The following is a 72,089-nucleotide window of genomic DNA, read 5'->3' on the forward strand; positions in this document are numbered from 1 at the left end:
TGCAATGGATAATCCACTCAATTTATTGAATGAAATGGCCTCAGATATTGTTATACATGTACCAACATGTAACAGCACATATTTATATAACTATTGTCTTTAATGATTACTTGCATGACACGACAAATATGTCTCATTTTTACACAGAAATCAATCAAATGCAGAAATCCCTCAGCGAAATCAAATTGCTCATAATCTTTTCATTAAAAGGTTATGCTGTATTTGGATTAAGGAGGGGGTTACTTGTGTGTATGTGTGTGTGTGTATGTGTGTGTGTGTGTGTGTGTGTGTGTGTGTGCATGGTAACGATAATCAAACTTTGATAAAACAATACTTTTACAAAATAAGCTCTCAGAATACTAACTTTCACTGAAATGTTTTTACTGAAAATTCATGATATTCAATCTTTGCAATGAAAATGTTCATTTGTAATGAATTATACGCCTTGTTTTCCATTCAATGATAAAAAAAAAACTCCAAAAACTACTCGACCAATAAGACTATCTTGCTAGTGTCAATAAGTATCATGTATAGGCATGTCATATTACGTATATACTGTTCTTATACTGGAAATATTTAGTGCATCACATCTGCATGGTATACTCTTGTACCTTAAATATTTCCATGTGAACAGATCAGTATATAAGGGGCTCCGTCTTCTCCCTTTGCTCCCGCAGTTGTATCCAACCCTTTCCGCGTGTTGTGTGCTTCAGATGTATATACAGCTGTTTCTTTCAAGCTTTTTTTTTTCTTTTTCAGTGCTTGACTATAATCGATATTTTTTTTCGAGATGAATCCACATAAATACAAGCCCTGCTTTCAAGTGGAATTCTCATTTTCAACATTATGGCAGTTTTTGTTAGTTATGTTGTTCAAATTTTTACTACGGATGTTATTTATTTTGGTATGTTGCTGATTGTTCATTTATCTAAGCATGATGTCAAATTTTGTTTATTTGAGTTGATCGTCATCATTATCATTTATTTTCAAACTATATACAGATTAACCAACATATATAGAGGAGTGAGTGTACATGATATAGTTGTAACCTTCTTGAAATCAACAATGTGTCCATCGCTGGCCGAGGATGGTTTAAGTGGGGTGTTGTTGTACGTTGAAAGTATTTTCCATATTTTTGAGCCAGTGAGTGAGTGAGCGTGTGTGTGTGTGTGTGTGTGTGTGTGTGTGTGTGTGTTTTGTGTTTTGTTTTCTGTTTGAGGGGATCGGAGCAACTAAGAGTGCGGTATGCCCTTCTACAGCCTGTGGATTTTTCTGTCTTGATTTGGGGTTCAAATCAAATTTGAACCCCATCCCCCCCCCCCCCCAAAAAAAAAAAAAAAAAACCTGGGTATAGGCCCCTATACTAATAGGCTAGATATATGCATTAAATTTGATGATATTAGAATATATATATATATATATATATATATATATATATATATATATATACTGTATATATATATACATATATATTATATCAAGGTGTACATCACATACGAAAATAACTACATGTAGGCCTACGTCGATAGTCAACTTTCCTGTTAGTATTCCACAAATACTGTATGTAAATGACTTGACATCTTTCTCGATTAGACCCCATCTCTGAAGCAAGGATGCAACTGATTGCATCAGAGAACTATTGGTATGATGCTGCAGGTTTGGTTTGCAACAGTGATTCACTCATTGTCTGATTAATATTGTGAACTAGATTTTTCACAGCATTGGTGTCTAGAAATTACAGAGACTCCAACTCTCCCGTTTTCGACGGGAGATCTCCCGCCGAAAGCCCATTTTTGCAAAATCTCCCGTTCTCCCGTTTGGGGATTTGATTTCTCCCGCCCTGGCTCTGTGTCTCCCGGTGGAAAGGATTTCTTACTTTTTGCTATCGAATGTTGAAAAAATAAGCCTTAGATAGCACCAGAGAACATCTAGAATCCTTGGAAATTCATGCTTCGCACACATCAACTTGGAGTCTCCCGTTTGCTAGGGGTTTCGGGCGGGAGAATCTCCAGATCAGAAGGTGCTTGGGGTTGGAGTCTCTGGAAATTATCGTCTATAAATAGAACATGATGGTCGGACGCTTTTGGGGATGGTGTCTGTGACGTCTTTCTAAGCCAAGATTGTTTATTTCTGAAAGGAGAAAACAATCATCTGCATTTGCCGTATATTCGCATCTCGTATTACAAAAGGTAACACTACAAAGGCGTGTACTCGAGTTCTCAACCATATACGTCAATAGGAAGATTACGCAATCGCGAGGGAAATACACGTAGCCTTATTTACAAGGGACATGGTCGGGTGAGTGCAGAATCAACAGATCATGCAGCAGCCACAGCTAGCGCATAAAGTTGACGAAATTGATCACAAACGCACCGAGCAGCACCGGGGGCGCGGTCGGTCAGAGTATTGTATGCAACCGTGGTCGTTCGTGGACAACAGACATCGCACGTCACAGCAGCCTGAATCACGCGAGTTTATGTGAGTGAAAAGAAACATGTTACACATTTTTTACAACAATACTTGATTGCAGCTGCAGTTGTTCTTCGTAGAGCAAACATTTGTTGAAAATTTAAGCGATCAAGCTTAATTGTCAGCTAGTTCAGCTCAGCCATGAGCTCCGGTGTGATCGTGGCCCCATACGTGTAGATTTACGTTGGAAAATCTTTCTACATCCTAGCCCATTTTCATATTAGGGTTTATCGACATCCTAATTGCGACCAGCCCGAACATAAGCGAGCAGAGTATAACTGTGTGAAGGAGTGCCCATCCATACCTGCATTGTAAGCTACATAATAGACGGCAAGGCCTAGACTCTGTATGAGGCAGTGTGATGGAAATTAATATTAGAATGAAAGTGGTCCTTCATATTTATCTTTAATAACATGCTTATTAGCTTAGTGCAATTGTAAATGGAGTTCTTCTGCTGTGTGTAGAGCAACTGTTACAGTGTAATTCTACACTCCTTTTGTGTCTTGCGTACCACTGCGGGCACTGGATGGAAATTGTATGTACATACAGTCAGTGCCCAGTGGTTAGTTGAACAGTTGTAGAACACTGTCGCGTCCTTGGACCTTGGCTTGACAGGAAGTACCCCTCAAAATTAAAAAAGAAAAAGAAAAAAAATAGTCTTGGCCTCAATCAGTGCTATCCTAGGAATATGTGTACTGAATTTTTTACTGTAATACTAGCAATCCAAGCAATGTAATCCAATCCAACCAATGTGTTTCTATTGGTCACTGTAGCGTCAGGTTATCTGGTAGTATTGCCTACTGGTACTCTATTGTCTCTGGAGCTGGTGGCAGCATCTTACGGAGTCACACACAAATGGTTACTTGTATCTTTTTCCTCAGGAAGCTAGCCGTTGACTCTAAGCCAGGGATTTTTGATAATCATCTCAAGGTTGATCTCAGCATTACAGTTTGCTGGTAGTCTAACAATAGATGCCACTCAAGGCTTCACACAAGTCGTATGACAGGTGCATGCACCAAAGGGAAAGTAGAAGGTAATGAGATGTATCAATGTGAAATGAATTTGTGTGTATGGGTGGTTGGATAATCTACCTCACCACCACCAGCAGTTGTATTTTGGGTTTTGTAAGTATATGAATACGCTGTATACAATTCTTTCATTGTATTTGTTTTCTCTCTCCCTACAGGGTTTTCATCACATTTCCACTGAGTTATATTTTCCCTCATTGGTTTATTCCCCCACCCCCCACCCCCATTCTGAATGTTTTTATTGTCCTCTTTGTACACACCAAGGCAGTTTTGTTGAAGCCATTGTAATTGTAAATGACAATCCAAGGTCCACAAGTTCAAAACCATCAATGTTCACAATTGAGGATTTGGTGCTCACATTTGGTAATGGGATGCATGTACTGAAGATATTTGTAATCTTAATTAACAGTGCACACAAAAAGACTTGGATATGCTGTTTTAATAAATGTTGAATTTGTAAATTATTTCACACATTTTTCTCATTTTCGATTCAGATCTGACTGAATGTATGCAGGGGCCAAGTGTGGACAAGAAATTAGAGTCAACAGTGACGTCAGTTTGCTAAGTTTTGTGGAAGGGAACCTCAACTGTGTCAACCATGAGATATAAGAGTGGAAACTATCCTCAAGGCCCAAATAAAGGCTCCCTTGATAAACTCCAAGAGAACTTAGATGGTCCTCTCCTTTTCGCTCTCCAAATTGTATTTGTAATCGGTGTCATTTTCGTGACACATAAGATCTACACTTGGTGCAGCGGTGGTTCTAATTCGAAGAAAAAAGCTACTACACCAAGGACTTCTACCACAAAGTCTGGAGCTGGAAGTGGAGATAGTGGTTCTGATCAACAGAGGAGAGCACCATACAGAGATCCTCCATCATACGACAGCCTGTATCCCGACCTCTCCAAGGAGTTGAGTGCCATGAAGAGTCCTTCCTGTGGTAGCCTCTTCTCCAGACTGTTTGGTTCATTTTGCACTGTAGATCGCAACACAGTGTTCCAAAGGATCGCAGACAAGTTTTACTCTGTTGATGAAGTCAGCAATGCCATTCGCCAAGCAGGCTTGGAGTCCAGCAACCTTATATTTGGTATTGACACTAAATAATATTTTGTTATCATACCTTCTACCATGAAGCTTAAATAATGAATACCTATTACCTGTTGACTTTGCTGATGAATTTCTTTGCTATCTTCCATGGTAATAGCCCTTTTAGTATGAATATCAAATGTGGGTCATGTGTCTGTTTCGTGACCTGCTGACCCCAGGAAGCAATACATGACATAAAATGCATGACATACTCACTTCCCTGAAGCACTGAATTCCTTTTGAGATAACAATCAGTAGTAATTTACAGTGATTCTAGTAGATGTGTAGGGAAAAATTATCAATATTGCTGTTAGAAATGATTTCACAATATTATAAGTCTTTTCTTAGTCTTTTCTTTCCAATTGTCTCACTTTATTTGCATAACAAAAGCTCAATTTCCGTGCCAAAAAAAACCCTGAAGAGGTATGAGTTACAAAGTGTTACATCCATTACTGCTATACTACTGCTGAAAAATAGAGATATGATTTTTACTCATTTTTTTTTTTTTACACTTTTGGCCGGAATTCAAGAAGATGGTTTAAATTTAAACCATGGTTTAAATTTAGTCCTTGGACTAAAATAAGCTTGAAAAAGGCATACCTTTGACTTGCGCATATCAATGCGCGATTGTTTTTGGATGTCTGTTGGCATACGCAATCTGTCACCAACATTTATGCAGAAGAAATTTGCATTAACCATGGTCTAAATTTAAACCACCTTCATAATTGATTTCTGGCCTTAAGTTTCGCATGACACAATGAGGATGCTGTGATCCACAATTCTGTTGTATGGTATTCCTGGAGGAAAAAAAAGATATTGAAATTAAAAAAAAAAGAGGTAAGATAAAGTTATCATTAGACGATTAAATATTTATTATGGTATCATGATGATTTTCAAGAATGCATCAAAAGAAAAAGAGCGATATGTCATACAAATTAATGCACTCTTATTCGTGTTGTCATTATTTTTACATAGGAATTGACTTCACAAAGAGCAACCTACACACAGGAATGCAGACCTACGGGGGGCGGAGTTTGCATGAAATTCAACCAGGACATCTCAACCCCTACCAGCAGGTTTGTTTGCACATGTCAGCATCAGCCATCAGTTTTTTTTTTTACTTTTCTCTCTCTCTTTCTGTATTGAGCTTTTATATGAACTACCATATATCCGAGTGCTTGCTGAGTTTGCCTTTGGGCACATATTTTTTTTTTCTTTTTTAATTCAAAGTGCTTAAATAGATGGTATTCATGTATTTCAAACAGCTGTTTTTATATTTAGATTTTCAAAACAATCTGCCTTTAATTTTTCAAAACCCTTTCATACATAATTAATGCCAGTGTCCATTCTTATGCAACTCATCATACTTCTGATATTCACTTAAACAACCCTAGACAAGCACAGTGCGAAACAACAACAACTATAAACAATGATCCTTATGTCTGGAAGTCATTACCCAAATATAGAAAGCTGCCTCTTCTCAGTTTTCTGTTAAGGCCCTTATAAGTACTCACTGCTGAAGTACAACTAAGAATGATTGATTTGAATGTCAAGATCTGATTGTGCTTTCTCATCTTTTCTTCGTGAACCAGATAATCCTTTTGAACAATGGCACTATTACTCCACAAAGTAAATGTTCCTAGTAACTTGCACACTGCAGGACCAGTACCATTTGCATGCACAACACAATACAAGTGTATATGCAATTTCCTTTGAAATTATACAAACAAATCTGTATTGATCTATTCAAACAAGGTTTTGTAATAGATATTGTATGCTCCCTGTTCTGTATGCTTTTGCTCAATTATATCTATTATGAACACACACACATATATATATATATATATATATATTTATATTTATGTAAATGTATATATATATATATATGTATATATATACATATATATATATATACACACACATATATTGTTAACATTTATTATGAAATGAATGAAAAACAGTATCTGCAAACAAAACAGGCAAATGTTAAGAGTTTGTTTAAAGAAAAACTAAAAAAATATGAAAAATAGATATGAGATGTATATCACTTGAAAACTGAGATCATAAGTGCTTCAACTTTCCTACTGATCATGTCAATTTAGGAACAAACTAATAGGGCTGGCTAATGACTGTCAAGATTGGGCTACATGTAATATGTCTGTTACCCCTTTCATTCTTCCTAGGTTATTACCATCCTAGGTCAGACCTTGGCTCCGTTTGATGATGATGGCCTCATTCCAGTCTTTGGCTTTGGAGACATTTCAACTCAGGATAAGACTGTGTTTCCATTCAGGTAAACTTGAAGTGTTTTTTTGACAACTTAAGAACATTTCCTTCAGCAGTGATGTAGAGTGAGTAGGTTTGAACCTGGCGGCGACTTGAGTCTCTTTGGTCATTGAGTGATTGGGGAGATGTCTCTTCGACATCCTTGCAATGTTTCGTGGAGTGCAGCTGAGTCTTGAGGGATTCCCAAGAGAATCAAACATGTTCAATTTTTGGGAGATGCTTTCCAGTCTCAAGCAGGTCGTTGCCAAGTCATGGAAACTAATTTTATTTGCGTGGTCTCCCAAGACATCTCTGCGACTTTGCAGTGATTCACTGGCGACTTACCAATTATGTCTTTGCGACTTCCAGATGAATATATTATAATCTACTTTGGAGACATCTCAAGTTACCCTGGAGTCTTCTTTGTGAAAGTGCAAGCTATTTTTGGGTCTCTTGAGTCGCACGAATCGCGGCACTTGATCAGTCATGGTGAAGTCTCCTCCAGTGAGATACGCCCTTCACACGTTTCGACATTTTGACAGTAACATCCAGATCTATCTCAAATTCTACTAGAGTTACCTCTGCATTGCAGTACTTTTTGAATCACAATTTTTTCTCTTTTTTGTTTTTGTTTTTGCTTTTTGTCTTGTAGACAAGATGGGATGTGTCATGGGTTCCATGATGTCCTGGATTGCTACACACGGATAGCAGCCAACATCCAACTGAGTGGTCCCACCAACTTTGGGCCCCTCATTTACCGTGCCATCAATGTTGTCAAGAAGACAAAGTCTGTGAGTACTTGTTTCAAAATTTTGTGCAATATACATGTATCATGATATTACACATGGTTCACTGACATTAACTTTGGGCGTTTGGGGATTCAATTCTGTGATGTGAAGTGAAATAACTCTGTCCATTTCGAACTTCATATCTTTGAATCAGGAAGAGATCAAATGAATTCCATAAACTGTTCTGATAAAATGCAGCATGGAAATGTCAAATTATAGCACAAATTAAATAAAGTAAGAGCTTTGGTTTGATTCACAGTTTTGTTTTTCAAACACAACCATGATCATTTCTTTGACAATGAATCTAACACATCAGTAAACACATTCACATCATCTGCAAGTGTATATTATCTTATAATGATATGATGTTATGATAGAAATAGTAAAAAGGAAATGTAAGCTGGCTCTTAGATTAACATTTACAATTGTCCTTGGTCTAGATTTTGTTGCTTCTTTCATAATTGCTTGATGACTAAAACTGAAGTTGATATTGATATCTGCTTAATTTATTCAGTTCGTGACAATCATTTGATAAATCTGTTTTGGTGGGAGAAAGAAATCTTATGGCCAATCTTTATATGCCTTAAATATGATTCACTCTGTGATCAGCAGAGTAAAATATTAGATGACCAGATGGCAGTCACAAACTTGAAGATTACCTCCAGTCACTTGCAGTAATTTTGTATCAACCTTTTTTGTATTTATGAATAGGCCTTATTTGAATCTTTAAAAGTCACTCTGATGGTTTCTATGAAAAGAAATATCATTCACATCTCTCTGGTCAGCAAACCAGTGTTAGGAAGTGGAGAGCTATGAGACTGGCTGCCAACTGAAAGATAGCACAACTTCTTGTCATTGTGAGATTCTTGACTTTCTGAAAGTGAGGAAATCTTGTAAATATTACTGATATACTTCTACTATTACGTTCACTATCTCCATGCACAGCAGTACCACATCTTGGTCATCATTGCTGACGGTCAAGTGACGAATGAGAAACAGACGAGAGATGCCATCATTGAGGCCTCCAAGTATCCTCTGTCTATAATCATGGTTGGCGTCGGCGACGGCCCATGGGAGATGATGAAAGAGTTTGATGACAGACTGCCCAAGAGGAAGTTCGACAACTTTCAGTTTGTGGAATTCTTTCGGGTTGTTGCCGGTCGGGAGAATGCAGAGGCAGCGTTTGCGCTCAATGCTCTCATGGAGATTCCTGACCAGTACAAGCTGATCAGAAAACTTGGCTTGCTAGACTTTTAAAGAAAATTGCAGTATAAAGTTTTCTATTTTCTTTTCACATGTGTGATGCTTGGAAATGCAAAGAGATTTTTCAAACAACTGTCATCAGTCGCAAAGAGAGAATTGGAATTGAAGTTTCAATCATGAGGATGTTATTCAAGGAGCAAAGGTGTCTAAAATGATTGAGAAATGCAGTAAAATGAGAGGGAAAGGACTCATCATGTCTTCTTCAAGTACATTTGGTAGTTGTCTTTCACATTTTTATACACGTTAACTTACTTAGGATACACTCTTATTTAATTGATATACTGTCATTTACCTAAGATGGTGAATTTTGCTATATTTGAATTATTTTACTTTCCTATTATCGTAGACACATACCTTGCAATACCAATCATGAAATGATGAGGCTATTTTTGTTTTATGCCAAACCTGTTTTTCATTGTTAGGCCTGTTTGTGCGTATTACATACCTGCAATCGAGTGGAACACTTCACCATGAACCCACAATCAACAAATTTTTGTGCCTCACCAATTTACTGAGTTCTGCCAGCACTAACCTGGAAATGATATTAAAATTTGCCTTCAAAAAGAGGAAGATGCAGGACTTTTGTAGATCCTCAAATTGAAAGGTTTTCAGTTTTGCATGGCCATCTAAGGCAAACATGACTGTTATCAATGTTATGTAATCACAGTCATCTGTTCACAGTCACAGTCATATAGCACTACTGGCCAGCTCTGGCAAGTAAGGGTGAACCAGTTCATGTTTTGTCACTGGAGTATTAAGGAATGTTTGAGGCTGTGAATCAGATGGCATTCCCCATTGCACCAAATATTTTCTGATCTTTAGTAAGGCTTGCAAAGTAGAAGCAATTGTATCTGTGGTACATTGTTAGATGAAAAAATTTCATCGAGTTTGTGGATTTTCACAATTTCTGTTCCTATAATGACTCGTGTTTCTTTTCATTTGCGGTGGCCTCATACTGTTAGTGCTTTTTCAAAAACGTACAAAAAAAATTGAAAATTGCAATTGATGCCATGAACAAAACCATATGACTAATATATACTTTTGAATGAACCTTTTGTTAAAGCAATTTGGATTTGCAGTTTGCATTTTTATACTGCATAGATATACATTTTGACTGGAGTATTACACATGTACAGTATCTTTATTAAAACACATATTGTTTTCAATCCCATTTGTTGTCACTTGATAGACGTTAGAACTTCCTTTGTTTTGTCACTAAATCAACCAATTTCTGTAACAAAGACTGGCATAGCCGGGATTATTAACTGTATATATCAATTTTTGCAAAAAGTAAAAAAACATTGTTTTGTATATTTGGCCAGCATTTGCTCATCTTTGCAATATGTGTATTTATATACACATGTATCTGAGATTGATATTTGGTTATTCAGTAATATACCTCTAATGTAGAGAAAGAAGTTGGGAATAGGATAAGCTGTAACATAAGTTCATTGAGAAGATATGGTTGGGAAATTATGTTTCCAGGAAGACTGTGTGTTAGGATACATGCTTGAATGATGATACAATGAATGTGTGTATAGTTTTTTGTTTTGTTTTGGTTTTTTTTTTTCAATTAAACTGCGCTAGGCACCTCTATAAAATAAGCTGACAATGCATTCACAGACCATGTTATTGACTTTGTACATTGAAAACTATATTAAATCTGTCAAATATGTTCACAAAAATTATAACAAGTACATGCAAATGCACATCTGCAGAATTTTTTCCCCAAAAGGATTACAGAAAAACTGCACCCACAACAAAAGCAGCAATGTGGAAGCAAGCCAGTATAACAAACACACCAACAAACACTTGAATTTCGAAGTCTTTTCAGTACAACATGCAAATGGAATTTGCATGTTGTATAACTACGTACAGTGTATGTACTGGAAAATAAGTCAGGGAAGCTTTTCAGGAGTCCTGTTTTCATCCACCTAGTGAAGAAATGCATTCATAATAACATTATACTCAGCAAGCTAGTTGGACAGTTTGCCAAAAGATGGTATCTGTCATGGTGATCTAAAAAAATTCTTATGATATTCCACTCATTTTATTTTATTTTTTACAGTAGCAGTATGCAGATTTTTTTTTTTTTGGATACCTCATGTTTTTATGATTACAATATGCTCTTTACATAAGACTGTACTAATAAGTCTTTGTGCTTATTGCGAGTGAATACTTGTCTTAGGTATTCTTTAATTTCAAAGGTTAATATGTAAACATAAACCCGTAGCTTTTTTTTTAAATTGTTGTTTGTGTGTCGGTATGTTTGTGTGTGTACATGTGTGTGCATATGGGAGGCAGGTATATGCATCAGCTATTCAGAGACACTCTATTCATAGCTCTCAGTGTTCTCAGTTGCTGCTAGAATTTCAACGCCATCTCATTAAAATTCCCGGCCAAATATAGACGAGGAATTTGGAATGACCAAATTAATCAAATCTCCTCCTTCCATTGCCCACAGTAGTCGCATCGAAGGAGAACACGTCTGGAAACAGGCAATATCATCACGGAATGCATCAGAATAACGTGTATGGCTGTCAAACAACGAGATACACGTAGTAATGTAAAAACCATTGTTTGCTTTCGTCAGGTAGCTAAGAATCTTGTATTTCAAAGACCTTTGTATTTCCTCTTTTTTTTAAGTCTCAGTTCGCGACAAAGATGAAATCCTGTCTAGATTTGATGCCAATGTAAGCTTTCATTATAGAATTGGATCTTTCTATATGATCTCTAGGTCTGTATGAATATGAGATCCCCGTAAAGTTCGTAGGGCAAATGAGTACATCTGCAATGTACTATGTGTCGCTGGCTGCAACACATCAACACGGAAAACTTCATTGCTGTTGTAGTAATAAAAAACCTGAATATGCACGGATTTTATCAGGAATGTTTGCACAGTGTTTTATACTTTGACATAAAAAATCTGAAGGTTAAACAACTCGATTGCCATTTTCCCGATGATTATGATTTGTAGGTTTTTTTTTTTTTTTATGTGTCGACTGATGGAAGAGGCGCTGCGACAGATTTCCTGTCCTTTTTAATCTGCGTGGGGACCCTCGTTCCTTTCGCCTCAAGTTTTGGTAGACTGTTGATATATTTTTTCTCCAACCGTCTCTCCACGGGAGGAATGCTTGCCACCTTCCACTTCCGGTCTAGGGAATCCCTGCACAATGGACGCACTTGTTGGCTCAAGTAGTGATGGACGCGATCTTGCGCACCGTTCGGTATCGGTGGCAGCGATAGCGGTTCCTTGTACTTCACTTCCCTTGTCGTGTGGCCCTCGTAGACCGGCTTCCGAAATATCAGTGGGAGTTTGAAATTCTCCAGTACGCGCTCCGCGTTGTAGTTTCGGAATTCTTTGAGGCGGCACCGCTCCGTGACGTTGAACCGCAGCTTGTCCTTTCGCTCTTTCGGACGAAGCGGCGTAGCAGCCGATACTCGTGATGACTTCTGGTTCCATGTCATGGTTACGAGTGGATCGTTGTTCAGCGGTTCCAAGCGACCAAGGAGCGTGGTTTGACTCGTCCCTCGTGCGTTGCGCTCAAGTCCTTTCCCACCGGAAGATGTCTTCCAGTGACTTAGACCCATGCGTTTTGGCTTGGAGGGCAAACCGCGAAAGGTCACATCCGTAACCGGCAAGTTCTGTGCTTCATCAGGCTTACATGGTTTCATGCATCCTTTTATCTACAGAACGTGAACACAGAGATGAAAGGAAGACAAACGTTGATCCAGATGGAGATCGCAATGGATCATGTACAATATGTTTCCACTATCACAAAAGTGAATGTGACAAGAAATGCAATTCGAGAAAAATGTCAGTTTAATTGATTAACATGGACATGAATGAATAGATAGATGTATGAATAGATAAACAGAGGCTTTTCGGGAATATGATATTACTAGATGACATCTTAATATCGTGCAGACTTTGATCAGTGGCGGATCCAGGGAGGACCGCAACCGGCGCACGCCCCCCCCCCCCTTTATTTTTTGTTGAAACAAAAAAATAAAAATAAAAAAAGGGGAGGGGTGCGTGCGCCCCCCCTTTAATTTTGTAAACGCGCCCCCTCTTTACGGAATTCCTGGATCCGCCCCTGTTGATATTGTTCGTTTGCTCTTTTATTTATTTATTTATTTTATATTTTATTTTATTTTTTATTTTTTTTTTTTTTGTTGAACGACGATTCAGGTAGATAAGAGAGAACGATGGAAATGATCTGTATAGCGTCTCTATTTCGTCGATCAACGCTAATATCCTCATTTTCATCTACTGTTTTATTTACGCAATTATCCATTCTTGTAGAAATTACATGTACTATTGTTATATCACTTTATACATAGAGGGCCCTACATAGTGTTTGCTTTAAATGGCAGGTTTATAATTGTTTTAATAGATGTATGGGATTTCATCGCATATAATATTATGCAATATAATAGTGATTACAGGCATTTGAGACTATGCTGTCATTTCTTACCTCCATCTGCTTTCGAAGGGATAAATGTTTCTCCGCAGTTGACGAAATATCTTTTTTTATGTGTTCCGGTACATTAGGAAGTTTTCTTCCATGGTATAAACAAAATATTCATGCAAAACTTCTGATTCCCTTTCTGTTTGGTTGGCGCCTCATTGTTTGTGCGGTAGATTACTAGTACATCGTAGCGTTCAAACTTGTTTAGCAGCTCTCTTGGTACGCAGTTCTCATCTGCCCAACAACCACGTTGCCGTGATTGCGCGTAAGCCATGGTGACGTGTGAAGTGAGGAAAATAGAAAATACGCGCGCGCGCATTGAACTTTTTGTGACGTCTGCCGGTGTTGTGACGACAGAATCGACAAAGTGCGTCCAGACAAAGGCGCAGGCAAATGCTTTTTGTATCGTAAGGCAGGAATTTACAGGGATGAGGAAATGAGCCGGAATTTCTTCATTGATTATACCTTATTATTTCTTCATTTATTACACCTGTGTTCAGTGGCAGTTTAACAAAAGAAAGCAGTGATCTCCTTGAAAACCTTTAAAAACGGTCATGCACTAATACCAGGCGATAATTATACCACGTACGACGAAGCACTCGAAATCTGTTCCTTTGAAACCCTCAGAGACAGGCGAAACAGCCTTTGTGTGGAATTTACCACTAAAATCGCCAGAAACCCACTGTGCAGTGATTGGCTTCCTACTACCCAGGATGTCATTTACAGTCTACGTAAAAGACATAGATACCTACAATTTTAATACAAAACAAAACGGTTTCAAAATAGTGCTCTTCCATATCTCGTACACTGAATGATTAACATAGTTTTGTTTGTTTGTTTTATGCCTCCTTCATAAAGTGCCGCCGGGCATTTCACTATTTCCCTCATATTTATGTAAAGATGTAATGCCTGAAAGTATTTTTTGAAATATGGTGTACACAATATGCGTTGCCAGAGAGTCTCTCTATTATAGGAAAGGTTGTGGACCACGGGGACAAGTGTTAAAAGACAAGTTGAAACAGCAAAATTGCATTTTCCTCATATCTCCGAAACGGTTTAAAGTATTTTCATGATGTAATGTTTCAGCGTTCTGGTGTTGTTTATTATTTGAGATCAAATTCTGTTGTAATAATGTGCAATTATAATAACAGAAGTGTTGGTTAGATAATTTTGTTATTTGTTGGTAGATATACGAGAGAGTGTGTGTATTAGTGGAATAGGAGTTAGAAGAAAGAGAGAGAGATGTGCAAATATTAAACGCTATTTTTTGTATTATTATGTTATAATAATTTGAATTTATTATAGTATTTATCTATCAGAGATTTGATGTAATGTGCTGTGTGTAGATTGAATGTATTTTCATATGATAGTTAATGTTTAAGAAGAGAAGATTGTGAGAAAATATATATTTTTCTTAATCAAACTGATTATTTTTGTTATATAAAATGTATTTATTTCAGCTGTATAACATCATCTGCATCAATAAGTATAATGACCGGCATACACAAGTAACATAAACTCATATTTAGAATTGTGATATTAGACATTTTGTGTTTGCTTTGTATTATGGGCTGATCTCATCGTGCAATAGCTAAGATGAATAAGCTTGATTTTTTTTTTAATGTATTTTTTTTTATTACTACGCTTTATCTTGTGTGTATTTTTAATGTATTCATGGTTCTTTGTTAACAATGTCTGTAATTCAGCCTCCGGGCTGCGATGGATATTGATCAATAAGACACCTTTTCAATTCAGTTCAATACCTGGCGGAGATTTATGAGACCACTACAGAAGCAGGAGTGCACTGTCGTATTGTGGAGGAGACACTTGCCAAAAACATGTAAAAAAAAAATCACCTGAGCTCTGCCTGTCTGACCTCTGAGTTACTTTCTTTCGTCTATCTTGTACATGTATTTGTTTTATTGTTGAACTCGTGAAAAGCTTTCTATGCAGTGATCGGATAATGTACTGATGTAGTTTGCTTTGACCAAAATCTCTAGAATTCCAAAGTTTTACTGTCTGTCTACAAGGAAGGAAAACTCATTTCATACAGTTTGGAGATGTGGACATACCCCACGTAGTAGTATACATTTTCAGTACTCGTCTTCTATCACACACATCTTGGCCTCGCAAATTTTAGGGAGTGGATGCACGATTGGAAGATGTGAGCGAGGTGAAGCTACCTGGTGTGACAACATCGAGCAACCAATGGCGGGAAAGCCATCTCACAGGACATCACAAGGAAGATCACAAGAAAACTACGGGATTCAATATCACCAATATCACATTCCACTGCTTACACCAGCACAATAATATTGCTTTGCAGAGCCTGTCCTGGCGTTATGTTTACCTGTACGACACTCCTCGCTTATGAAGTATAGTTTTAATGAAGATGATACTGTATAGGCACATCACTGTCTGTTGTTATTGTCTCCTTTTCCGTATAGCAACAATAACTGAACGTAATAATAAATGACTCTACATCAGGTGCATTTCTGAGGTTTCGATACATTTATGTGTAATGGTGTGAATCACCTTTATATCGTAAAATCTGCCATCTGAGATGAAAAAAATTTCACTTTCTCCCTATCGCATATAGCTCTCTGAATCTGAACGTGTGTGGCACTCTAATTTTTTTACCTTTAATTCTTGGGATATAAACTTCCGGTTATGAACGCGCTATGTGTAAATGTACACTTTTATGCACATTGAACGCCGAAGTACCAGTATTCACAGATCGTATCAAATTCTGTCTTATAATCTGTCGAATAATATGGCCACCACGATGCTTGCAGAAGTCAAATGTGATGGTATACCGATTCAACTGAAATCAAATTGTCAATATGGATTGGGAAAGAAGCTGAGAGTAATATCAAGTGTCCGTATGGAAAATTCACGGTATTTGGCCTGAAGTTATGATAAGTCAACAGTACACCCAAAATTGTCAGTGCTTTCTGACGTGGTTGCTTCTACTGTCAATTCACGCAACATCTCTCATTCGACAACTCTTTCACCATTCACGCCCATTTAGAAGTGTTCCAGTTACTCATTGGTTCTGGTACTAGCCAATCAGAGTAGAGTCTTTCCTGCTACTGTCACTCTGCAACAGACATTATTGTACGTATATATGCTTTAACTGGTTACAGCTCGTTATTCCGAAGGTTCGTTATTCCGAAGGCTCTTTAATCCGAAGATTCGTCATTCCGAAGGTTCATTTTTCCTAATTTCATTTTCGGATTAACGAATCTTCGGAATAACGAACCTTCGGAATAACGCCACAAATGTTCGGATAAACGAACCCTTTTTCATTTTGGGATTAACGAACTTCTAGGTATAGGGAATTTGTGTGTTTCGGATTAACGACCCTTCAAAATAACGACCCTTCGGAATAGCGAACCTTCGGAATAACGAACAGCACCCGCTTTGGTTGGTTGGTTGGTTGGTTGGTTGGTTGTTAACCAGGTGATCTCGTTTTGAACTCTCATTGTCATGGACTCTTTTACACTTTACACACCTTGAGAGGTTTTTTTTTTTTTGCCTTTTCTTCTCCATAACATTTACCATTCGAGATCAAGGCCATTCAGTGTGGTGTTGCATGTATGAAATTGAAGAGATATTGTTTTGATATGCACCTTCTTTAAAACAATCTCATCTGGAATACAGAAGAAGAATGAGAGCACACTTACAGACAGTACAGTTAAAATCAGACAGTACAGTTAAAATTGCCGTACTTGAATTACGGAATTCTTGCTTGGGGGAATACATATTCGACATTGTTAGATAAACTTTTTCTTCTGCAAAAGATGGCGCTCAGAATCGTTTTTAACCTTCATATCCGAGCACATACTGACAAGCTTTTCCTTGAGCACAAAATTCTGAAAATAAAAGAGTTGTATTTGTTTCAACTTGGTCAATTTATGTTTAATTACAACTGCAATCATCTACCCAAAATATTTTATTCTTTATTTCACCGTAACAGCCACGTACATAACTATCCCACTAGACAATCTAAAGAATTTCATCTTCCCTTAGTTAGAACTGTACACACTCAAAATACATTTGTTTATACCGGACCCAGATTTTGGAATAGCTTAGATAATGATCTAAAAGAATCTGTGAAGTTAATTACATTTAAGTATAAACTCAAAAAATATTTGTTTTCTAAATATACCAGTTAATTCTGTTCAATGAAAAAACCCGTCATGTTTCACTTTTCCTTGAGATTTTGTAGTGTGTCCACAGACCTTTTCCATCCCTCTCCTTTTCCTTCTCTATTCTTCCCTGCTCCTTTTTCCTCGTTCTTCGTTGTCCAGTATCTGTCTGAGTGCATTTCCTCAAATTCTGTTGTTTCTGTGTATTGTGTTATTGTTGTTGTTGTTGTCGTCGTTATGTTTTTTTTTGTGGCCGATTGCATATCTTCCTTTCCGTTCAATTTTCCTGGCACACCTGGCCCCATAGTGTCTGTGCCACAAATGTGATATGTTATATAGTTTATACGTTTGCATCCTAAAATCCTAGAAAGTATTGTTCATAGTATCAACATCATTATATCAATGAGTAAAATGTACAATAGTATATAGAAGAATTTAATTTCCATCATTGTGATTATTTACTATTTTTGTTGCCATGACAAAGTGCATTGTTTCTTTTTTACGACATCATTCGTGTATAATTTATATTGTATTGAAAAAAAAATCCTTTATCGGACGAGTGTAAGAGAAATGAAAAAAAATTGTATCACTTTGGATTATGTCAACTTTTTCTTTTCTTTTCTTTGTGATGATGGAAATAAATAAACTATTGAATTGAAAAAATCAAAGATAATGGACTCACGAATCCACGTGTTGCCGAAAAAGCAATCGCTGAATTTATTTCCTGAAAGCGCATCATTGGTCCACGCTGGGTAGAAGTTATGAATCGCCTTATTTTGATTAATATAAATTTAATATGTTACATCATATAGTATAGGCATGCCATTTTTACCCTTTTTCAGATAAGTAAGGTGTACCCTGTATTTATTTTATCAAGACTGAACAACAATGTTCATATTTCCTTTTCAAAAGTAGCATAAGATCTATGTTTCTCTTTTTTATCGTTGCACTGTCTTCAAGAATTGCCTTTCCATTCTTACAGTATGTATACTCAGTGACTAATTCGCCAACATAAAATGTTAATTCTTGAAATCATTCAAAGCTAGTGAATAACATGTTTCATTTTTAATGCATTGATGGTATCAATTATGTCAACATCATAATGCAAACCTTGTGTGGTGTTCGAAGCGATCGTAGAAAATATCTATATAAATACACGTATAGTACTACATGGATGTTGACTTTCAGTTCGAAACCCGAATTGTTTCGTGTGCCGAACTAAACAGCTGCTACCAAAGCTCTGTTCCCCGTGGCTTAGTCATGTTTAGTCGACCATTCCTTGGGACTGTCGACACCAGATAGCCTCGTATAAGGTCTTGTTTTAAAAGCTTTTAACATTGTTTTAACCTCCATGCATTCTTCCATCACGTATAATCCGATACAGGATAAGAAACAAAATTACTACTGACGAAGTGAGTTTTCGCATTGCGTATACATACGCGTTTACCGCGGCCGTTGTTCACTTTTTATTCATTTTCTTCGTCGTCTTCGCCTTCCTCCTCGAATTCTCCTTCTTCCTCGGCGGTGGCGTCCTGGTACTGCTGGTATTCGGACACCAGGTCGTTCATGTTGCTCTCAGCCTCAGTGAATTCCATCTCGTCCATGCCCTCGCCGGTGTACCAGTGAAGGAAAGCCTTTCGCCGGAACATGGCGGTGAACTGCTCGGAGATGCGCTTAAAGAGCTCCTGGATGGCGGTACTGTTGCCAATGAAGGTGGCAGCCATCTTGAGACCACGTGGTGGGATATCACAGACAGCGGTCTTGACGTTGTTGGGGATCCACTCGACGAAGTAGCTGCTGTTCTTGTTCTGGACGTTCAGCATCTGTTCGTCGACCTCCTTCATCGACATGCGACCACGGAAGACGGCAGCAACGGTCAGGTAGCGGCCATGACGAGGATCACAGGCTGCCATCATGTTCTTAGCGTCAAACATCTGCTGGGTCAGCTCGGGAACGGTGAGAGCACGGTACTGTTGGCTTCCACGGCTGGTCAGAGGGGCAAAGCCAGGCATGAAGAAATGAAGACGAGGGAAGGGAACCATGTTGACAGCAAGTTTACGGAGATCGGCGTTGAGCTGTCCAGGAAACCTCAGGCATGTGGTCACTCCACTCATAGTGGCAGAAACCAGGTGGTTTAGGTCACCATAAGTTGGTGTGGTCAGCTTTAGGGTACGGAAGCAGATGTCGTAGAGAGCTTCGTTGTCGATGCAGTATGTCTCGTCTGTGTTCTCGACCAGCTGGTGGACTGAGAGGGTGGCGTTGTATGGCTCGACAACGGTGTCGGAGACTTTCGGTGATGGAACGACGCTGAAAGTGTTCATGATGCGATCTGGGTACTCCTCGCGGATCTTGCTGATCAGAAGGGTGCCCATACCCGACCCCGTTCCACCGCCTAAGGAGTGCGTCAGTTGAAAGCCCTGGACATCAAAGCAAATAAATAAGCTCATGTCAGTCCAACAGGAAGACGGTATAAATTGTGAATATTAAATGATACCATTCAATGGACAGTCAATATATATATGCTTCAACCAAGTATAGAAGCATTTTTTTTTGGTAAAAACTCGCTCTACTGAAGACAATACTTATCAGCTTATAAATAAAATCAGTTCGGAAAGAAATGCGAAAAAAACCGAATGTAATAGATCACACTTGACATGTAAAGCAACATATCATAATTATGTTATAGCATTACTTTGCTAGGATGACAGTGACGGTACCTTTCTATTACAAATATAAACGCTATTGCTTGAAACATTAACCGTTTACTCCATGTAGGCCCATCTTTCCATCTCTCTCTTTCTCTCTCTCTCTCTCTGCAAAGATATGCGGTATTGTAGAGCTGGTAAATTACATACATTTTATCAACGCAACATGTCCCATAGAGACTCAAAACTACGATGTAATACCTGAAGGCAGTCGCAACTCTCGGATTCCTTGCGAACCACATCCAAGACGGAGTCAATCAACTCGGCTCCTTCAGTGTAATGACCCTTGGCCCAGTTGTTTCCGGCCCCGCTCTGGCCGAAGACGAAGTTGTCCGGTCTGAAGATCTGACCAAAGGGTCCCGACCGGACGGAGTCCATGGTGCCGGGCTCGAGGTCGACGAGCACCGCCCTGGGGACGTACTTGCCTCCAGTAGCCTCATTGTAGTAGACGTTGATTCGCTCTAGCTGGAGGTCGGAGTCGCCATGGTAAGTTCCAGTCGGGTCGATGCCGTGCTCGTCAGAGATCACCTCCCAGAACTGAGAGAAACCACAAAAATATTCAAAACCTCGTAGACTTTCGATTTTTTTCACGGATGTTATGTGTCTGGCAAGTAAGGAAGCTGTTCGATGAAGTAAAAAACAGGATAAGGTATCTGAGTAGAAGAGAAATTGAAAAAGAATGTTCGAAATATAGTAACCTGTTTTTCCCGCCCATCCGCCCTTATACAGTAGTTGCATTTCTTTTAATATAATGACATACTTTCGTCAACGACAGAGCGAACACCTTTCGAGACCTTGAAATATGAGATGGGAATAAAACAAAATGAATAATGATGAGGAGAAAGATGTCCTTCAATAAATCGGGGATGAAGATAGCAAAAGAAGCATGTGGCTATGAATGTCTAACACAAACTACGAGATGGCTGTTGACCTTCATTATATATAAATCGTATGACGTCCTCCATCGAATGTGAAATGGAAGTGTCTTACAGTGGGTGAAAATTATCTGCATTAGATAGTAGTCGGAGACGTTCAGCATCCGATCTGAAAAGTAAAGTGTCTTAATCAGATAGCGATGGGTGACGACCTCCGTTGAATATGAGGTGGGAGGATGTCAGTCATAGAATAGACTCGAAACGTATTTCAGTAAATATAATGGGGAAGATGTCCCTCATTGATCATGATCCTGAAGATGTCCTTGACTGATCAAGAGGTCTTCAGTGAATGAATATGAGGTACTCACGGGACCCTTTATGAACTATGAGATTGGATTTAGCCAACATTAAACGTGAGGTGTAAGCTAGGTGTCCCTCATCGCATGGGAAATGAGAGATAATGACAACAGCGCCTAGATTGCATGGGCGTATCTTTTAATGACTGATTACAAATATCTTGACATTTTGGAAGGAAATGTATACGTTCTTTTTTGATTGATTGATTGATTGAAAATAGAATAATTGATCTTTCACAACATTTTACAACGAAGTTAATTAATTGCAGAAGGAGGTGCATGAAGTACGGTGCAGAAACTACTCAGAACAAAAATAAATTCCTGGACTTAAGTTGCTCTTGCATTATAAGCAAGATAAGGAAATAGAGATATCGGTAATAGCAGCTATAGAAAGTGTAGATGGCGACCACATTAAACAAAGCTTGAAGGTGAGTGAATCTTGACAATGTCATGTATTAATTCGTCTATAGGTTAGATATTTTGGCTAGATATGCATTGATGATTATCTACCTCACAACGAGACAAAAATAGGTAAAACGAAAAGAGCAGAATTTCATGCAAATAATAGGTTTCTTATATTGTGATATCAGACTGAATCTGTATTAGAGAAAAAGAAAATGAGATGAAATGGAAACCTATGTTATCTTTTTTTCTTATAACACCTTTGGACCAATATTTCAAATTTATTCGTGATCATTTTAATATGTGTTTGCATCTTTATTGTTTTGTATATTACCCATGGTTTCATGTAATATGCATGTACTATGTGTGTGTGTGTGTGTGTGTGTGTGGTTTTTTTAACCCACCTCTAAAATAGAGCAAGAGTGTTTTAGCTGAGTGAAAGAGCAACGAGTTAATGAATTATAGAATATTCAGATGACTAAAAATAATATAATGAGGAGAAGGTCAAGGCATGTGGAATGCTCGATGAAGTATAGACAGAAGCACAAGCACTCCGCAGCTTACTGGGAAAACGAGTCCCCAAAGCACGAAACAAATCGGCGGAGACTTCTTCCTCCTCTTTGCCAGTCCTCTCGCTGCCAGCATTTCATTTTTTTCTCCCCGCACGCATTAGTTCGCCAGCCGTCCACATTATTCATGACGGCGTGTCGTGTTTTCCATTCCTTGCGATAATTACATGCCGCCCGAGCATATTCCCACGTTCTTCCACAGGCGATTTAAAAACAGTATCATGTTTAGCTTGCCGCATAATCCGACTCGGCTGTCAGTGAAGCATACAGCAAATGGAGGCACGCTCTCACAACATTGATGTCTCTCATGAAGTTCGTATATGATGCAGAAAATGTGTGCACATGACACAGATGTTTATCATCATGAAAGAATACAGATGACTTACTTTTGGAACAAAATATCGAAGAAATATGTCATCTCTAAGCATCAGGACAAAGAAAAAAAGAAGAAAAAATACATAAGGGTGAAAACGCATTTCTTGGAATTCCTGGCATTTTTCTGTAGGAATATAGCTGTGATCTGATTATCATTATTAATTCATATGATCTCATTGATAAAGAAATATGATAAAGTCATCATCTTCACATTTCATTGGGAATTTCCCTCAGATAGAGACGGCATCTGCAATGACTCGAGATGGACTACTCCCCTCCTGAACACGTTGCGGCTGCCGATTGTCAGTAAACAGGGTGACATTACTGCACAACAATTGAATGAATCCGAAAGAATTCTTTGTACATTCAGAGCTTTGAAGACATGATTTTAAAAAACCCAACATTTTGACATGAAAAAGAATGAAAACATTATTGAAGAAAAAGGAATAGTGCTTTCCCCCCTGTAATCTGACTTTGAGTCCAAACATTGACGTATCATCAATACTGAATAATTTCACCCTTTAGAGGAATTTCTTTGGAACTGGGAGTTCCAATGATTTAGATATCGAATAGGCAAAGTTTGTATTATCACGGCCTCTTTGTTACAAATTGACAAATTCAATAAAAAAAAAGAGAATAGGGAGTTTGGAAGTTTCTTTGCACATGAAACTTTTGTAATTTCTGATGACACATTTACCGGAAATTCTAAACCAATTATTTTGGGATGTGCATGAAATACCGAGATGGATCTCCCACGGTAAAAAACAACAACAACAACAACAACAACAACTCTCCGGCTTTCCTTACCCACGCCCATTGCCGCTGGCATCGTATACACAGAAAACGTGTAGAGGGTGTGGTTGGACAAACATATTGGTGGACAATAACAATATAGCCAAAATAAGACGATGTTTATTCACAAATTCACCCCCTAATCCTTGGCAAAGTTCGAGAATCTTACCTTGGCGCCAATCTGGTTACCGCATTGTCCAGCTTGAATGTGAACGATTTCCCTCATTGTGATTGCTGACGATTTGCCGGGTTTTGCTGGCGGATGTGGAAAAAAAGACGAATTGTTTTCGCTACGAGGAATAGCTTGTATCTGCGCCTCGGAGCAAAGATTTTGCAGGGATCTTGAGTATGCAGATTGTTAGATGCGTTCTCTCGAGCTGCGGAATGGCCCTGCCTCCACGTCACGTCACGTCTGCCTCGCCGATATGCTAATTGGGCTGACTCATAACCTGGGATCGCCTTGGATCTTCGAGCTTTGTGAAATCAGAGTTTTCTTTTTCATCGACGAGAACTATACACCCGACCTTCTCTATTGCGTTGTTTGACCTTTTAATGTAGTTGAATAGAAAGTTTGGACTAATAATACTTATTTGGTCACAAAGGAGGCTTATACTGAGCAAGTAACCACAAGACCAACGGATTTCAGTCCGTCCTTGTGCCCAGACAGCGAGTGATTTATCTGGAGGATAGCTCTGCTACCAAGACTCTCCCATCCACGGACCTAAGTAGGTTTGGGGGACCGGGATTTAAACAATTCCTTTGATTTCATTTTCTTTTTATTGCTACAAGCAACATTATTTATTCTATTATCCGAGGACGAAAGTGACACATTTAAGATGTATGCAGTGAATAGCTGTACATCAAGCCTTCTGTGTGAGGACGTTGCATTTTCCAAGATGATCCATACATAAGGTTTCAGCAAAAAACGCCAATGAAACCTTTGCTGCCACAGTGCAACGTGAAGCGTGGTAGCACAGCGACGATTGGTTAAGGGTTTGCCGCACCCATGGTAACATAATTTGCATAGATGACTGCCCCCGCGAAACGTCCCACTGTCTTGCTCATCAGCCGTGCAGCATCAGCTCGCGTTACACGCATACCATTGCCGTGATGAATAGGCAATAGATTTTGTGACTGTGCGCTTACTCAGTGAGCATCTCGTATAAAGCATGATAAGTCACAGAGTCGAACGGAATCCTTCTGTTTAACAGAGTACGTATTCGACTGAGTCGAGCACTTTCCAAGAACATGGCCTCTATGAGATTCCTCACTGATGCACTCATGGGGTTAAGCGATTTATGAAACTCTTACCAGTCATTTGATTTGAAGTAACTCATGATGTTGTCATATCGGTGACAAACTATTCTGCTACCTTTATTCTCTCTTTCTATTAATTTTTTTCGCTGAAAATTTATTTTTCTTGCTTTTGTAATTTATATACGATAATCAAAAATGATTTAAGTTTGTATTCCAGTTGTTGAAATCACTAAAACATATAAATTAAAAAAAAGCTTCACAAACGACGAGAAGCTTTGGGGAAAGTTGAAAAAAAGCTGAATGTTCTTTTCTTTTCCCCTGGTATTCCAGAGAGGGTACTACCGCTTGTTATTATCATTAATGAACAATGTAATGTCATGTCATGTAATAATAATAATAGTGAGACTCTTGTAAAGCGCTCATTTCTACCTAAAAAAGATACTCAAGGCGCTATAGAACAGAGTACATATTGTGTCACGTTACAACAATATCACAGAAAATAATAAGACAATAAACCAACAAACAATAGGCCTATATACGTACACATACTATACATACAGGTATACAATATTATCAATTTAAATTGAAAATATAGGTCTTGAGATTCTTTTTGAAACCATCAGTGGAAGATGCTTCTCTAAGAGATTTTGGTAGGCCATTCCATAGTTTTGGGCCCATATATGAAAAAGCCCGATCCCCCAATTATGCTTGATTCGAGGTACCTGTAATTTTAGCGAGTTTGATGAACGGAGATTACGTGGCGGTTGGTGAAGATGAAGAGCATTTTGAAAGTAGACAGGGACAAATTTGTGCAATGTACGGTAAACAAGAAGGAGAATCTTGAAGTTAATACGTTTTTCTACAGGAAGCCAGTGTAGGGACCGAAGTATTGGGGTAGTATGCACAGTTTTCTTCGTGAAAGTAAGTAATCTAGCGGCACAAATCTGAAGACGTTGCAGTTTACTGAGTTCTTTTTGTGGAAGGCTGCAAAATTATAATATTAATGATAATATTACTACTATACTACTACTACTACTACTACTACGAACAATAATAATAATAATAACAACAACAACAATAGTAATAATCATAATAATAATAATAACATTATTATTATTATTATTATCATCATTATTATCATTATCACTATTATCACTATTATCACTATTGTTATTATTATTATTACATGATCGCATTATCATTATTTATTCATTTATTTGTTTGTGTTCTTTTTTATACCTTTTTTATAAGCAAATCGTTATGATCGTTGAACCTCAAAAAGTAGCGACTTGAGAACATACAGCCTTTCTTTTTTTTTCCCATTTTTCTCAAATCAAACACATTTTTCATATCATTCATAGCACCAAATTATTTTCTGGAACACGACTTCGAGTCAAGCAGTAATCCTGGAGGTTGTTTCTTATCTGAATATTAATTGCTACTAAAAGAGGGAAAAGTTACATTTACTATAACTGCTTATACAGAACGTGATCAAACTCAAATGATGCTAATGAGAGAGAGAGAGAAAAAAAAATGTTTTTGTATACCCATCCACCCCCTCCCAAATAAACCCCACACACCCTTGCTCAGTACACATCAAAGCGCACATACAAACAGACACACACACCATCTTATTATACTCAGTGATATTTGCAATCAATATTAGATCGCAGCAGTTCCTGCGTTTTGTGTTTTTGTTCTCTTCACTGTTGTCGTCCCCGATCCCCACCCCCCCCCCCAAAAAAAAAACAAAAAAAAAAATAAAAAACAAAAAAACCAAATCCATCGTGATCGATTCAAGCGAGTTTTCGGCATCACAGCAATCGATCGATCGTTTCGGTGTGATTTTGTTTGTGCCGTTTCCTTGGAAGTCACAGTAAGTAAGTGGTCTTGATCTCATCATATGCTGAAAGTGAAAATGTGTCATGAATAGCACACCACCTCCGTTACGCACATAAAGTGTGATTTTCATGATATGCTTCAATATTCAATTATTTTCTACGTAGATTCGCGCAGCAGTCATCACAATTCAATCTTTGTGATAAAATCTATATGAGATACGCAGTCCCACCTACTTAATCCGGTGTTGTCTGTATTCACAGAGACGTAGATTCTAGACCATATAGAATAGCCCATGGGCATGGGCCGCATGGCATTGGCTGGAGCCTATCGTATCGATGGGGGGAGGGGGGGGGGGGGGGGCAGGGCTATGTTTGATAACCTGCCCCACCCGGCGTGGCCGGGGGCGGGGTACTCCTTGTAGATTATCTACACAGTTTTACTGTGGGATTTGTTTGTCCGAGTGCGAAATAACTCAAAAGAAAACGTTGTGACTGGATTTGGATGAAACTGAATAGATCTACTTGAGATACAGCTAGACCTACACAGGGACGGTTGAGAATGAGACAAGGAACAGATCGCTTTTTTAGGCTTGATACGCCCTGAGTATTGACAGAGATGATTGAATTTTGGTAGTGATCTGGGAATTTTATGGATTTTATGAAGGATTTTTGATATTTTTCAGGTAGGGTCAGGTCAATGAACTTTTTGGGAGTTCAAGCTGCACATTTTTTTAGGTTTGCATATGTGCACTAAAGTGCTTGCTCTGGTTTATGCTAGGGCGAGGGGCGCCGCACAGCTGAGGATTGATGACATAACAAAAGGCTTCTTTTTTTTATTGGGAAATTGGGCAATTTTCAGCATGCATACGTAAGGGCGGAAATCACTGATCTCTATGGAAGATTGAAGAACAAGATCAGTGGTGGAAATGAGCTGCTTGGCGGAGTTCTGTGCTCTGAGAGTGCTTCTCTAGTATTCTTAATAGATTAGAAACACTTTAGGCCAAGTAAAAAAAGAAACCAGTTTCTCGTCCTCGCGCGCATCGATTTTGGCCGCCGCATCTATTTTTTTACTATTTACTATTTTCAAAATGGCGCTGAAAATACCAAGAAATTCATAATTCTCGTCCCAGCCCGCTCCCCGCCCGCATCGATTTTCAGTTGCCGCATCGACTTTTTGGATATTTACTATTTTTTCGGCCGCCGAAAAAAAAAATCAACAATTCATCTACCAATCGTGATGTCTTATTTCTAATTACGCCTTGCGTCATCTACTTAGCTGTAGTATTGCTGTAGCTTCTGTAGTGCGTATGTAATAACGCATGCATTTCACACTGCGAGCTCGGCAAGAAGGAATGACCCACAAAGCAGTTGAACTGTAGTTGGTGGATGGGCGGGCCTGGGCTGTGATGTACAGCGCACTCGGTACGTCGTGATGTAGACAGGACGTTGAGCGCCTTCTGTACATTTCTCTCGTGCTGTTGCCCGCTTCATGTGCTGCTAGATTGATTGCGCAATGTAACCACAAACCCCGTTATAACGAGATCCGTGCGACCGGCGATATTACCTCGTTATAACCGGTACCTCGTTATAACCATACTCATTAAAACAAAGAAAAACATAAGCATGACGTCATATACCCCATCAATGACTCTTAAACATATCCTTTGCGTTGTTATTACACAATTATTGAGCGTTATTATTGAGAGAATAAAGGGAGATTTTGTGAATTAGACGAAGAAATAGGGGCTGAAATGATAACTTAATTCTTTACTGTAATTCTTGTTTGTTAAGCTTTTTCTAAACACCAGCGCAAATATGGGGGCAAATATATAACTACTGTAGAGTAACATACAGACTTTGTTTACCGTAACTTGCTCGGTATTTTTACGCTGTTGGTGCCCAGCGGGAATGCGATGATTTCATGAATCATTTCGGCTGTAATCTTGTACACATGTACAATGTATGATCGTTGCGCCCAAATGGATTAAAAATGCGTTCTTTATTTTCTTCCGAAAATCTCTTCGCGTTTTGTACGACCGTTCTTGAAAATATGTGACAGGATTGAATGTGGGAGGTTGTCATCCTGTTTACGCAAATCTGTACCAGATCTATTCAAACTAATACATGCGCTTGTTTCGTTTTCTGATTTAGGTTAACATGCGTCATTCAATTTTTTTTTTACGCTATACTGTCACCTGGCAAGATCGCGATGATTTCAGAGTAACATATGTGCGTTGTTTACCGCTAACTTGCGAGGTATTTTACGCTGTTGGTGCCCAGCGGGAATTCGATAATTTCATGAATCATTTGGGTGTAATTTTATACAATGTATGATCCTTGCGCTCGAAGGGATTAAAAATGGGTTCTTTATTTTCTTCCGAAAGTCTCTTCGCGTTTTGTACATCCGTTCTTGAACTGTTGAATGCGTTTGTTTCTATTTCCGAGCACCGATTAAGTATAGGTTAACATGCGTTATTCAACCATTTTTACGCTACTGTCACCCGGCGAGATCGCGATGATTTCATTCATTATTTCGGCTTTAATCATACACACTCATATTTAAATTATCATTCGTTAGGCCTAAATGATAATGAATACATCCAGATCTATTCAAACTAATACATGCGTTTGTTTCTTTTTCCGAGCACCGATTAAGTAGGTTAACATGCGTTATTCAACTATTTTTACTCTACTGTCACCTGGCAGGATCGCGATGATTTCACTAATTATTTCTGCTTTGATCATACACACTCATATTTAAATTATCATTTGTTAAATGATAATGAACAAATCCAGATCTGTTCAAACTAATAAATGTGTTTGCTTCTTTTTCTGAACACCGATTAAGTATAGGTTAACATGCGTTACTCAACTATTTTAACGCTACTGTCACCCGGCGGGATCGGGGCGATGATTTTATTATTTCGCCTTTAATCATCCAAACTCATATTTGCTCAAAACCAGCAAAAGAATTGGAAGTCGGAACTAAAATAGGAAAGGATATAATGATGAGTTGCACACGCGTTCCAATTGTCCATTTTTGGTCAAATTTTATTGTCGCTATACATGAAAAGTTTTTTCTCGTTGCGCTGTGGTCTGACCTCATATCACGCACGCGTTTCTCGCGAAAAAGAAAACCGAATGATTATGTTTAATAATTAGTAGGAACATCGGAAGGTGTTCCTGTGTCTTATCGCGTGATTAAGAAGAAAACATGGAAGGAACGGTTCTCTGCAAAACGGGAAAAGACGTGGATAGCGAGATTTCGGTTTCCAATCTTTCATTTGTCGTGTGTTTGAAAGCGGCAATTTGGTCAAGAAATGGAACCTCGTTGTACGATCAAATTGCTTATGTTTTTCTTTATCATGATTTACCGAAATTGTCCTCATTGTAACCGGAATCTCGTTATAACCGAACACGTTATAACCGATTCGTTCTGCCATTACACGCAAAAGAAAACGGGACCGACGCGATCACCTCGTTATAAGCGGTTCCTCGTTATAATCGAACTCGTTATAACGGGGTTTCCCTGTAGTAGAGGAGACCAGCCAGCCAGCAATAGCATGCGTTCTGGAGCTGGAAAAAAAAATCGTGGAGTGATGGAGAGAACCGATCTCAAGCGCACGTGTGCACAGCGAACGGCTTTAAATAGTGAATAAAATAGTATTCAACTGGTTCGTATTCTGTCTTTCAGTAAAAAGGAAATCAGGTGGTTGCTTCACCGGGTTGACAATTGGCAGTATACTGTCTGCGGCATTTTAAATCCTTGAGCGAATAAGTTTTCATATGAGAAAAGATCTAACTCAGTAGGGCCTAAGTTTGTGTTGTGTTGACAGGCAAAAATAATGCTATGCATTTCCAGAGATAATGGTTGGATTCATAGGTTCAACAAGTGATGCATAAATGTGTATATTTTATGTTTAAAAAACATGTTTTTTTTCCATACCCTTGATATGACTGAATGAATACAGTCACAGTGTAGTTAAATTGGTATACTTGTCATGCATAAACAGCAATATACGCAGATTTGGTATTAACTGTGCATCACTCAAATGATAAGTGGTTTATATCACACATATTACTTTCATTTTGACAATCCTCGAAAAAATAGTAAGATATCAAATAGTAAGGACCTCCCTCATCGCCTTGCTCAAAAAACCCGGACGAGAAACTACTTTCTTTTTTTACTTGGCCTTATTTACCCAATGGCAGTGATGTAGGTGGGGGCGCTGTGGCATAGTGGATAAGACTCCGGACTCCCGATCGGAGGACCCGAGTTCGATTCCCGCTCAGTGCTTACGTCCTTGGACAAGATGTTTTTACCCACTATGTCCCTCTCGACCCAGGTGTATGAATGGGTACCTGGCAACGCTAGGGTAATAATAGTAGCAGGGCCCTCTGGTAGAGCAGTGGCAACACTGAAGAGGCTACCCTGGGTAAATAAGGCCTTATTATTATTATTATTATTATTATTATTATGTAAATCACCCACAAGCCTGATAATTTACAGTTTTTTAAGACTAATAAGAGTAAAGCAAGCCACCCATAATTTGACCATAATGCGATCCAAACTTCAGCTGCAGCCTAATGTCAAATCCATGCTTTTGCGTGCAGTCAAATTTTGGTACAGAAGGTCGAACCTTTGTGAGCCCCCCCCCCCCCCACCCCCCTTTTTTTTTAATGGTGTTACAAAGTTTTTAGGGTTTCACATGAGAAACAAATGAAGAAAAAATTTCTATGGTCAGCTTCATGTGTATACAAAGGACATAAGTAAATACCTTGTAATCATTTTCAGCCATACTTTGCAAAAGCATATTGAACAATGCATGTTACAATACCTAGAATCTCTAGATCCAGCTCCTTCAAGATCTGTTTGCTACAGGTATGCCTTATTTACCTATTACAGGAAGGTGTATGTGTCTAATCAAGTATTCAAATTGTCTGTATGCACAGGACAATAGAAAGTGCTGTGTGTGTTTTGTATGTCTATTTATGTCACAAGATAAAGGTGAATGGACAGAATGATCCACACATCAAATGCGGCAATCAATTTGTTCAAGACAAGTTTGGAAATGGGGGGGGGGGGGCGGATACGCTGCATGGCACTGTGGTGTCAAGGCATACCCCATCTGAAGGCAATTTGCACTTGAGTTTTAAAATATGGCACTGTCTATCAACCACTCTCTTCTGTGTATTCTCGCTCTTTCTACGGTTTCTGCAGACATGCAATTAAGGTTTCATAGTTGGTCATGTTACATACGGCAGTGTTTGTGCCTTCACACCCGACCCAAAGATGACTGACTCACCGTCCACCATTGAACGTCTTCCTCTTGAGCATCCCCTGCCAGAAGAAATCCAGCAGATGACCAGAGATGACACCATCTGCAAGTTCTGTGGTGTCAGCTACCTCATTCACCATGAGGTCAAGAGACTGGAAAAGGAGGTATAGTCCTCGCCATTCCTTCAAGGGACTATTTACTTCAAGTTCCGTTCATATGGTTCCTAACTTACAGTAACAGGCCCTTGGGGTGCAGCTGTCATTAAAGTTAGCTAACAACAAGTTTACTTACACAGTTCTGTTTGGACCTCACAAACAAATAGAGACGTCAGATTCCCAGAAATCCATTCACTTGCCACTGTAAAGTGGAGAATGATTGATGTATGTATATGCTGTGATAATGTGGTTATGCAATTGTTGCTTTCCTTCGTATACCAGTTGATATAGAAAATATTATAAATTAAGATATCATTATTTTCTGTTGTTTCATGATTATGAATAGTAATTTCTGTCAGCAGTTGTCAGAAGTAGGAGCAAATATCTTGTGAGATATAGATATTTCTCTTTATTAGCATATTGAAGTAACTTAGACAATGTTTGATGTGCTTTGCATTGTACAATATCTATTTTTCCTTTCTTCAGCTTGAAAAGGTGAATGCCCAACTGGAGAAGTATAAAGCATGTGAAGAAAGAGAAAAAGTTCTTAAAGTGGAACAGGAGAGACTGAAAGAGGCTCTTTCAGAGAAGGAAAGAATGGTAAATGACAGAAATGCAAGGTATGTTTGAGGTTACATTAATCACTACACCACCTGGTTTCACTCATTTTCACTCTCTACTTTATTTCTTCATGATTTTTATGTACTTTGACAATTAAATGCAATAGAATCCTGAAATGGCAAAATTTAACTGATTACTTAAATTCAACGTGTCTTTTATTGCATTTTTTACTTCAAAGTATTAATGTATATGAACATAGCAATATATTTTCATCTGTCCTTTTTTTTCTGACAGTCCATTGTGATAGTGTTGAAAAAGAATTGGCACCATATTGTAACATGCTTTAACAATATTCCCTTGGCATTTCAGTATTCAATCCACTGTTCATTCAACCCTTACCTGTTTGAGAATATGTTGCTTCTGTATTAAAGCAATTAGCAGATACTGCTCACATGTCTAGAAAATTATAAACAATTTAGTTAATCAATTACATAACTTGTAATTTGTAATTGTTAAGTATGAAGGAAGATTTCATCCATACTTTGACACATGGTTTTGTAACGTCATTTGCTAGGTATCAATAAAGTATTACAGATAGAAAGAGGGCTTGTACATGAAGGATGTATGAAATGTAGCATCAAATCTGCATACCATGGACACAAAACAAAATCCAGGTGTGCTAAATTAGAGCATGTAGATATGGATTCTTCCTTTCAAAGAACCTGAAAGGTGAGAATGCAGTCTTGATTATACCACAATTGCAGCATCGAACACCTGAAGTCAAATGTAAAGGTGAAGGAGCAGGAGATCTGGAAAGCAGTGCAGCAGGCCGAGGCAGCCCAGAGACAGCTTGAAGCAGAGAAGGGCAGCAACGGAAAACTCGGGTACAAATATCTTGATGAGTAATCATGATGGTGGTGATGATGCTCTTGCTCCTAATATTGCATGGTGATGAGATGATGCTGACAGTGATGATGGTGATCATGATGATGATGCTTCCATTTCAATGATGATGCAAGATTGTTACAGTGTGCTGTATTGCTGTTGTGCCAGGTACATTGTTTGTAAGCATTCACCTACCCATACCAAAAAAACTTTGAATACAGATAAAAGGTTGTCTATGTAAATGAAAGTCAAGAAAGGAACAGAAGATTTCTCCGAGTGCAATCAATGTTCATGAATAAGAATGAGCACGAAACGTATACCTACACCCACTTACACATTGTAACTGTTCAGATTTTTGTGAGATAGCTCTATGTTTTGACTTTCAATATCAATTGGCAACATTTTTTTCTGAGTGATTGATATGTTTGATACTTTTTCAGGATTTGATAATAACTCATGATCAGGTTTAGCCATGATTGTTGGTGGCAAAGTGTAAATTTTAATAAAGGATCATGAAAGAAATTTCATGAGCTAGTGTTGTTTCAAAATGAGTGTCAAAGATCTGCCTGGGAAAAGTGTGACATTTGCCATGATTTGATAACTGGGAATCTCTCTGTCCTCTGCAGGGAATGGAAGAAAGATGTCATGCAGAGGCTCCCCCTCATCATGTCCTCAATCTCAGAGCAGAAGGGTGGACTGGCCAGTGTCCGAACTGAGCTGAAGGACCATGGTGCAGTCATTGATGCAATGTCCAGAAAACTGACCACTGTAATCCAGAAGGTGTGCCGGAAGGAAAAGCAAGGTACACTTAGCAATGAACAATGAGATTGACGGCTTTTCGTTCTCTCGATAGGACTAAGCAATGAAGCTATGGTGCCTAAAGGGCGTTAACACTGCTGCAAGTAGAGTAGACATAGTCTGCTTGTGAGTCAGTGTGTTTTAAATTCTTATTTGCTTAACTACTTTGCCATTTTTAAAGCATTTTGAAATGGTTTTGATAGACATGGTTTGAAAGCCCAAGCATTACCATGGCAACCATCCAGAATTTTTACAAGTTCTCTCTTTGAAAGGGGTATGTCAGAGATACTCATCGCATTTTGTGAAGATAGTTCAGTCATTGATAAGAATTGATTACAATTGCTGAAGAATCAAAACCCAAACTCATTTGTAGATTATTTGTGTTATCCAAGAGAACACCTTTTCTCTTTGAAATTATCTATCAGATGACGGATTTAATTTTCATCATAAATTACAGGGATATGATTGCTGTGGGCGCCCTAACTAGTAAAATTGTTTTGTGGTGAATGAATGTGTGAATTATGGGAAATGATTTTTGGATTGATGCTTAATACTTTTGATCGTTGGTATGCCATATGAATTCTCAGCTGTCAGGCAGATGTTAACCTATCTAGCGACAAGCAAGTCAACATCAGTTTTTGTTGTTGTTGCTTGCAGTGGTGGAAGGAATCATGTCAAGGGCCACTGCTGCTGAGAAACTGTCAGCATCACTCCAGGCACAGGTGAAGGAGGCAGAAGACAAACTAGCCGCTGGCCGGATGGATGGTCAAATGTTAGGAGAGGTCAGAGTTCGTCTGAAGGAGATGGAAGGCCGGTTGAACAAAGCGACGGCGACAGAGAAGAGTAAGAGCTAGTCACTAAATGATTTCTGTCAGTAGCAGCATCCATTACTAGTATTCAGTAGTGTCAGTAGTGTAGTATGCCATGGAGCAGAACCTAATCCATATGGTAGATGACAGTCATATTTGTGATGAGGTGATTTTTTTTTTTTTTTTTTTTTTTGGGGGGGGGCTTTTTTGGGGGGGGGTGGGAGGTCATGCCCTTCATATTCCTTCCGCTGCATTCTCTTTTTACACAATATTCTGGTAATTCTGTATTTTGATATGCAACGAGCAAGAATGGAGTTTCTTGGCAGTTTTCAGTACATACACTAGTTCATGAGAATGTGGCAAGCTTCATGTATGGCATAATGTGTTTGAATACATATGGATATCAAAGTAACAATCAGCCATGAAACCTGTGATGTGAAAGTATTTGTCAACTACTAATCAAAGTAATCAACTGCTATTCCATTGGCAATACATTTCAGATGTCAAATTTGGGGAGGGATAAATTGCTTGAGATCTGGGATGGATTGTTGTGGAGAGTCTTTTATGGTGTGTGTTGTGTTGTTTCTTTTGCACAATCATGGTTTCATTTCAAAGTGCCATTACCTGTAGAGGTAAATTATGATTAAACTAGCACATACATTAACCTCTACACTAGTACCATGGTCTGAAGTCAGAGCTTCATTTTCACTGGTCTTTACCAATATCTCAAATTTAATTAACACAGCACTTCAGTCTACTGTGGATGTACAGAGATTGCCTAGTAAATATGTTCATCTGTCTCAATGTATACTACTGTTATACACTAGCTGATGCTGAGTGTATATGCATGGTTCATTCACATTTCTGCCCATCTTTTTTCTTGTGTTTACATTGTTCTGTAAATATTTCAAGATCTTTGAAACATTTGTAGCTGACTTTGGACAAAATGAAGCTGAAATGATTGTGATTGCAACGATGATGAGTATGATGCCATATTTTCAATTCCATTTACAGTGATTGTCATTACTAGCTACTTCCAATATTTCATTTTGTAAATGACAGGACTAGAGGATGAACTACAGAAAGCCATCATGGATGGCAGATCAGCAAAGTCTGAAGTTGCACAGTTGCAAGAGTTACTCAGGTAGGAGCCACACACAATCGTATTTGTGGATTATTGTAAAAACTATGATGACTAGATCTTATCAGTATATCTAGGTGTGAGAAATTGTGCTTTTAGATTCTCATTTCATTAAGCTGATGATTTTGGTGTTGTTCATGCGAGTGGGATAATGTCTCCCAAGTTGTTTTATTGTTTATGTGAGAATCGGAAGCTACAAACATACCAAACTCATCTTTAGACTGCAGCTCCCTGGGTTTTACCCTTATCCCCCAATTTTACCTTAGTAGGTATCATACGTTTAATGTAAATCAAGCCGGTATTAATGATAAATTGTGAAAAATTATAATACTGTGTTTAGTTTTGGTTGAAAACATAAATCAATGAAATATTTCATATCAAATACCTGTTTTGGGAAGGGCTGGTCTATTGTTTTTATAGTAGATGAGAAATTTGACTGTGTATGATGACATTTCATTTCCTCAGTTCATACTGCAGTGATTAGTGTAGTGGTAAGGGACATAACGTCGCTGGGGCGACAAGACCTCGTATCTACAAAATGTCAAATGTTCAGGAGAGCCAAAAAACATGGCAGCCAAGGCACTATGTCAAATGGGATAGCCTTTCCTTTGACATGCCTTGGTGGCTTTATTTTGGGGGTTAGACAGCTAGGATTTGGGCAGGACATCACTGAACTGATTATCAGACCATTAATCTATAAAAGTCATTTTCACCAAAATTTCAGATACGAGGTCTTGTCACCCCAGCGACGATAAGATCTTGTATGTATTTTATGTTGAGTGAAACCATATATCAATACATTCAAGGGAATGCAGAGAACTCGAGGCTTTTGAAATGAAGCTTTGTGAACCTCTATAACATTTATTTTAAGTTGAATTTTTTTTTAATTGCATTAGTGTGAAACCAGCAGTGCAAGTACAAGTAGTATAAGTATAAATGTAGTAATGTTTCTTTTCATTTTGTAGTGTGCAGTAGAGTATATCCATATGGTAATTGCACAGCCATTATGCTTATCATCAATGTCAATTTGTTGCTGGGCCTCTAGAATGTAGCATCTTTAGTTTGAAAGAAGAATTGAAAGGACTTCCAAGTGTTGTATAAGATTACTAGGCTGTTCTACAGCATTCAATGAATGCCTCTTGCAGGACAAAGTCATTGGAAGTGGAGGATGTCCACAAACAGAGGGCCAAGCATGAGCAGTTCCTTAGTGACACCATCACCAAGCTGCAGGAGGAGCTCCGTTGCCGGGTGGAGGAGGCGAAGGAGAGGCAGAGGACCTTACAGGAGATGCGGGAGAGGGAGGAGGAGGCGAGGAAGCGGATAGAGGCCAGCGCCAGCAGCAAGATGGAGGCTACAGCAAAGGAGACCACACAGCTACGGGAGGCTCTGGAGAGTGCTAGGAGGGACTGCTCTTCACTGAGAGAGGAACGGTAGGTGTGGTGGGAACATTAACCCTGAGTGTGCTTTGAGTGCTGATTGAAACAAAAATAAAACCCATAGCATTGTACACATTGTCCAAAATCCCTTGCACAGAAAGGGTTAAGAAACTATTCACTGAGAGTCTAACGGCAGGTATGGGGGGGGGGGGGGGGGGGGGGGGAGTGACCTTGCGCCATTATTGATACCGCCCAGCTATATTCATCAAATGTGTGCGTGTGTAAAGTCTGGGGGGTGTTTCATCAACGTTTGTCAGCGCTGACAATTTGAATCACCATAGTAACAGTCAGTAACCAGAGCATCTCAGCCAATCAAAACCAAGGATTTTGCTGGCAAATGTTGATGAAACACCCCCCTGGTATCAAGTGGCAAGGCTCACCCCAAGCCCCAGTTGCCCCCGCAGCTTGGTGACAGTTGAGATAGCAGTGTGGACGGTCATTAAAAAAAAAGATAACATCTCTGGTGACTGTCCCGCAACACGAGGTCAGTGAGGAACTGTGGGTATGGCAGAGATATACTCTGGTCCTCACTGAAACAGGAATGGCGGATGTGTAAGGGATGTTACAGAAAGCATGACTGAGGCTGTTTGCGGCTACTTATACTGTAAAACTAGGCATGTTCGTGTACATTTTAATTTCGCGAATTTCGCGAGAGCCAGATTCACAAAATTAAAATGCATGTGAAAGTTCTTATCTACACTTTACGCATTGAATGATCGAGGCAACTCGCGAAAATTTCATCATGAAGACGGCAGTCGGCTCCAATTCACAAAAATTTCATGCCATGAAAATATTGTGTTCTACAGTAATGTAAAGACTGATTTGTTTTGTAAAACTACAGTAAATTCAATTCCAGCAAAACTTTGTGCAAAAGTCAGCAAAATTATTCTGGTCTTATTGTATCTACTGGTATTTTTATATCATAAGTTTTTCGATTCACAAAATTAATTTGAAATTCACTTTGCAGACATGGATAGCAAAATCTGTTATAATCTTATGATATGCATCTTAACACTAAAGCAAGTTTGTAGCTATTGAGTCCTGCAAAACTAGTTGTAAACATTGTGACTTTTCATCACATCTTATCGTCATCAGGAGGACAAATTGCATAGAGAATATCCCTTCCCATGATCCAACAAACACATACACATGGGATTTAATCAGTTTCGTACAGAAAATCTTTTTCTAATACTGTAAAAGTGGTTATTTTTGCGTGATTGATTTTTCATACTCGGCCAGGTATAGTGTAGATTTAATGATTTTTGCTTGTTTTAATTCCGGACTATCAAAACATTATATAGTATTACATATCACGAGCAAAAATATTTGTGTGCTCTCATTTTCCACTTTTATAGTAGTCAGTGATAAGTCAAGTCAGATTATCTTCAAACGTTTAAATAATGCAAAGACAATGTGATTATCACATGTATCAATAGACTGTTTATCCACACCTCTTGTGAACATGCAAAATGCTCCACATATTTTTAATGAATTATTCTTTAATGTGACTTTGTGTTGAACACCTCCCTGTATTCAATTGCCTTTCATGAGTTGTGTCTTAGCCTAATCCTTAGCCTCAGGAATCTGGTTGTGCTTATGTTATGGTTTGCATTCATCTTTTTGACTTGCACAGGGAAACTATGATCACAACACACCAGCATCGTATCGAACAACTCAAAGAGAGCTTTAGGCAGAGAATGCAGGAAGCAGATGGATGGCCTGAAAAGGTGAACAAACTTTTATCTTCAGCCATATTCTGCCTCTAAAAAAAATTTGACTTTCATCATGTAGGTTTTCACTTTTGTGTCATTTCTTATTGATCCTGTCCCAAAAGTGCTGTGAAACATAGTCTTTTAAAATCTTTACATGCTTTGAGGTGGGTTTTTTTTTTTGGATAATGGACATCATTTATGAAAATAAAATAAAATTTATGAGAGTTTTTTTAAACTACAGCAATGGATTTGCAAAAATATCTCTTGTCGTATGCTGTTACGGAGGTCATAGCAGAAAATATAGTGCACAAATGAATCACAGGAAACACAGATCATTTATTCTAACTTTATAGATGTAGTGAAAGCCTAACATTTACTTGCATATGCTGGTAATTGCTATTTCAATACTTTTGAAGTGACAAATGATATGTCTACTATTATCCTCCAGCTGAATGAAGCCATGAACAAAGAAAGGCAAAGACATGCAGACGAGATGGCCAGCTTGGAGGAGAAACTTCGGAAATCATTTGAAGTGGTGAGTAAATCGCCACTGAGAGTGATAGTGAATGTCACCAAAATGTGCCTTCAAACTTGAGTGTTGGTAATGATGAGTGGAGTCTGGTAGCAAAAATAATTCTAATGAGTATGACAAACTCGAGCTTGTGTGATGCATTTTATCTCAACACCCAGTGAATGGTCATTCATAATGATTTCTGTTGTTACTCTACTGCTACTCTGACAATGTTGGCCACTACCACCACCACCATTCTGCTTAACACTTCTATTCAAATTCATGATTCTACTTCTACTGCTGCTGCAGAGGGGCAACAGCAGCAGCAGCAGTAGCAATTACAACAACAACAACAACAACAACAACCAGAACAACAACAACAACAACAACAACAACAACAAAAACAACAACGACATCAACACCATCAACAACATCAACAGAAAAATAGAAGAGGCAGAGCTTGTGTTGCTACACAGCCCTCTCTCTTTTCTTTCATGTGTAAAAAAACAAAAATGCAGAGTCTGCCCCATCTTGAGGAGTGAAATGCAAATAAGAGTGGTGCACAAACAGAGAGACTGCCCCCTCTTCTGGAATGCAGTTTTCCCATCCACACAGCAAACACACAAAGCAAAACAAAACAAAACAAACAGCCAAGCAAAACAAAAATCAGAACTGCCTATACTCGGAGATTCATCCCCGAGGGTGGATTATTATGTGGATTCAGTTTAGATAGGTTGTGTGTCTCCAGGGAGAAACACAAGTGTGATGATTGTGATGTTTGCTTCTGTTCCACTACTCCCAATTCTCTCATTTTGCCTTCATGAAGGAACTGGAAATCCAAAAGCAGCGACATGATGAACTGATCCTGAAGTACAAGCAGGAGCTGGAAAGTGCTGAAGCTAAGGTAATCATCCTAATAGTTCTCATTTGATTGGATGACCCTTAGTTTGTTAATGAGTGCAATACTTATGTGAATTATAATTGGCCTCAGACACAAAATCATTAAAAAAAAAAAAGTTCACTTCAGTTTAAGCAAATTCAAATAGATGTCATGGTTATACTGACCAAAATAGAAGTCAGTAATTCAACATTCATGAAAGTATTCAAGTATCTCAAACCAAGGTCCAGCAAAAGTGAAATCACATTGATTTCACCCCTTGTTTCTTGCACACTAAATGACAAACATATGAAGTTAATTTATTTTTATGAAAATCAGTTGGCACAAATTATCTTAATGTATGGTGTGTAACATGCTACTGTCATTTCATTTCAGTGCAGTGTCATGGAGAAAGGAAATCATGTATATCAAAAATAAAGTGGATTGAGTGACACTCTTTGATTGAAACAAACATGGAATGAAATCCAAGTGACATCTGATTCATTCAACCTTGGTGGTTATATTAAGATGCACACAGGATATTGTATTTGACACTGACATCCAAGTTGTCATAATGTTCTTCACATTAGTCTGATATTGCTGGAATTTTCTATCAGCTATTCAATTTGTTTCCATATTTTAATACAGTATTCTGTAAACATGGAAATTTTCACGGTGTCAAAATGTTCGCGCATCTTGCACAATCAGAAACTAGCGTGAAATAAAAGCACTTGAATATTTTTGCTTGCCATATGTTCTAGTAGTGGATGTCTTGATTCCGCGGAATAGCGAAACTTATCTTACCTGGCGAGAGTGAAAAATTAATTGCGAGAAAATATCCACTTTTACAGTAGTACTTGACTACATGATTTTGGCAGGTTTGGCAAGTGTATGGTTTGTACAGATCAAGGCAACTGAAACTTTACCTGTTCATTATCTGGCCAGACCAGCATGTGTATGTGTAAACAAATCTCTGTAATCATGTCAAAACAGGACAATTACATTCAGGTCTGTATCTGAGGATTAAGGAGGGGTAGTCATATTCTATGTTTATGATATCCAGATGCCATCTTGCAAAAGCTGTAGAGATTTGCAAGATATTTCTACCATGTGGGTATGTGCAATAAATTCTATGGAGTTTAGTCATCCTTCTCTTCTTTTATATCCTAAAATAGTTGAAGAGCAGTCTCCAGCGAGATCGAGAGTCGATGAGGATCAAGCTGGAGGGAGTTGAAAGGGAGCTGAGTGAGACCAGGGAGCTGGCTGCAGGTCAGGAGAGGGCCTTGAGAGAGGAGGTGGAGAGTCTGAAGAGGGTCGTCGCTGAACTTAACAAACATCAAGGTATTAACCCGTTCCGTATGGGAACCTGGTGGTCTGTGTATTAAGTCTGTGGGGACTTCAGAATTCAGTATGGAACAGCTTAATGATGATGCATCTCAGTCATTGGATAGTCTGACCTACCTTAGTATGCTCTTGTGTGTATCAGATTTTGAAAGAGAAATTTCGCAGACAGAATACCAGTACTCTTTTTGAGCGTGTACTCCACACATGAACATAATGGATACTACATTTAATTTTGCATTGACACTCGATCAGCAAATGCAAGCATAATGCCACTTGACGCAACATTTTATTTCTTCTTTTTTATTATGCCGAGCAGCAGTTTATGAATGAATTAATGAGCTATGAAATCTATGTGTATCATGGTCATTACTTTCACAAAAGTATTTCAACATGTTCTTTGTACTGTCATATGCAATGTCCCTACATTGTGCTTCACCTACAAGGAGTTGATAAATGACCTTTCCATTTGATTCTCCATGTTATGGAAACTGAGGATTTGAGCAGTATGTGATAGCCTGTGCAAGAAAAAAAAAAAGAAAGAGAGAGAGTGAACAAATGGGAAAACGCCACAATATGAGTTAGGTTTTTCAGTTGTATCGCCATTATCAATCATTTCATGTATGTTCTTCAAAAACAGGGAATACATTTATTTCCTGAGAATAGTAAAACAAAGTGATAGATTTTGTGCAAGCCGACACTGTGTGTACAATGGACAATCTCAGCAAATTCCTTCATTCTGAGTATGTGGCATGAGAATGTTAGGAAGTGACAAATGCTGTGAATGTATGGATATTTTGCAGCACAAGAAGACAGGGAGAATGAAGACGAGCTGCGGACTGTGAAGGCAGAGCTGAGAGAGGCTGAGCAGGATCTCGCCTCAGCGCAGCAAGATAAGAAAGAATTAGAGAGGAAGTTGAATCAGAGCAAAGAAGAGGTGAGGATTTTTTTGGATATGTGACTCTATGGATCCTAGGGGGTGTTTCGCAAAGGATTTAAGATGCTGAACATGCAAAGTTTATGAATTTCTCTGTCCTTACATCGGTGACAGGGCTTTCACCAAATTGTACACCATGAAATACTGATCTCCAGCTAGTCAAAGGATGAGTGTGTTTGAAGGAACAAAATTGTTTTGGATTAAAAAAATTGAGAGCGTTTTTACACCCCTGGGAGTGTTTCACAAAGAGTCGATCTTAAAAGTTAGGATCAACATGAAAATGATGGTATGCTGTGTTTGTCTACAATGATATTCTGATTTCCAAAACTGAAAATTGTGGAGGTATTTTCATGCAGCCATTAACGTAGAATAAATGACAAAGGAAATTTTCTATGAATTTTGATAACAATTGGAAGTGGATTGTAATAGTATCAATTTAAACTGAACAGGGAAACTAATGGCATGCCATGATGTGTAAGTTGATCTTAATTCAAAGATTATCTTAAGTCCCTTTTTTGTTCTTGTCTTTTAAACATCATAGAGCAGAATGCCATGCATGAAATACTAGTTCATCCATTTTCTCCAGTCGATGACATTTTCGATATGCAGATTGGCTTGTTGTTATGTTGTTTTGCATTATAAGATAGGTGCAGAGTCATCATGCAGCTTTTGTGAGTGAGACGGATGTAGAACATGTTTGTATGTCAATGCAGCATTTAACCAGGTCCTCTACAGCACAACAGAGATCCATATCTAAACACAGATGTACCTGTTAAATATGTAATCTTAATGCTGGATTTCAGCATCTACTTTTAAATATGATGTTTATGTCATTGATAATTCCATGTCTTGTAATCATTAAAATGGAATGATGTTCAGCGTTTGCAGATATTTTTCACATCCAGAATTTTCACTATATTATTTTCCTTTCTGTTGATATTGACCAGTTGTGAACAAGCCTTTAAGTTTTGATTAGGTAATTAATTTAGTATATGCATATACTTTTCAATTCTGGGATGTTCACCCTCTACCCCATTACCCTAGCTAATAAATGAATTATTCATTACTAGTTGTGCCATTTACTAATTATCCAAGGATATTTGGGTGATATCTGACAAAACTAATGTTTGAACTTGTGCCATGGTCTTTCTGTATCACAGATTGCATTTCTGCAGGAAACAGTCCACCGTGAATGTGAGGAGCGTTATGAGTTGACGGAGGCCCTCAGCAGAGCCAAGGAGCAACTCCTGGTACACCACCGTGGCTCGGAGATCGCCAACAACAGCTGCGGGCGGGAGAGCAGCCATAGATTCCCCTCCTCCCCCTCATCACAGGTCCCCATGCACCCCTCCAGCCCAAAGTCAAACCCCCCTGGAGGACCCAGTGTTGGTAAGAGGAAGAACAGCAGTGGTAACACACCCCAAAGTGAGCGCACAGCCAGTTTCACCATGACCAAGTCACCAGTGACTCGGGGAGGAGGAGGAGGTGGTGGGGGCAGCCTGGCAGACAGCAGACATCGCATTGCAGCTGTCCTGGGGAGAAAAGAACTGAAGATGCAAATAAAAACAGACTGAGGTATCATACTCAAGCTGTAATGGAATTATGAGTGTGTGAAACTTTACCCCAGTTTTACACGTGGCCCACAATGTATGGTTAAAAAGTATCTTCTCGATGAAAAGGCTGCTGAACTGACTACTCCTGTGAAGTGTTTTATTTAACATTCCAATGATTTGATTAAAAGGCAAATCATTTCACCCACTGGATATGACTATGTTTGCTGATAGATGTATTTGTTTACTAATGGTTTCAGCACTTACCAAAGAACATAGACTGCACCTTTTTGTATTTTTGAATGGTGATCTGGTTCTGACAAGCATTTTGCTGTTCATTTGTTATTCATATGTGTGCTTTATTTGAAGGTCTCACAGCAAGAAGTGGTCAACAATGAAATGCCCAGTGATGCAGTGTGATGCTTACAGATGAATGCTTACACATTCCCAAGGAAATGGGTATATAATGGCAACAACAAGATGCCAACAGAAAATACATGTCCATTCCTCATTTTTGATACCAATCAATCAATTTGTGAATGGGAGCCTTTAATGGGGAATCAGAAAAAATTTTTGAGTTTCGTGAAAGTTATTCAGACCGGTGGAATGGATCTGGTCACCATTTCATAAAAGTTGTCAGCCCTGACAAGTTGTCAGTCTCTGACAATTTCAGTAAAATCCTTTGTTTTGATTGGATGACAAGCTCTGGTCACTAACTGTCAATATGGCTATTGTCAGAGACTGACAACTTTTATGAAACGGTGACCAGATCCATCCTACAGGTCTGAATAATATCGTACAGTTACACTACCATAAGAATACCGTGCCAGGGTAGGTACCAGTGAGGTGAGATCTCACATCTCCCTGGTGAGAAGAGCCTTCTGATCTGTGCTGCTATGGTCAGTCACTACCAGATCCTTCATCAAGCACTGTACATTAATTGCACCCGTAACAGCAACCAAGATAGGTTCAATGGAATTATTCTTTTCTTTTGGTACTGCTGAATGGGGAACTACAGTGCAGTTGAAAGTTAGTCTGAAAAGAAGTAATAAAATTTTCCTAGCATGACAATGAAAATGGATCAATATCAGATGAAAAAATATGATAGGGAAGTTATGACATTTTGAAGTTTTGCTAATTTTTCAGGAAACACTTCTTGAACAGTCGATATGAATATGCAAATAGCAAAGTGATGATGTCATCCCCTCACAACTTGTCATATAATTTGTACATAAAATGTTGACATTTCCAGTTTTTCATTCAAACGTAATCATGCCCCAGTCTCAAATCCTGATATATCTAAGTGATTAATATTCTTATGTTATTTAAACCAGGAATAATACCATTGTTTACCCTTTAATAACAGAAACATTACATTTTTATATTTCTTTTTACAAGATCAATAGAAACTTGTGATGTGATGACATCATTAGCTCACTCATTTGCATATTCATATCAATTGTACGAAAACTTCTATAGAAATGAGTGAAACTTCATAATTTCATGATTTCCTTAATTTTCACCTGATTTTATCTTATCAGACAATTTGTAACTGTTCTTGAATTCCTCTTTAAATATTTCTTCTCTCACTGGTTTTAAGTCCATATATTGCAACAATTCCAAACACATTAGTGTTGTAGACTAAAAAATGCTTGTCAGATTTTGCATTCTAGTCTTGTATGTAAATGATGTTTCTCCAAATGCCATCCGTCCACTGTGTGTGAGGCTATATGTTTGTTTATTTACTGCTATCTGTCACATTCTTCCGGATTTTTACAAGTTTTGAGTCCAAAGAGAAATTGCTGTAGCTATGGTGCAAGCTTCACACACACACACATACATGTAGCTGGAATTAGACAAATGTTTGTGCAACATTGCTTTATTCCTTATAAATGTAAATTTTGTCAATTTTAAAATTGTACAAAGTGGTGCTCATATATCATCTTGATCATCCACACCATCTATCAGCCTCTATCAGTGAACATCCATCCACACAAAAGAATTAATATGCCAAAGATGTATGATGAGTCCAAATGCTTTGAATAAAAAGAGAACTTTGATAGATTTTCCAAATTATGTTGTGACTGTGTGTTCTGTGATAAAATGTTGTGGGTATAGAATATGTGAACAAAATATCCAAGAGTGCATACTTGTACATGATCTTATAGAAAGAGAATTTGTGTGTTACTGATGTGTTTATGGAAATGTAATTTGTTGGGAAGTTAATTTTACAAGAAAATGGCTAGTTAGCTTGGTTCCAAATAGATGAATATGAACACTGTGAACCTTTCTCATGAAGATTAGAAAATAAGACCCAAATAGTCAACTTGTTTGAGACAACATATTCCCAAAAGTATCGATTTGGATGTTGTTTCATGAGACGTGAAGAATTTTTGCATTTGTATTTTTTAGATAAAATTTTATGTCAATAAATCTGATGCTCAATATGATGTAAGGTTTGATCTTATTGTGATAATCGTAGCAAAACTTTTAATTACATTCATGGCTTATGTTCAAAGAAAAGCAAGGCTTTGGAAATACATGAAAAATGATAGAAACCAACATATTGTGGGTTGTTGTCTTTTTTTCCAAAGCTATTGTCTTCTGAGCATCCATTAAAAGATAGTGGTGCGAGGCTGTATGATTCATGAAATTCAAAACGGTGCTCTTTGCTATGTTTTCTCAGCAATTATATTATGATACCACCTTTGACTTTATTATCTTGTACTGATCTGGCTAAGTTTCGCTGCAGTCATCATTATTTGTGCTGGCATAGAAAAGTGTTTATCTTGGAAGGTGCACTGCAGACTGGCATAAGTACTATGTTAAACGTAGACAAAAAGAAATTACATGTATGGCATTCTAAAGTGATAATAACTTTTTGATAGAAAGCAAATCACTTTTCATTTCTATTTGATGTGACATAAAAACAGATAATTCTGGAAATCATTTATTCATTCTGGCTCTGTTAGAATGAGATACAATGCATATTTCTTGGCGAGTTTTTCCGTGTGAATTTTGCATGAAATAAACAGCTGAACCTTGAAAAGAAAGAAAGAAAGCAAAAAAAGAAACAGGACTTCATGATTTGTAGAAAACACTCTAATTATGCTGAAAATGATTAATGTTACAAAGCCAATTGTTCATGAGTCGGATGAAAGCTGCAACATTTCTCTTAGAGGAAATACATAACTCTTTCAATAACTACAAGCATATTTATAGTGATCTGAAGAGATTTAAAACCACTCTCAATCATTGATTCAGATATATATTTTTTTTCTTTCTTTGATCTCCCTTTTCCTTTGACTAGCTGGAGATCAGTATTTCATGATATAATATTTGATGAAAGCTTTGTCATTAGTGTATTGACAGTGAAAGTCATAAACTTTACTTGTTTACCAATCTAAGAGTTTTAAGGAACCTGTGGTCTTATCTTCACATGCAAAAATGTATTGTTAAAGTGGAAATTTTCGCAGTGTAGAAATTTTTGCGCATTTCATGCAACCAGAAACTACTGCAAAAATAAAAGCTTATACATATTTTTTGCTCGCCATATGTTCCTGTAATTAATGTCTAGATTCCGCGAAATTAAAAACATGAAATTCATCTTGTCTGGACAAGCGCCCAAAATTACTCATGAGAAAATCTCCACTTTTACCATATGATACTGTTTGTAAGTTAGTAACACAAGACTGACTTCATACAATACCTGTATTTGATGGTGTTGTGTTGTATGACAGTGGGCATTATAAGGAAACTGATGTGATTAAAGTTGCTGACATAAAAAGCTGACAAATGGCAAAGTAAGGTAATAATAGCTGAAAATGGTATTTTGTCAATGTTTGATGGCATAGATACAACCTATCTGAATTCCAAACTGTAAGATTTGTTTGAAAATATAAAACTTGACATTTTCAAAACTTGTAATTATGACAGCCTTAAATTGCCCTACTGCAATAAAGTAGATAACTTTTCTGTGTGCTTCTTTACATTTGAACTGCAAAGCTGATAGGTCCTTTAAGACTGTATTGTGATGATGGTCAATTTTTTACCATATTTTACCATTTTTGTTGGAAGTTTGTAGAAATACAATACAATCAGTTGGTCATCTGTACTGCGTGCATGTTCACAATTTTTCAGGAAAAGGGGTATGTTTTAAAAACTCAAATATTGTCAAAAAAGGCACCCTTTTAGGATTTTTTTCCCAAAATATATTTCAATTAGGGGTAGTTTTCAAATCTTTCAAATCTTTTGCAAACAGTCCTGAAAAAGTTTCCCAAATAGGGTAAGTTTTAAACCCCCGAAAAATTCAAAGTAGGGATAGTGCGGCCTCTTGTTGTTTGATTCAATTTCCCCAAATGTATGTACTGTGCATGTTTTGCTGCAAAGCATGCCTGGCTGGCCTTCTTTTCGCAGGATATTTTGCCACATATACTGCATGTACATAAGGCACACTGCTTTGCTAGCTTCCCTTCCAAAAAGGTGTGATGGGGATGACATCCCTTCCAAAAGCCTGCTAACCAATTTCTATCCTTATAGGGGGTATGTCTAAAAATCTGGAACAAGCATGTGTATGTGTATCATGATTGCTCTATGACCACCTCAGTTAGGAGATAGGATAATTTGGGGCAAATCATGATAATGGTGGGCATAGAATCGGAACCATTTAGAAAGTTCCAAAGTCGATAAAGTAATGTTTGATTATTTATCAGGCTGTTGGTGGTGACAGGTCACAAACACTGTTTTCTGTGAATCTTTGCTTCCTTTATTTTTATTTTTTCTATTTGTTTACAGTGTAGCATCTTGAGGTGTAAAACTTCAGGCAAATACAATCAGAGTCAAAAGTACTGGTAGTGATAATTTACAGCATTTACACATGCTATTAACTTTTGTAGCCAATGTCAATCTGTATATCTGTGCAGGTGTATGTGTGTGTGTGTGTGTGTGTGTGTGTGTGTGTGTGAAGAATTAATTTTTTAGAGTTTGTCATTCATTGATATGCAGATCAATTATCACATAGGCCTATTTCATCAAATTTTACTTTGAAGAAAAGCTTCCAACCTGGATGTGATTTTCTCCTCATTTTAAATGTTCATAAATGTGCTGAAACAAAAAAAAAAACCAAACAAACAAAAACAAACAAACAATGCAGACAAATAAACACAATTCCATATGTAAATGTTTGTGAAATGGGGTTGTATTTGTCTGGAAACGTGTAGCACTGTAAGAGCAATTATTTCAAACTGATTTGCACTCTGGTAAACTTTCATGTATACATGCGTACATGCAGAATATGTTCTCTTCCATGTGATTGATGGAGTAAACCATGTTAAACTCACTTTCCGTCCAACTGTGTAATAAAGCATATTGATTGTGACAATAATTCTCACAACACTACATATACTTGCCTTCAATGTATTTCTTTCTTGGTTCCAGCAGCATTACTAATCATGTGACTATAAAAATTGTGGTAGTTGAGAACAGAGGAAACATTTCCAGTCAATTCAGTTTAATTCAGTTCTGGGCTCCATTTCATAATATGATATAATAGCAATGCTCACTTGACAACTCCACCTTCATAGACATGTGGATTGAGTGAAAACAGCAATAGCAATAGAACACATCAGTGAAAATAGTTTGAGGACAACCGGAAAATTTCTTCAAAAGTAATGAATTCTTGAAGTTTCTGCGCAGTCTCTGCTGGATGAGAAGACTACTACGGTTTGTGATGTCACATGTGTGCAAGGATATAAAGAAAATATAAAGAAAATGCGACATATCTTCACTTTCTTGCATAATAAAAGGACACTTGACTTCCCTCTTTAAGAATTCAAAGGGGAATAATTTTACCCTTATCATACTTCGGTGATAAGTCAAGGATATGTACCGTATGTACCGCAAAAAAATTACCACGGGACCCTCCGCAATGATATCTTTAAAAATAGTGAATCAATCTAAACACAAATTCAGGGTATGAAACTATAACTCATTGCCCACATCTTACAGAGAACCCCATTCGATTTGCTTCAGTAGTCAAAGAGAAAGGAGTTTTGTAGAGGATGTCCGAAATCTCTTCCCTCCAAGTTCTGTCTATTGTATTCACACACAAGAGCATTGAAGTGCTAAACTTGGAAGAATCAGACTCATGACATGCTTTACAACAATCCACATTTCTCTGTGACCGCTTATCCAAATTGAATGGGGTTTTCTGCAAAATAGAGCTGAAATGTTATATTTCAAGACTCTGAAGTAGCATTCAGACAGTTTAGTCATATTGGGTGTTATCAATGCGAAAATCTGGTTGTAATATTTTTGAGGACATACTGTACACTTTTTTCAAAAAGCAAAATGTTGTGAAATTCTCTATATTTTCCTTATATTGTTGTACGCATGTGACGTCATACACTGTAGTAGTCTTCTCATCCAGCGGTGACTGCACAGATACTTTAAGAATTCATAACTTTTGAACGGATTGTCTGATTTTCTTCAAACTTTCACTGATGTGTTCTACCAATATTGATCATTCACTCAACCCACGTGTATATGAAGGTGGACTTGTCCTTTAATGGAATGGCAATTAATGCCATATGGAAATGACAAGAATTCAGCTTCTTGATTGGTCGTTGCTAGTGGAAGTTGCCATTCCAGCACGAGTGGCTATCCCAACATCTTTTATAAAATGGGGCCCTGGTGTTGGTAGGGCCTATTCAAAGTACAAGTCCACCTTCATATAAATGTGGATATGAGTGAATGCAGCAATATTAGTAGAATTCAACATATCAGTGAAATTTTTGAGGAAAAACAGACAATCTGTTCATAAGTTATGAAATTTTCAAGTCTCTGTATATGTGCAGTCACTGCTGGATGAGAAGACTATACTACACAGTGTATTCGGTAATGTCACACACGTAGAACAATATAAGGAAAATATAAAGAGAATTTCACAAAATTTTATTTTTTGAAAAAAGTGCATATTTTCTCGACTTGTCGTTGACATATGTTTAGGTTAATTCCCCCTGCCTTCTGAGAGAGGCAAGTCAAACGTTCTTTTATCATGCAAGAAAAGTGAGAGTAATACTAAGTACATGTATGTTGATTTCTACCATGGTAGACATATAATGTGACATCACAAGCTGTAGTAGTCTTCTCATCTAGCATTGACTAAGCAGAAACGTAAAAATTTCTTCACTTTTGAATGGATTGTATGATTTTCCTCAAAATCTCACTGTTGTGTTCTATCAATATTGCTGCATTCATTCAATCTACATCGCCTATGAGGGTGGACTCGTCCTTTAAAATGTATGGAAAAAAATAGCTTACATGTTGTAATCATGTCTTTATTGATAATAAAAAAAAAGAGGACATGTTGACATACCGGTATACGCTTTTATTAATTTCAAAAAAAAAAAAAAAAAAATGGGGGGGGGGGGGGGCGCTCTAGGTCGATGTACAATGTTGCAAGACAGACATTATGTACCGGTACTGACTGCTACGATATTTTACATGATTAGGCCTACTGATAGTAATGATGAATGTGCTTGCTCAGATTTCGTGCCAAATAGAGTTACCGGTACATTGATCATTAAAAATTCTTCTTGTTAATGTAAACGTATGTTCCCACATATTAATATACGGTTTTTTTTTTCCTTTTCTTTATTTTTTATTGTAATTATGAAAATTTTCGATATCGCCTACTAACAGTTAATGCTTAAACTTTTATAGATGCGATTTTTTTTTAGAACTACAAGTATATGTACAAGCTTATATTTCAATTTGACGACTGGATAAGAGACTGTGCCAACGCGTCAGTGTTTGACCGAAACGCGGGAAATTCACAAGATCAAAGGGGTCCGCGCGCCAAAGTCTTCCTGTGTGTGTACGTCCGTGGCCGTGCATAGTCTAGTGCATGTATAGCTCTATGTATTCTACGCAGTAACTTGTTGCCACTTCATTCACTACCGAATATCGACTGCAAACGGCGTTGCTTTGCACATTTGCTGCTTACCTATCAAACAAGTACCGCACCTCATCTTCTAAATCAGTTCCGCATCTTCAAGATACATCATGGTCAGAACAAAGGCAGATAATTCGGCAAGGAAAGGTAAGAATTGCAGAATATGAAATCATGTTCTTGCCACTGTCTGCTTGCTTATCCTGGCTGTAGTCCCACTAGACCCGGATATATGTCGGTTGCCATAGCTAGAGGTCTAGAGTCTAGTTTCTTATAGGGCCGGGTGATTTATGTAATGTTGGTAATGATGACATGATCATTGTATCACAGCTGTAATGAATGAACAAACAAACAATGACTGCAACGCCTAAAGCTAAAAAACAAAACAAATCTCACGATGCTCGTGTTACACTGTTGTTATATGTACACATAGGCAGGGCAGCAGGGCAGCCAATGCTGGAAACTAGTTGAGAGTGAGATGAGAGTGACTGAGACTCAGCAGGCCAATAAAAATGCTATAAACAATAATTTAGGAGTCAAAATGAGTGAGATCAATAGAAATGCATACAAATGAAATAAAGTTTTAGAGGGAGAAAGGACCAAAATGCGTGAGTCTCACGCTCAATGCGTGAGAGTTGGCAGCCCTGACATACGTAGGTCAGCGCATCCTGTGAAGTCTTGTTTAGGAACATATGACTCTATGAGTTTATGACCACTGATGATGACCCTACCCCAATCCGGGAAATCCGTTCATGAGGGGGGCTCCGTCTCACAATAAGGCGCTCTCCCCCTCATGAGCACCTCTGGGGTACTCGCGAGTCTTCCTCACCGCAGTGCCAGTGCTCATGAGGGCGCCTCTTCACTTCTCATCAATCTAGTCTCACATCTGATATATTTTATTATTAAACTGTCATTACTGGTAATCACTGGTATGACATTATTGTCAAAGATTCACCCTCTCTGAGCTGAGCTTGCAATAAACAAAAAATCTCACAAATGCCAAGAGAAGGGTATATTTCTTGATTTTTAGTGCTTTTTCAGTGACCCTAATTCTTATTAATCTTAACACTGGACTTAATTCGTGTGCGCTTTGGAAAAGTTGTGCTGATTCTGCATTTCTGATGATGAAATTTGGGATTTTTGATGGATTTTTGGAGGTGACTAAGTTACTAGTGTTAAGGGGCTTTCCTGTCGTGAACGATAATGCCATGTCAGTATGTAAAATAATGTGATTTGCGTGTGTTGTGACAAAAGAACTTGCTGGCTTGTGATTAGTGATAAGTGACCAAATTCTGGTAGGTGACCAAATATGGGTAACCTTACCCATCATCATCATCATCATCATCATCATCATCATCATCATCCTCTGGTACAGGAAGAAGGCGTTGGCCTGTAATTCCCGATCACTGCTTCTTGTTTGGCCTGTACTTAACTGAGTACGACAGAGTACGACATGCGCAGGAGTGGAGTCATGGGAGATCAAAATGATGCTCCCACCAATATTTGTCAATATATCTTTTAAATTTTTCAGTTGTTGGCAAGACCACTATATGTTCCGGCAAGCTGTTCCAGTCCTGTATTATACGTTTGCTGAAAGACTTGCTTCGAACATCCAATCTGCAATGTTCTCTCTGGATCTTGAAACAGTGCCCTCTTGTGGTTCTACTTGTAGGTTGGGAGAAGAAGTGGTCCTGTGAGATGTTGAGAAGTCCATGCATGATTTGATGAACAGCAATCATGTCTCCTCTTCTTCTTCTGTAGAACAGAGAGTACATATTCAGATGCTTAAGTCTTTCTTGGTATGGGAGGTCCTTGATTTCGCGAACCAATTTGGTTGCCTTCCGCTGGACTCTTTCAATTTTCATTGCATCTTCTTTGTACCTGTTGTGCCATAGAACACTCCCATATTCTAGGTGTGGTCGAATTAGGGTCTTGAACAAAGTTGGTAGAGTTGTCTTGTCTAGTTGTGAGAAAGTTCTCTTTATAACTCCCAGTAGTTGATATCCCTTACTAACCGCTGATGACAAAAGGAAAAGTACACACAACCATGCATTACCCCCAATATGTTGATTATGATGTTAACTAAATTTTACTTACTTGCTTCAGTGCAGTCCCCATTTTTGTCCCCGCCGAACGAGTTTGAGCAGAGGACTATGAAACGGGCTCCGTACGTGTGTGTGTCCGTGTGTCCGTCCGTCCGTCCGTCCGTGTGTCCGTCCGTCCGTCCGTCCGTGTGTCCGTGTGTGCGTCCGTGTGTGATCAAAATCTTCAATTTGCTACTTCTCTCTCATTTATGAGCCAATTTTGATTCTGTTTGCTTTATATGATAGCACTACATGGGAGCTTTGAAACTTCTACACAGAATTTCAGTCGTGACCTTTGACCTTGACCTTTGACCTATATTGTACATTTTGCTACAAAATGCTACTCCTTCGCCATTTCTAACCCGATTTCGATTCCGTTTGCTTTATGTGATGGCACTAGGTGAGGGCTTCAAAACTTCTACACAGAATTTTGACCTTTGACTTCTTTGACCTTTGACCTTGATTTTTTGACCTATATTGTACATTTTGCTACAAAATGCTACTCCTTTGCCATTTCTAACCCGATTTCGATTCCGTTTGCTTTATGTGATGGCACTAGGTGAGGGCTTCAAAACTTCTACACAGAATTTTGACCTTTGACTTCTTTGACCTTTGACCTTGATTTTTGACCTATATTGTACATTTTGCTACGAAATGCTACTCCTTCGCCATTTTTAACCCGATTTCGATTCCGTTTGCTTTATATGATGGCACTAGTTGAGGGCTTCAAAACTTCAACACAGAATTTTGACCTTTGACTTCTTTGACCTTTGACCTTGATTTTTGACCTATTTTGTGCATTTTGCTACAGAATGCTACTCCTTCGCCATTTCTAACCCGATTTCGATTCCGTTTGCTTTATGTGATAGCACTAGGTGAGGGCTTCAAAACTTCTACACAGAATTTTGACCTTTGTCTTCTTTGACCTTTGACCTTGATTTTTGACCTATATTGTACATTGGCTACAAAATGCTACTCCTTCGCCATTTCTAACCCAATTTCGATTCCATTTGCTTTATGTGATGGCTTTCAATACAAATGATCTGCAAGTACATGTTTGTATACATTTTTGGGTGTGAAAGTACATGTACAAATTGTACAATTGTAATACTGTGAGACCGGTATGCCATATTGCATGCCAGACTTGCATTCAGCAAGTCTAATTTTTCGCAAATTGAAACTTCTGACAATTTTATGTGTGGTTAAATTGATAATTGTGGAGAACAATAATGAATGGAGAAATAAACATGTATGCATGAATGCATGTTGCATGACACAGTCATGTTGGGATGAGAGTTTTTAGATTCGCGAATAACACCCAGCTTGTGAAATTTGCAAAAATAAAAATGTAATTGAAAAATTGAGCAAAGAAAATGGGATTCCATAGGGATTTGAACCCGAGACCTCCGGATGATGGTAGCCTGGTGCTCTACCGACTGAGCTATAGAAAGCCCTAGTTCAGTGTTTGTCCCAGAAACCCTAAATTCTCAATGCTTACAATCTCAGATGGTCAGAAGCTATAGCAGTGCGCTTTGTGTGTGACACACATGCACGCACTTAAACGTGACATAAACCTGAAGGATAATTTAACTTGGGGATAAATGCGAGGGATCACCGAAGTGATGCAGCTTTTTGAGTATGTAACAAGCAGAAGCAGAGGAAAACTGACCAGAAATGAATGTAATTTATTATTGAAAAATTGAGCAAAGAAAATGGGATTCCATCGGGATTCAAACCCGAGACCTCTGGATGCAAGCCCGGTGCTCTACCGTCTGAGCTATAGAAAGCCCTAGTTCAGTGTTCGTCCCAGAAACCCTAAATTCTCAATGCTCGGATGGTCAGAAGCTATAGCAGTGCGCTTTGTGTGTGACACACGTATTTGGTCACCTGAAATAAAAATATAGCGAAGATGCCGTGTACACTAGGTGTCGCAATAGTAATGTAAGTTGTACATGTGAGACATGCATTTAACAGTGTACAACCAAGCAAATACTCCTGGCACTACTCATTAACATGAATTTGTATACAGCTCTAAAAGAAAACAATAAGTAGATAAATAAATGGGGGGATGTTGACTGATAGTACTGGGTAGTGATTCTTAAGTTTGTACATACATGTGTGTACCAGGGTACAGCCAATGTTTTACTGTTGTCAATACAATTGCAATGTACTTAATAATTTAGAAGGAATGAGTATTACCTGTACAAATATCATTAAAATGCACAAGTAGACAAATATGCACATAATTTATGTACTTGATAAAATCCATGACTTCAATTGATTACAATGTATATCTTTGCATACAGTGTATATTATAGCCATACTATGTTTTTAGAGTTTGCTTTCAAAACACATAAATGTTGCACAGATAAGCAAATGGCTTACTTAATCCTTAAACATGAATGTCAGCACATTGGCCAGTCACAAACAAGGATATATCAGTGACCTATGTGTAGGTGAATTTGTATATGTCTAAGTGATCCTCCAAATAACATTAGCCTGGCCTAGCACTGTCCTGATGAGAGATATTCTCTTTTTTGTTTTTTTGTTTTTTGTTTGTTTTACACATTTCAAAATTTGTCACAGCAATTTTGTGTTGAATTTTTCTGTTTCAGCTGTTGCAGCAAAGGCACCAAGAAAGGCCTTGGCGCCTACTGGAGGATCTTCGTTGAGTTCTCCCAAATCAGGTTTGTGTCAGTCTTTTAAAGGATTACAGTCATAATGATGCAAAATAACATCTTTCATTTACAACGTGTACAAAGGACAAACACTTTGTATGCAGAGTTCAAACTTATCACACAGTTTGTGTGACAGAGACAAGTATGATTTATGCATTTTTAAACCATACTTATTAAGGCCTGTTCACTTTGTCTTTACTTCTGTAAGTTTGTTTCATTTTCATACTAACTTTCATTTATCACAATATTCAAACTCATTGCATCACTCATTTTAACAGTACCTCCCACTTTATGACTTTATGCATCCTAGAACAGAGCCATTACACAAAAAGCAGGGAGTCAAGGAATTGCTTTAAAGGGACTGTACAGTACTGGTTGAGGTGGGGATTCATGTTTTGAACATTCATAAGTGAGATAATGAGAAACCTCTTATGAAATATGAAGAAGCATGTAATTTTAAGAAAGATTCAATGTTTATTTAATGAAAATTGGTTTTCTAATGGCTGAAATATCCAAAAAAGTGATGATAATAATAAAAGGCGACAGGCCACGCCTTTTATTGGGATCTCTTTGTTTCACATTGTTTTTGGATAACTCAGCCATTTCAAAACCGATTTTCATCAAATAAACTTTTGATACCCCTTAGAATTGCATGCTCTTTGACATTTCATAGAGTGGTTTCGAATATCTCGCTAAATGTTAAAAGCTAAATCCTCACCTCAACCAGAACTGTACACACCCTTTAAATGACAGTTTTATGAATAATTTTTTTCAATAAATATTTCAGTGTTCTGGTGAATTTTGTGACAATTCATAGAACCTAAAGAAAGAGCAGTCATATCTCAATTAGTTTGTATGAATTTTCAATGAAATGAAAGCTTTTATTTCATAAGTTTATAATTGGTATGCAGTGAAATATCATTTTATCATATTTGCAGCAATTAATTTCAAATGTACAGTTAAGTAACCTGAAATTGTCTTTGAAGTAGCTGTGCTGCTAAAAACTTCAGTAGACTAAACTAAGCATGTGAGGTTCCTCACAACTTGTTTCACTGCAAAGCCCAAAGTATTGTTTGTCAGAATTGTTTGTTTACCATTACTTCTACTTAGGAGGAGTACATGTACTTTCATTTTATGAGCCAACCCACTGTGCTTGTCCAGGGTTCTTACCTTTCATGTTCCCAACTATTTTTTTTTTCAGTTCCCACTGGCTAGAAGGGGGATTGCTAATATTTGGCACTTTTATCTAATTGCAAAATTTGCTGTGTATGACCCATCATTTTTGTAGCATTTCAATATACAATACATGCATTGCATGATTGTGGACTTGACTTATGTACGTACTTTCTAGGACACTGCAAAAGATTTTTTTTTTTCTAGACCAGCAGAAAACTGCTGGTTCCAAAAACTTGTTATAATGGGAGTGGCCTGTATTTTCCTCCAGCTTTAGCTTGATAATTCTCTTTTCCTTATACTGATGCCACTCTACGTCTACTTTGACCTCACAGGAGGAAAGAAGGACCGTTACGGAGGTGGGAATACGGTATGTCCTCAACCAACACCAGACTGGCAGAAATCTGTCTCCATGTTTTTCACAAAAGTGCCTTCGACATCATCGGGCAAGGAGAATGAGGACCCTGAAGATGGCCCCAGCAGCAGTAAAGATCTAGACAGGCAAGTTTCATTGTGTGCCTCTCCATAAGAAGTTCTTTGAGAATTATGTTTCAGGTAGTCTACAGTTAGTAGTCCACACATTTTTTTTTTTTTTCCACTGTGTGTATTCAGCTACTGTAAAAGTGGATATTTTCGCGCGCCTAATTTTTCGCACTAGGCCGGGTAAGAAGAGTTTCGCGTATTTTTAATTTCGCAGGATCAAGACATCAACTACTGGAACATACAGCAAGCATAAAATATTCGCGTGCTTTTATTTTCACACTAGTTTCTGGTTGTGAGAAAAATGCAAAAATTTCAGCACCACGAAAATTTCCACTTTTACAGTACTTGAAAGCTTTTTTATATCATGGTGACTAACTGACATTTTAAGGAAAATCCAGCCATGGAAAGGGGGATAAGGTGTGCCTAGAGGTTTAAATCTGTTATAATGTAAAATGCCTCATGTATTTGGGATATGATGTTTAGTAGTGTGACAAGGGAATACATGTACATCAAATAATTCTCAGGTCATCTGTAATAGGATCAAAGTCAAAGCCTATTTGCCTCGTGAAGAATGTGATGTACAAAATATGATTTGTTTAAGCTTTGAACATGGAATGGAGCATGATGGTATAACTGAGTAGATTATGGTTAAAAAGAAAAAAATGAATAAATATCTGAAGTCAAGGATCAAAATGAAGTTCATGGATGTCCTGCTCATGAATTACAATGGAACCTTGTTGAAAGAGGTTGGATATATTACAACCCTCTTACAACAAGGTGATCCCAACTCTTTATTTCTTGTTCCCTGATATGGTGAGTTACTTGATACTGCAAGATGACTGTCATGGTTTTCAGATCCTCGTTGTTTGTAAGAGTTCGCATATCAATAAAATGTATAGGGTACTACAGCACAATCATCTATGTATATGGATCACGATCACAGATTCACAAGTGTTATTCTGTATGTTGTAAAGATAGAAAGCGTTCAATGGCTGAAGCACTAGTGAAAGTTTCTTTTCTTATACTAGTTAGCACTGTCTTACTTTCTCAAACATCCATCCTTGTTTTTATTTCCCTTAGAAAGAAATAAACACCTTTTCACATAATCTTTAATCTTGATATACAATGTATATCTCTGTGAGTTTATTTTTTTAGCAATTTTAATAGGCATTGAAAAAATAGATTACAAATAAGTTTTTCTGCATTTTAGTTTGTTTTGTCTTGCCTGTGTTCTTTTTGTTCGTGTTATACTATTATGTTGTTATCAGGAGGTGACAATTTCCTTTTCATGTTGATGATTTAAAATGTATGCAGGACGGAGACTGCAGGGAGCTCCTCATCAAGCCAATCTCTGAGAGCGGAGGATAAAGATGAAGAGATGGATGATGGGGGAGACGAACAAGAAGAGAGAGAAGAGGAGGAGGAGGAGGAGGATGAAGATGAGGAGGGAGATGACGAACCAGCCGCATCATCATCATCGCCCAGCCGTTTTCAACGAAACAACTGCATAAGCGATAGCGACGATGACTAGAGGGAGTGATGTTTTTGCAGCCAAACTTTTGGAAGTTAACCAGGTATGGTCTTGCCTCGCAGCCTGAGGAAACAAACGGCTGTTGAGATGCCAACAGACTTTTGCAGACATTATCTTTTTTATACTGATGAAGGACCAAGGCAGAAAAGGGATACATGGAAACTTGATGGCAAGAAGAAAACTGAAGTGTTTGTGAACAATACAATTTGAAAGGAAGGCTGGTATGCTGGACATTTTCACATGTTAGATTGTCAAAAGAGGACACTTAAGAAAGGTAAAAAAGGTTGGACATGATTGAGATGTAATACAGTTGTATCACACTATAAAGAACAAGAGTTTGCAGTATGTTATGAATGATAGTGTAACAAATTGATATGAGATATTTGTGTGCTCAGGTACATCAATTTGTTAATTTGTTTGCTATCATTCTTGTATGTGGATAAGGTAATGGGCAAGGTCATTCAATACGCTTCGTATTGTCAGAGCGAAGGTAGAGACGTCATGCTGCTTTTCAATTCAAACTCTATGCAGGGAAGGTTTTACATTCCTGTGGCACATTTCAGGATTTCTCAGTGTCTTTCAAAAGTAGAAATATACGTCTAAGATACAAAAAACTTCTGTGATACTCTTGACAACAGTGTCAGTGTTACTTAAGTTGGAGGAATCTTAGAACATGCTCTTCTGAGAGTGTTACCAAAGCACTTTTCCCTGGCCAAAGGGAAATTCTATCATTGCCAGCAGGACCATGACTCTTATCATCTAATGTGTGTAGGCCCCTGGCATCATAATCAGGATTTTACATTAGCGGTGTCCCGGGGCCACTAAAAGTTGATGTAGGACCACCAAATTTCTGAAAAGGTTATCTTTTGGTGGCCCAATTGGGCATCTAAAATTCAAAATGAATTTTCATATTTCCATTTATTTTGGGCCACCACATGCCTTTTTTGGGGGATCACAAAAATTTCAGATCCCGATATTTTAGTGGCCCAAATGGGCCACCAGAAGAAGAAGTTACTGTCAAGTTCTGATAATAGATGATACTGAAAGTACTGTGATCAGTCTGTACCTTAATCACGGAGCTGTCATATCTCTGAAATTCTGCAGACAGCTCCCTGCAAGCTTAAATATATCTTCTCACAATGAATGATAACAACTGCCTTGATTTAGGAAGTAGTTTTGCCTGTAAAGATGTTTGCACTACACTACTATCTCTTTGATTGCTCTTTCGATCCTCCCTAATTTTGATCTGTGAATGTTGGCAGCCCTGCAGTTATTGCATCAGAACCTTGAATGAAAAGACGATGCGGCAAAGTCAAATTTGACTGTTTTGTTCACACACAGTATTGCTCAGATTTCCCAGTCTTCTTTGTGTTTACCTTCAGTTTGTCCCTGACTCTAGGATCCCAGGCTTATTTGAAATCATGTGACTCCCCACAGCAAAATGTATTATTTGGTATTATTAGTTTATAGTACAACAGGTAAGTACTAGTAATCATGGTGATAAAGTAAGTTTTTTGTTGTTGATGTTGTTGTAAATGGAGGAGGTAACCCTGTATGTTCTAGGTACATACTGGATGGCTTACACTTCTGATGTTCAGGAATATGGTTTAAATGTAGCATGCTAGCACTAGTAACTACTGTGATTTTTTTTCTTCGTGAGCATCTGGGCACAATTTCATGAAAGCTGTCAGTCTCTGACAATTTCAGTAAAATCCTTGGTTTTGATTGGCTGAGAACCTCTGGTTACTGACTGTTGCTATGGTAATTGTCAGAGAGTGACAACTTGTCAGGGCCGACAGTTTTCATGAAATGGTGGCGGGGTATTCTGTTCAGTTAAGGGGACACTCATAATGTAATGATTTTTACTCATAGCAGTCAACTTACTTCAAAACCTCCAAACAGTTTGTGGTTATCAACATTATTGTCTCGATATGATTGCAATGTGTATGTAATATCACTATTGATCTTGTCGGTGTGACAAAACATTGTATCTCAATAATGTCAAATGTTTCATGAGAACGAAAAAGCATAACAGCCAAAGACAGCACTGTAACAAATGGGATCACCTTTCCTTCATTTTTGGGATAAGACAGAGCTAGGATTTGGACCATCACATGACGTCACGTAACTGATTATCTGAAGATAATAGTCCTAAAAAGTGACTTTCTCCCAAATTTGAGGTGCAAGGTCTTTTCATCCCAGCAACGATACGTGATTCAATACCTAGAAAATATGTTATTTTGCATCAAACGAATATTCAGCTTCAGATTGCATTTTTATTCCCACTAGCAAGTTGTTATTCTGTCATTGATGTATTTGTAGTGTCAAATGTGCCAAACATCCAACAACTTCTTTTGAGAATTGTCCTGAGTTACCATGTTTATATTTTGCGCATTCTAGATTTTCTTCAGACAGGCTTACACCTAACCCAAACCAACAATAGCGAGCTTTAGATCTGCAACATGAATGCTAGGACAATGCAGCCTTCTGGGCTGGACTATGGAAACACCTGTCCTATGCATATGCAGAACACCATTTTTTTTTTTTTTTTTGTAATTAGCATCGTTGTAGTGTTCACATTGCATTTGTAAGGCTCACTAATGTACATGAATATGAATACTTATGAACCACTCTCTGTTGGGGCCGTACTGGATGGTACATTTCCTAGCTCTGTATTCATAGTCGTACTATAACATATTGTATTGCTCGCTTCCCCCCCCCCCCCCCCCCTCCATCTCAAGTTTCAACCTGCCTCTTATTCAAGTGTGAAAAATTAATGGTGTGTGCCATTTACATTGCGTTAACCTGTTTAGGACATGAGGTCTATTTGTGAGCAATGTCAAGGCAAAGTGAATACATTTACCTGAGGAAGTTAATCAGAGCCTTTTGCTTGTTCTTCATTTTACCGCATGTGATACAGTACAGTACATTGGACCTTTAAGATTTCATCATTAAAGTCTTTAGCATTGTGATATCTCAGGCATTACATCAAATTATACTCTATACAGATGCTCTACTGTGACAGTGGTAGACTTGAAAGCCATTAACTTTGTTCTTAAAAGCATTCAAAGATGAATTTTTCAGTGCTGATAGATCTTGTATTTCTCACAGCAGACAAAGGGTGTGTTGAGTCATTCCTCTTTCCTTCCCTTTGTCCCATTTAGTGTGAAGAAAAGACTTTGAAAATGTGTTTTTGCTCAGTAGACGTAAGCTTCAATGTGTGTATTGAGAGCATTTAGTTACAATGTTGTGTATGTACATAGATATGTGTATCAGTGTGGATTTCTCCTTGATCCCTTTTGTGTTCTATGACAATTTATTCAATGGAATTACACTGTAAATGTAACATTTCTACCCTTTAGATTATATTTTCTTCACTGAATGTTTGAAGATCAGTCATGTCGTATGTTTGAGAGAGCTTTACCTTTTAAATCTGTTCATAATGCTGGTTGTTTAATCAAATGTGGGTGTATGGTCTGTGTAAAGTGCACTCCTGTTATTATTAACATGATTGAAAGAAATTCTTGTTACAATGAAGTAAAACATTCAGGTCCCAAAATTGTAATTTATATATCTTTACATACTTTTCTTACTGTTTGGCAATAACAAAATTTTGATATGTAAAATGAAAGTTAACTGCCAGTCCTGAGGACTTCGTTATACCTGGAGTGCACTGTATACTACATGGTGTGTGTGTGTTATGTGCTACCAAATGTGGACCATACCTAGAACACACACAGGCCAGTAGACACAAGGTACACAGTATCCCCAGTTCCTAAAGAGGCTATAGAGAGCACCAATCACACAAAAATACGAAGTATCACATAAAAATACAATGAATTATTACATGAAGATGCCATGAATTATCACATGAAAATACAATGAATTATCACATAAAAATACAATGAATTACATGTATTACACAAAAATACAATGAATTACATGTATTACACAAAAATACAATGAACTATCACACAAAAATACAATGAATTATTACATGAAAATACAATGAATTATCACATAAAAATACAAGTATTTAATGAATTATTACATAAAAATACAATGAATTATCACATAAAAATACCATGAATTATCCCAGGTGTTGAGCTGCCAAGTCTCTCTGAAGTATGAGATACAATGTACAGTGTTTATCTCCGTTTCTTGACAAAGGCATATCAGAGAGTTTCTGATTTCGGAAGTCATTTTGCCTATTGATAATAATACCTGTATTTCCCTTAAAAATTGCTAGGATCTGTGATCTTCTTGAGTTTGATGTGTGACTGTTTGCAGTCCTTTATAGGTACTCAGTTGATGGGTGTGTGTGTGTGTGTGTGTGTGTCTGTGTCTGTGTCCGCACGCGTGCGCATGTGCGTGTGTGTTTGCGTGTGTGTGTATATATATATATATATGAAATGAAATGAAATGAAATGAAATGAAATTTATTCATATTCCACATGGTGGACATTATTATGATAAAATATACAGGGTATAACACATAGTGGACATTATATCAAAACTATGCAGAGTATATTACATGTATATACAAAATATAGTGATATTCTGAGATAGAATAACACCATATACAAATGTGGAGGGGACTACTTAGAAGCACTGCTTGTTAAATGTAGTCCCCCTACAGATTATAGACAAAATGATGTCAAAGATAAGGCTGAATGAAATAACAAAAACACCATATCGTCTGTTGATAATGAGAAATATATATATCATGGCTCGACACTAACTTTTTTTGTTTGGTGGCCCGATGGGGCCACCAAAATCCTAAATTTCAAATTTTTGATGGCCCAAGAGAAAAATTTGGTGTCCCAAAAAAAAAAACAAACGATAAAAAACATGAAAAGTCCTTTTTTTTAAAAGAGTCAAGTATATGTATATTTTTCCTTCTTTAAAAATAGCTGGGACGAGGAAACAGCTGGTATTTCACATTCTCACTGCACTGCAACTGGTTGTTGAATGTCTTTTTTTTTCTGGATTTGCAGGTGCGTGTGTTCCCTTCTTAATACACGTAATGTACACATTTCTAATACTGTCTAAACGGTATCATTGTTATTATATATTAAGTCATATTGTATTGCCAGAACGACAATGGTTCATCCGCTTACAGCATGTGGCTTTTCCGACCCCTAACCTGCACAAGAGAAGAATTTGCTATATAACTGTATAATTTTACTTTTTCATTTTATTTTTCTCTTATGTTCCGGTCATTGTTGTACCCGTGCTCCCCTTCTCAATCTTAAAATCGTTTTTAACTGGGACCTACGCTCAACAAGCTCGCTTTTAAGTAGGTTCCTTAATATTTCTTTAGCATTCATTCACAGATTCCAAACTAATAGATCGACCACTATTATGTTTTATATATTTGCAATATTCTATGTATGTCATGTAGGCCCTATTTCATTCAATTTTGTTATATTTGATGTAATTTTTCATCGATAAATATGAAAATAAATTGAAATTGAAAAACAAAATTGAAATTGAAAAATATTTAAGATTTATGATAGTAAGAATTAGAAGTTGGACATATCTACTCATAAATAAACTTCAACAAACTTGCAACACTCACTCTTAGGCATTCATTCAGTCCTTTTCGTCCATCCTTTGAACAAATTTAACTGCTAATTTCCGGTGCAAAAAGTTACGAATTTATTGACCTACTTTTCAAAGAATTTTGGTGGCCCGAGGCGGGCCACCAAATTTGCCCTTTTTTGAAATTTGGTGGCCCGACTTTCATTTTTGGTGGCCCCGGGCCACCGGGCCACCGTTAGTGTCGAGCCCTGTATATATATATATATATATATATATATATATATATATATATATGTATATACATATATATATATATATATATATATTTTTTTTTTTTTTAAATAGAGCACTGACGAGACGTTGTGGAACTATAAACTCTTGTTATTCTTTTAGGTGGTGCAGACTACCTGAAAACATTGAGAGCCACAAAACTCTTCATATTTCTTTTTCAGAAGCCTGCTCGATCTCCCTCTCTTTAAAATGTTTTATCACTGCTTGAAATTCAATAAATAACAATAGGGTATGCATTTTATGCTCCGCAACATTTATTTCAATACACCTGTATGTAGCAGTTCTGAAGTCACACAGCAACTTTGAAATTAATGGTGGTCATGACTTTTTACATCAATTTTTGTCTCGCCCACCGGAGGTGAAGGCGAGACTAAGGGATCCAAATGGCGTCCGTCCGTCGTCCGTCCGTTGTCCGTCCGTCGTCCGTCCGTCGTCCGTCGTCCGTCCGTCGTCCTTCCGTCGTCCATCTCAAATGTTAAAGTTTACCTGCAAGACTCTCTTATGATGCATAATTTGGCAACTGTTACAGCAATGGCAGCCACACTTGGGTGATAGAAGCACTAGGGGTATCTTCATGTTATGGTGTTGTCGGAGGTCATGTGATGATGTCAAAGGTCATTTGAGGTCATATATTAAAGAGCATGTGCAAGACTCTCTTTTCTATGTTAAAGTTTACCTGCAAGACTCTCTTTTGACAAATAACTTCACATAAGTTGCTTGGATTACAACCTAACTTGGGTCATAGATGCACTGGGGGTACCTTCATGTTATGGTGCCATTGGAGGTCACAGGATAAGGTCAAAGGTCATTTGAGGTCATACGTTAAAGTTTACTTGCAAGACTCTTATCACACATAACTCGACACATGTTGCTACAATGGCAATCAATCTTGGGTGATGGATGCACTGGGGGTACCTTCATGTTATGGTGCCGTAAGAGGTCACATGATAAGGTCAAAGGGCATTTGAGGTCATACGTTAAAGTTTACTTGCAAGACTCTCTTATCACACGTAACTCAGCACATGTTGCTACAATGGCAATCAAACCTGGGTGATGGTAGATATGTCTCTTGGAAGTTGAAGATAACCACAAGGTCAAAGGTTACAGACAGGGGTCAACGAACTTTTAGGGCCCAATGTTAAGTTTCTTAGGGCACATTTCGTTTAAGGCTCCTAACTTTTGATCCCTTTGTCCATTTGTGACCAAACTTGGATGGAAGATGTCCCTTGGGGAGGTGAAGGTCGTCACAAGGTCAAAGGTCACAGACAGGGGTCAACAAATTTTTAGGGTCCAATGTTAAGTTTTTATGGCGCGTTTCGATTATGGCTCATTACTTTTGATCCCTTTGTCCGTTTGTGACCAAACTTGGATGGTAAATGTCCCTTAGGGTGTTGAAGGTCACCACAATGTCAAAGGTCATGAGAAGGTCAATTAACTTCTGGGAGTTATAAAAAATATTAATTCCTTGTGCGCGAATGGGCGAGACACAATTTGGCGATTGCCTTGTGTATAACTTGTAACATTGGCCATTTCAAAACAGTAAATCGTGAATAGAAATGTCAATGGCATTGGTGAGGAAAGTATGCAGTTCTGATTTGCTTTTTAGTCGAAAAGAGTTTGAGAGAAGGATTTTGCCCATATGGGTTTAGAATGTCTTTTGTAAACCACTTCTGATCGTAAGACACCCTTTCTATAATTTCTTGCTTTCATGTCTTCTTCTTCTGCTACTACAGCATGTACACCATAATAACCTGGCCAAATAAGCATACAATGTGTACCTGAGCTATTCATGTATACCAGTCGAAAACAATCATTCATTTTAGGCCTTCATTTATATTGTTATGAGTAATTTGTTGAAATGTAAAATGCTGATTGCAGCACATTTGAAAAACCGCTTTTAGTTGTCATAACAATGCAACCATGCCCACTGTAAGCACAGTTAGGCCTACCAATTGTCAGATCTGACGGCCATAGGCCTATAGAGCCAGTTCATTTGCACTTACTCATGATTGAAACCCCTGATTTGCATTTAACACTTTGATTCTACTGCATAGAAACGGTAAGCCACCGGTGATGTATTAAATGCAGAAAAAGAGAAAGAAAAGAAAATGTCGAGGGCGAACATGTTCCCCTTTTTTAAGATAATTTGTATGTAAACACTATATGCACCAATGTGAAATAAATCACATCGTTATTTTGATCGAATTGATATTCATTTCCACTTTGTGTTCACAAGAACAAGAAAAAATTACTTGCAATGATTATGAAAAAAGGAGAAATATATTTTGTTATGTAAAAAACATAATAATCTCAAAACATGTTCAAATAACATACACGCTTGCAACAAACCGTAAATAACTAGTGGTCATAAGAACCTAAGTGGAGGAGTCTATATCAAAAGCACAGCCAGCATATCAGATAGGCCCCTGAAAAAAATCCCATCAAACAGAACCGTAATTTCCACAAACAACAACAACAACAACAAAGTATTCATACCTTTAAAAACAAGCCAATAACTATAACAACTGAAACTAAAGCCCCGCAATGATAACAGAAAATTAGATGGAAGGATACGAAACAGAAGGAATAGATGAGACAACTTGAGATTAGAAGGGAAAGAAGAGATGGAGAGGGGAGCTGATATCGAATAGAAGGATTTAACTTTTCAAACATAACAATGTTGTGATATTTGGTTCCTAAGTTGATGCATTGAGTTTGCATTAGTTTCCATTAGTTTGCGTCAGTTTGCATCAGTTTGCATTAGTTTGCATTATATTCCACATACTAAGAATGTTGCAATAGGATTGGTCCAGAGCTGATCACGTGATGAAGCGTAGTTTTGCCCATCACATCACCTGAGAAGAAAAGTTCGTTAAACTCTATGTTGATGGTCCCTTTTGTTTCGCTGATCTCCACACAGTCCACACAGTCCTAACGCAAGATGAGTACGCGCGAAATAAAAGTGCGTTGCACTGTGGACTATCATGTGACCTAGGTCACTTGATAGTACACAGTGCAACGCACTTTCACTTCGGTGCCGCGCGGTGCGCGCAGCAAACTCATTGTTTTGTCATCTACGCGCACACGTAGCCTAAGCCCTAAGGATACCTAAAGACAGCTGAAACGGTTTCAGATGTGGAATAAAATGGGAATTTCTAGGACCCTAGATGTGGCATATAAAGCAAATAATCAACTTTTAGTTTCAGGCAATGAGACAAACTATCACTTCCTCGGCGATCTGAATGTGTACGCTATCTTTCCTCAGCTGCGCTTCGGAAGGATAGCTACATCCAGATCGCCTCGGAAGTGATAGTTTGTCCCATCACCTTCACCAACGTTGATTAATTTGCTTATTAGTATGTACCAGTGCCGTCACTGGTCTGTACAATAGGACCGGCGCGGCGTAGTACGTAGTACGCATGAACAGCTGCGTACCTGGGAAGTGACCATGTGCGAATGTTTGTAAACTTCGTTCAGTCAACACCCTAACGTCACAGCTGGGTAAGTAACTGTTAGACTGCTGTACCTGGATGACGATCGTTTTACTTAGCACTGATAGAAAGTAACATGGTTAGACCCTGTTTGAGCATAATGATTGTATCTAATCATTCTTACGGTGCATATCATACGGGCCCATTTCGCCAAAACTATCAGTATGATAACCAGCCCTGTCGCTGTACTACACCGTTCTCTGTGCACGGCGCGGTGTCTGGTTAAGCTGCGCCCCACGCCGGGGTGAGTCACGCTAGAGAATGATCAGTAACGTTAGAGTAGTTCAGTCGCGTCCAGTGCATACGAAAGCAAGATTCTGCACCATGATGTAGAGGGATGTAATGTTAGACTACTAAGTATTGGCATCGTTTTTCAAACACCCTGTCTAACGTTAGCTGTTTGCAGAAGGAATCAAACTATGAGAGTAAACCTAAACTTTAAGCCCTAACCCTAACCCTAAATCTAAGTCCTTGGAGAAAATAAGACCGACTGCAGCTGTACCGTCACCAGTGAGAACATGCTTCTGGAGAACCCTTTTGCTTTTCATCTGTTTTGCTTTTCATGTTTGTTTTCATCTGCATTAGGTAATCTATCCAAGTAAGGGGGCTAAGTTATTATAAGCTTCTAACTTCAGCACAGCCATATAAACACCCTCCCCCTCCCCCTCCCTCTCCCCCCCCCCCCCCCCCCCCCCCCCCCCTAGAATTGAAAAAAAGAAAGAAGAAGAAGTGATAGTGTATCACAGTATACCGGTACCGGTACTAAATTAAGGTGGCTTTAGGGTTTAATAGGGTTAATGTTAGAGTGTAGGGTTTGGGTTAGTCCGACCAGATGCTGTATAGTACGCTGTCGCGACGTACCGTACCTATAATACGTACAGCGACTGGGCTGTGTATAGTTAGGTTCGGGTTAGCGTTTAACTTAGGATTAGGGTTAGGCTAGGGGCTGTGCTGAAGTTTAAAGGGATTGTTAGTTTTGGTTGAGACCTATCTTCAGGTTTATAACAGTTTTTGGTGAGATAATGAGAAGCCTATTTTTGAAAGAGTGTAATTCCAAGTAGGATTCAAAGTTTATTCGATGAAAATTGGTCTTGAAATTGCTGAGATATCTCCCCCCCCCCAAAAAAAAAGCGATCCTAATAAAATTGACAGGCCACGGCTTTTATTGGGATCTCTTTGTGTTACCTTGTTTTTGGATGTCAGTCATTTCAAAACCGATTTTCATGAAACAAAATTTTGATTCCTCTTAGAATTCTTAGAATTGTATGCTCTGTAACATATCATAGAGTGGTTTGTAAATATCTTGCAAAACATTACAACTCAAGCTGAATCTTCACCTTAGCCAGTACTGTACAGTCCCTTTAGAATAAACAGTAGTCTAGGTAACCAAAGACCTACAGTTTCTCATGATTCAACTACCCTTGGATGACTTTTGTTTTCTTTGTGACTACTTGTCTAGATATGATTTCTGTAATCGCTCAACACTACTACTATGAAACAACAATGATTTGATGTCCCCTGCTCTTTATAAGACAAACTTTCTTTCAAGTAGGCCCATCATGCTTGTCTCCTTCAGTACCTCAACATTTTCCAGTCATTGTCTATCTGTATTATATAAATTATGAAGTAGTTTTATTCCACTGTGTGGTGTCTCTTCAGCTAAGGAATTTAATAAGGATTGGCAGGCAGCATCAGACTGACAAATTATTTTATCTTTTGTGGCCAAAACTCGCAGACCTGCGTGCTTTAATTTCTGTTTGTCAACAGATTTTCTTGACTCTTGGCCATTTTTGATTTGTTTTGATTGGATTGATTCTGTGCTGGATAGGATTCTTTTCTTCCTGCTCACCCTCCCGTCTCAGTTGTTCTTCTTCCTCCTCCCTTTCTCAGCCTCTCTTTTATCCATATTCTCAAGAGATGTCAAAAAACACCTGTTGCATAGATACCCATGCTCTGAATCACCTGCTGATTGTCATATTGCCATTCCATGTACCCGGTAATTAAATGAGGCCTCTTTGATTGTGTGTTCTGGCTTTGACCACAGTCAATGTTGGGCACTAACCCAAGTATTCCATTTTTACATGATGCACTAGGAATAGACAGTGTGAAAGGTTTAGTTATTCCTATTTCCCTGCACCAGCTATTAGTACTTTATATACTTTAGTTGTATTTTCATGGT

At 38.0% G+C, this 72,089-nt stretch overlaps 5 protein-coding genes across 6 annotated transcripts; 3 read left to right on the forward strand and 2 right to left on the reverse strand.

Annotated features, from left to right (window-relative positions):
- Positions 1–2,413: 2,413 nt before the first annotated feature.
- On the forward strand, positions 2,414–10,445 carry LOC139710749 (uncharacterized). Of its 2 annotated transcripts, none has more exons than XM_071622668.1 (6): positions 2,414–2,478; positions 3,992–4,582; positions 5,557–5,657; positions 6,765–6,874; positions 7,499–7,637; positions 8,580–10,445. In XM_071622668.1, exons 2-6 carry the CDS (start codon positions 4,096–4,098, stop codon positions 8,889–8,891), a joined length of 1,149 nt encoding a protein of 382 aa, XP_071478769.1. In that variant the 5' UTR covers positions 2,414–2,478; positions 3,992–4,095; the 3' UTR covers positions 8,892–10,445. The 2 variants fall into 2 exon arrangements, with proteins under 2 accessions (XP_071478769.1, XP_071478776.1); XM_071622675.1 differs by having other exon boundaries at positions 8,583–10,445.
- Positions 10,446–11,888: 1,443 nt separating this feature from the next.
- On the reverse strand, positions 11,889–13,381 carry LOC139710960 (uncharacterized). Its single transcript, XM_071622882.1, has 2 exons — positions 13,376–13,381; positions 11,889–12,584 (listed from the first exon to the last, which is right to left on the reverse strand). Exons 1-2 carry the CDS (start codon positions 13,379–13,381, stop codon positions 11,889–11,891), a joined length of 702 nt encoding a protein of 233 aa, XP_071478983.1.
- A 5,491-nt stretch (positions 13,382–18,872) lies between these two features.
- Positions 18,873–23,955, reverse strand: LOC139710764 (tubulin beta-4B chain-like). Its single transcript, XM_071622685.1, has 3 exons — positions 23,764–23,955; positions 20,427–20,762; positions 18,873–19,937 (listed from the first exon to the last, which is right to left on the reverse strand). Exons 1-3 carry the CDS (start codon positions 23,818–23,820, stop codon positions 18,987–18,989), a joined length of 1,344 nt encoding a protein of 447 aa, XP_071478786.1. The 5' UTR covers positions 23,821–23,955; the 3' UTR covers positions 18,873–18,986.
- An 8,030-nt stretch (positions 23,956–31,985) lies between these two features.
- On the forward strand, positions 31,986–44,708 carry LOC139710972 (uncharacterized). Its single transcript, XM_071622891.1, has 13 exons — positions 31,986–32,135; positions 32,613–32,746; positions 33,452–33,571; positions 34,199–34,374; positions 35,028–35,213; positions 36,242–36,323; positions 37,466–37,750; positions 39,390–39,483; positions 39,917–40,003; positions 40,806–40,883; positions 42,032–42,197; positions 43,001–43,134; positions 44,295–44,708. The coding sequence occupies exons 1-13, from the start codon at positions 31,986–31,988 to the stop codon at positions 44,706–44,708; spliced, it is 2,106 nt and encodes a 701-aa protein (XP_071478992.1).
- A 7,928-nt stretch (positions 44,709–52,636) lies between these two features.
- Positions 52,637–60,584, forward strand: LOC139710983 (PCNA-associated factor-like). Its single transcript, XM_071622901.1, has 4 exons — positions 52,637–52,785; positions 57,335–57,406; positions 58,906–59,071; positions 60,368–60,584. The coding sequence occupies exons 1-4, from the start codon at positions 52,749–52,751 to the stop codon at positions 60,582–60,584; spliced, it is 492 nt and encodes a 163-aa protein (XP_071479002.1). The 5' UTR covers positions 52,637–52,748.
- Positions 60,585–72,089: the final 11,505 nt, after the last annotated feature.

The sequence above is a fragment of the Diadema antillarum genome, unplaced genomic scaffold, assembly GCF_040938485.1.
Source record: "Diadema antillarum isolate AM-2024a unplaced genomic scaffold, OU_Dant_1.0 scf00000039, whole genome shotgun sequence".
NCBI lineage: Eukaryota > Metazoa > Echinodermata > Echinoidea > Diadematoida > Diadematidae > Diadema > Diadema antillarum.

Bases quoted from the DNA above. Each gene is read 5' to 3' on its own strand.
- LOC139710749 (XM_071622668.1), top strand. From the start codon at position 4,096: ATGAGATATAAGAGTGGAAACTATCCTCAAGGCCCAAATAAAGGCTCC. The intron at 5,658-6,764 runs GTTTGTTTGCAC...CATTCTTCCTAG, and splicing joins ATCTCAACCCCTACCAGCAG to GTTATTACCATCCTAGGTCA. The intron at 6,875-7,498 runs GTAAACTTGAAG...TTTGTCTTGTAG, and splicing joins AAGACTGTGTTTCCATTCAG to ACAAGATGGGATGTGTCATG.
- LOC139710764 (XM_071622685.1), bottom strand. From the start codon at position 23,820: ATGAGGGAAATCGTTCACATTCAAGCTGGACAATGCGGTAACCAGATT. The intron at 20,763-23,763 runs GTAAGATTCTCG...GGTTTCTCTCAG, and splicing joins GTAACCAGATTGGCGCCAAG to TTCTGGGAGGTGATCTCTGA. The intron at 19,938-20,426 runs GTATTACATCGT...TTTGATGTCCAG, and splicing joins AGAGTTGCGACTGCCTTCAG to GGCTTTCAACTGACGCACTC.
- LOC139710972 (XM_071622891.1), top strand. From the start codon at position 31,986: ATGACTGACTCACCGTCCACCATTGAACGTCTTCCTCTTGAGCATCCC. The intron at 35,214-36,241 runs GTAAGAGCTAGT...TGTAAATGACAG, and splicing joins AGCGACGGCGACAGAGAAGA to GACTAGAGGATGAACTACAG. The intron at 40,884-42,031 runs GTAATCATCCTA...ATCCTAAAATAG, and splicing joins TGGAAAGTGCTGAAGCTAAG to TTGAAGAGCAGTCTCCAGCG.
- LOC139710983 (XM_071622901.1), top strand. From the start codon at position 52,749: ATGGTCAGAACAAAGGCAGATAATTCGGCAAGGAAAG. The intron at 57,407-58,905 runs GTTTGTGTCAGT...TTGACCTCACAG, and splicing joins GTTGAGTTCTCCCAAATCAG to GAGGAAAGAAGGACCGTTAC. The intron at 59,072-60,367 runs GCAAGTTTCATT...AAATGTATGCAG, and splicing joins AGCAGTAAAGATCTAGACAG to GACGGAGACTGCAGGGAGCT.